The 70,928-nt window shown below is 48.3% G+C and overlaps 4 protein-coding genes and 1 pseudogene across 4 annotated transcripts; all 5 read left to right on the plus strand.

Annotated features, from left to right (window-relative positions):
- The first annotated feature begins 18,482 nt into the window (after positions 1 to 18,482).
- LOC109774557 (cytochrome b-c1 complex subunit Rieske, mitochondrial) lies at positions 18,483 to 20,809 on the plus strand. Its single transcript, XM_020333298.4, has 2 exons — positions 18,483 to 18,818; positions 19,868 to 20,809. The coding sequence occupies exons 1-2, from the start codon at positions 18,644 to 18,646 to the stop codon at positions 20,512 to 20,514; spliced, it is 822 nt and encodes a 273-aa protein (XP_020188887.3). The 5' UTR covers positions 18,483 to 18,643; the 3' UTR covers positions 20,515 to 20,809.
- Positions 20,810 to 20,924: 115 nt separating this feature from the next.
- On the plus strand, positions 20,925 to 22,298 carry LOC141041040 (cytochrome b-c1 complex subunit Rieske, mitochondrial-like). Its single transcript, XM_073507151.1, has 2 exons — positions 20,925 to 20,946; positions 21,453 to 22,298. Exons 1-2 carry the CDS (start codon positions 20,925 to 20,927, stop codon positions 22,001 to 22,003), a joined length of 573 nt encoding a protein of 190 aa, XP_073363252.1. The 3' UTR covers positions 22,004 to 22,298.
- A 115-nt stretch (positions 22,299 to 22,413) lies between these two features.
- On the plus strand, positions 22,414 to 23,787 carry LOC141041041 (cytochrome b-c1 complex subunit Rieske, mitochondrial-like). The gene is made up of 2 exons (XM_073507152.1): positions 22,414 to 22,435; positions 22,942 to 23,787. The coding sequence occupies exons 1-2, from the start codon at positions 22,414 to 22,416 to the stop codon at positions 23,490 to 23,492; spliced, it is 573 nt and encodes a 190-aa protein (XP_073363253.1). The 3' UTR covers positions 23,493 to 23,787.
- Positions 23,788 to 23,902: 115 nt separating this feature from the next.
- LOC141041042 (cytochrome b-c1 complex subunit Rieske, mitochondrial-like) lies at positions 23,903 to 25,275 on the plus strand. The gene is made up of 2 exons (XM_073507153.1): positions 23,903 to 23,924; positions 24,430 to 25,275. The coding sequence occupies exons 1-2, from the start codon at positions 23,903 to 23,905 to the stop codon at positions 24,978 to 24,980; spliced, it is 573 nt and encodes a 190-aa protein (XP_073363254.1). The 3' UTR covers positions 24,981 to 25,275.
- Positions 25,276 to 25,390: 115 nt separating this feature from the next.
- LOC109774565 (cytochrome b-c1 complex subunit Rieske, mitochondrial-like) lies at positions 25,391 to 26,764 on the plus strand (annotated as a pseudogene).
- Positions 26,765 to 70,928: the final 44,164 nt, after the last annotated feature.

A 70,928-nucleotide genomic window follows, 5' to 3' on the forward strand; every position in this document is an offset into this window, starting at 1 on the left:
TGACATTGTCTTCCCCGCCAGTATGACAGGCGTGAAGCCTAAGGTCCCCACAGTGGCTTCGGAGCTCAAGAAAACAAGGGCAGCTGAAGCCGAAGCCAGAAAGCGCAAGACCAAGAACACCACTGATGAGGCTCCACCAACCAAGAAGAGAAAAACCAAGAAGAAAGATCGGGATGCTCCCACAGAGCCCTTGTCGTCGAGCCGATCTCAGTTGCTCGTCCTGCGTCAGAACACCGAGAGCGTCAGTTGATTGTTCACGAGCCTGCTACCACATAGGCTCCTGAAGTTGAAGATATTCCAGCTATTGACCCCACCGCAGCTGAATACATTGGTCACCAAGACAATGTAGAAGATGATGAAGTCCTTCCTCAGATCGAGCACAACATGGTATCATCGCCTGTTCTCACGAACAACGAACTCATCAGCATTGGTCGTCCTTTGACGCCAATTGCTCAGGATGATTCATGGGCTGATCACCCTCAAGACTCCCCCCCCCCCCCCCGTGAAGAAGAAACACCAACTACTCCCCCAACTCAAGTCACCACTCTGGTACTTGAAGATGAAGACTTTGTGGCCCAGACAACTCCATCTCCACAAGCGTCGCCAGCGTTTCGCAGGCTTCGCAACGGACCAAGGCCACAAGTCACACTTTTGAGTGTTCCAGAAGGAGAAGAGCACCACTCCGTATCACGTCAAGTATTTCCTGAAGCCTCTCCTACTGCGAACATCTCCGAGTCTGAAGCCAAAGCGGCTGAAGACATTCCGGCTGCATCTGCCGATGAACGAGAAGAGCCAAGAGTAGAAGAAGAACGTGTTGCTACACCCCCGTCCAACCCTAAAGTTGTTCTCGAGGAGAACATGTCCGACCCTCCAACTACTCAAGTGGAGGTTAACAATACTGCGGCGGCCACAAACACCTCAACTGAAGCCAATGACATTGTCATGGCCGAAGCTAATGTGGCGCCTGAAGCTAATGTGGTGCCAGAATTTCATGCACCTGAAGCCAATGCTGCACGTGATGCAAATCTGCAGCCTGAAGTCAATGCCACTGCCACTGCCACTGCTCCTGTACCGCCTCCAAGGCCACACACCATCGAGCAAGCATTTGATCGTGGTCAGCTGGTTACTGTCAGATGGCCCATTCTGGTTCCTCCACCTGCTGCCGGTCCACAATTTGACTATCATGTCGAGCACAGGCCTCAGGTCCAGAAGCCTAAGCCAAGACTGCCAAGGTTTCCAGGTACTGCAACTTCACCAGGGTCCTTCAATGCAAATGGCTTCATTGCGCACAACACTTTCTTTGATAGTGCCAAGAACCCCTACTCCAAGCCAAGAATTTCATCTGATCGGTTCTGGAGCTATCAGCAGCGCAGTTACTATTCCTATGTTATCTATGATCAAGGGCGCATCTTTCCACATATGTGTCTCAACTGTGAAGCCATTGCTGGTCTGCCCTGCTTAGAAGAAGCCCTTGACTGCTTCCGTGATGCTGGTCTTCTGAACTTTGTGACTGATAAAGAGCATTGGAATGAAGAGCTTCTGCTACAATTCTATGCAACCCTCCACATTCGCGGCTACAACAGGGATCCGAAGACATGGATCCTTGAGTGGATGACAGGCAATGTCCATCATGAAGCTAAAGCTCTTGATATCATTGAGCTAACTGGCCTACCCACTCCAGGTGAACTCTTCGAGCCTGGTTGTCAGCTTCACCACAATGCCTTGGAGAGCATCTTTCAGAAGCCAGAGCCCAACATGAGCCAAATGTTGAGCATGATGAAGCCTCTGCCATGCGACGCTGAATACCCAAAAGAATTCTTTGTTGAAGACCTAGAGTATCTGCCCCAAACGATCTATCATACCATAAGGCGAACTCTATGGCCCATCAAGGGACATTCTTCTACAGCGAAGCTTGAAGGAGCAATGAAGACATTGGTCTTTTATATCTTCAATGGCATCAGCTTCAACGCTCAAGACTTCTTCATCAGGCAATTGGCTGCATCTGGCTCTGACCTCTTTGGTCTAAAATTCTATGCTCCATGGGTTATGCGCCTTATCAAGCTTCATTCAGCTGTCAACTATCAGCCTTCTGCACGCAACCATCTGATATTTTTGCCCGAGGTTGATATGTCAGTTAAAGCCATATACCCAGAGCCTGCCAAGGAGCCTGTTTGTCTTCACAATGCTGATCACCAAAGCTTCACACAGCCCATTGAAGGAGTTCAGGCCGTCACTTGTGTTTATCCTTTGGCTGGCAATACATGCTTACCTCACCGTGCCCATACTGAAGCCACTGAAAGCACTATTGCTCAAAGGCCTCGGAAGCGATCTCGTGTTCTCAATGACCGAGAGCTTCTCGTCGCCCTGCATCAGAAAAAGGATAAGCATCACTACTGGCTGAAGCGGCAGATGCAAAGCCTCTTGGTGGACGTCAATCGCATTCGCAACCTTGCCACCAAGAATGCATTTGTCACTCATGAAACCTGTCGGAGATCATGGAAGAGTTTGACTTTGCTCAGTGCTGAAGCAGATCTTCAAGACGATGGCTTCACTGGAAGATTCAAGTTTGATTTCACTCCTCCCAGGAATGCTTTCTTGCGTCGGACTCCCTCTCTTAAAGACTCTGACTATTCCTCCTCAGCTTCAACGGTGAATGCCAGAGTCATTTATGACCAAGATGATGCTACTTCACCAACTCCAACCTCGGCGCGTATCGACACTGCACCAAGTTCTTCCGCACCACCTAACCTCAACGACGACCCTGCTGCTTCACCTCCTACTCTTCATGGGAACGAGTAGAGACTCTGTGTCTTCAAACCTTTTTGGTCCTTACTGACAAAAGGGGGAGAAGCATATGAGTTGATAGTCTTCAAGCGGGTCCATATGGGTGGTTGCTTTATATTTTGCCAAGTGTTTACAACTCTCGCTTTTGATACATTTGGTTCTTTGAGTTGTAACACTTAAACTTGATGGTCGTCTGCTACTTGTTTGCTATTCAGTGATGCGATGATAAATTCCGCATGTGCGATGATAAATCCCGCACGAAGTCATATTGCAGACGTCCATTTTTCATTATGCATGTCACTATCTTCGTTATATCAAATCATGCATGATGAACTGTCTTCATAAGTTGAAGAGGATCTCCACAAGTACAACCTGCCCTGTGCATTTGCATTCCAAAAGCAAATTACTTATATGCACATCTTCACGGGGAGCCTTTTCTACTTATGAAGACAATACCTTAATCCTTTACAATTTCACATACTTTTATCCCCGTTGAAAACTTCAACCAGTTTGTCATCAATCACCAAAAAGGGGGAGATTGTAAGTGCATCTAGTGCCATCCCTAGTTGGTTTTGGAGTATTGACGACAAACCTGGTTGAGGGACTAGTGTGTTTGTGAGAATTGCGGGATAACACAGGTAGTAGTCCCTCATTGATTCGGTTTACCTACCGGAGATGACCCCTAAAAATGTATGAAGACAGTGAAGACAATGGTGGTATGTGAAGATATTCACATTGAAGACTATGACAAGAGAAGACATCGCGTGAAGACTATGGAGCGTGAAGACTTAGTTGTTTCGTTGTTTCCTTTTCTTCTTTGTTGAGTCATAGGAACCACCGTACTGTTAAGTGGAGTCCCAGTGAACAAAGTCAGAGTGACTGAAGTGCTGCTCAACCAAATCCTATGTCTTCGAGCGAAGACAATGAGAGCAAATCTTATCCAGAGCTGGATGAGTCAGCTTTACTTGTAGCCCAGGTCAAGCTGCCGCGTGTGTTTGAAATCTCAACCAAATTCTTGTGTGATGAAGACTTCGACGAAGACTTGGAAGAAGACTTTGAGGATTTCTTCTTCTTCTTGTCATGAGAATCATATTCCTTGCTCTTCTTCTTCTTGTTCTCATTGTCCCACTGTGGACACTCAGAGATGTAGTGACCATGTTTCTTGCACTTGTGGCATGTTCTCTTCTTATGGTCATGAGTGGAGGCTTCATCATTTCTCGAGCTGGATCTTGAAGACTTTCTGAATCCTTTCTTCTTAGTGAATTTCTGGAACTTCTTCACAAGCATGGCAAGCTCCTTTCCAATGTCTTCAGGATCCCCAGAACTGCAGTCAAATTCTTCGTCAGATGAGGAAACAACCTTTGCCTTCAAAGCGCGAGTTCGGCCATAGTTGGGACCATAGATATCTCTTTTCTAAGATAACTGGAACTCATGTGTGTTGAGCCTCTCAAGTATGTCAGACGGGTCAAGAGTCTTGAAGTCAGGGCGTTCTTGAATCATCAGGGCCAGGGTGTCAAATGAGATGTCGAGCGATCTCAAGAGTGTCTTGACGATTTCATGCTTGGTGATCTCAGTGGCGCCGAGTGCATGAAGCTAATTTGTGATATCAGTGAGGCGGTCAAATGTGAGCTGGACATTCTCATTGTCATTTCTCTTGAAACGGTTGAACAGGTTGCGAAGAACACTGATCCTTGAATCTCTCTAGGTTGAGACGCCTTCGTTGACCTTGGAGAGCCAGTCCCTGACTAGCTTCGCAGTTTCCAGAGCACTCACACAACCATACTGTCCTTTGGTCAGATGACCACAGATGATGTTCTTGGCAGTAGAATTCAGTTGAATGAACCTCTTGACATCAGCGGGGGTGACACCTTCACCGGCCTTGGGAACGCCGTTCTTGACGACATACCAGAGGTCGACATCAATGGCTTCAAGATGCATGCGCATCTTATTCTTCGAGTAGGGGTAATCAGTGCCATCGAAGACAGGGCACGCAGCGGAGACTTTGATTATCCCTGCAGTCAACATAGCTAAAACTCCAGGTGGTTAAACCGAATCGCACAGAACAAGGGAGCACCTTGCTCTGATACCAATTGAAAGTGCTAGTTATCGACTAGAGGGGGGGCGAATAGGTGATTTTTATGAAAGTCTTCAAAACACGGGGGCTTTGAATACAAACAGTAGATATGAGCCTATAGATATGTAGCGGAAGGTAGACTACACTAGACAAGCCATAGTCAAGTAAGCAATGAAGTGAAAGCACGAAGACTATTAGCAGCTAGGTAGTATGGATCAGGATGGAAGATAGTATGAAGCCAAACAACAATAGTCGTCACACAGTGAAGTCAATCAGATCAAACAAGCAGGCAATGACTTCATGAAGACAAACTGTAAGTAAAGAGAGGTAAGAGATAGAACCAGTTGTTTGGTGAGGACGGGGATTTGTTGGACCAGTTCCAGTTGCTGTGACAACTGTACGTCTGGTTAGGGAGGCTGAGATTTAACTCAGAAGACCGCGTCTTCACCTTATTCCCCTTGAGCTAAGGACACGTAGTCCTCACCCAATCACTCTGGTAAGTCTTCAAGGTAGACTTCCAAACCTTCACAGACTTCGTTCACCGGCAATCCACAATGACTCTTGGATGCTCAGAACGCGACGCCTAACCGGCTGGAGGATTCACAGTCCTCAAGTGTAATAAGTCTTCAGGTCACACGGACAGAAAGACTTCAGTGATGCCTAACACTCTTTGGCTCTGGGTGTTTTGGGCTTTGTCCTCGCAAGGATCTCTCTCTCAAATGCTTTGGAGGTGGGTTTCTCTCAAACGACAGAAGCCGTGTACTAACTCTGAGCAGCCACCAATTTATGGTATAGGGGGTGGGCTATTTATAGCCAGGAGGCAACCCGACCTGATTTGTCCAAAATGACCCTGGTCACTAAGGAACTGACATGTGTCCAACGGTCAGATTTCAAACACACGCGACAGCTTGACTTGGGCTACAAGTAAAGCTGACTCATCCAGCTCTGGATAAGATTTGCTCTCATTGTCTTCGCTCGAAGACATAGGATTTGGTTGAGCATCACTTTAGTCACTCTGACTTTGTTCACTTGGACCCCACTTAACAGTACGGTGGTTCCTATGACTCAACAAAGAAGAAAAGGAAACTACGAAACAACTATGTCTCTGCACTCCATAGTCTTCACGTGAATGTCTTCTCAAGTCATAGTCTTTGTTGTGAATATCTTCACAGACCATCATTGTCTTCATTGTCTTCACACATTTTTAGGGGTCATCTCTGGTAGGTAAACTGAATGAATGTGGGACTACTACCCGTGTTATCCTGCAATTCTCACAAACACATTAGTCCCTCAACCAAGTTTGTCGTCAATACTCCAAAACGAACTAGGGATGGCACTAGATGCACTTACACATACCCCGCTTAAGTGTCCACCATCTTCATCGTCCCCGGCAGGCCGCACTACATACTGGCACACACTCAGCAGCCATGTCGAGCGACAGCGAGGACGACAGTTCGGGCAGCAGTCTAGCGTCCGATGATAGGTCAACATCGGAATCATCCCGCTCGTCTTCCATGAGTCCGGCGTCGAGCCCAGACCTCGATTATATCCGGATCATGGAAGGGACGCCGCCTTCGGAGGCGTCAGACGACAACCAGATGGACGAGGAGCCGTCAGAGGACGGAGAAGAGGACGACGATGATGAGGAGGAGGAATGGTCAAACAAGGAGGAGGAGGACGACGACAACAATGACAATGACGACGGCGGCGGCGATGAAAAGCCAACCGTCAGCGGCAAGAAGCGTCCTCGCCAAGACGATGTCGCGGGGCCATCCAACAACAACAACAACAACAATGACTAAATTAAGCAGACTGTACATATCTCTATTTCCGTTCGCTCATATTAATTTGTTATCTCTTTTTATCCTCTCAATCTCATCGCAGACGGTTAGTAATAAGTATTCAATAGAGATCTTCTACATTATCGCCCACAGGTTGGTTTGTTGAACTGTGTGCCCTGATGAGCACACAATTTACAAAAAAGTCCGTATGGGCTGTCTATAGTGACCGCACACAATTCTGATTATCGACCTGTTTGCCGGGTATCACACACATCTTGTTACGCCGATTGTGTTCACCTCGATCATCGCAAACAGTTCATCGGAGCAAACTGTATGCTGTATATCGCACACACATTGATATGGCTGCCCGTTTCTATTGTTCTGTCTAATCGCAAACAGTTCGTATGGATCAACCATATGCCCTGCATCGCACGCGCAACTACAATCTGAACCGTGTTTGATGCATCCTCCATCACAAACGGTTTGCACATTTTTTGACGGTTATTTTACACCACCATTTGTGATTATTGCATCGCACACAGTTTCGTCGAAGGGTCTCTGATCGTAGTGTCGCGTTAGCAGCATCCTGCAGTAGTGACCTCATCACCCTTGTTGACCGAGATTGACATCTTGATCAACACAGTACCGTGAACAACCTAAGCTCTGAATACCACTTGATAAAACACCGACTAGCGAGATGCTAAATCGTGCGAGCCGTGGCTCAATCTTTCACAGTATTGTTGTCGTAAACGATCGAGGTAGAAAGAGATTCGGCCCTTGCTATTATTTAACAAGAACAGAAACTAATCTGCGGCAAGATTGACAAAGATCAAACTCAACACAGCAGCATACGATCCATCACAAAGGGTCGCAGAAAAGGCAGCAACTTGATGTCCCAGACCTGGAACCTTTTTCTCTGTCTATTAACACTCGATGAAAAAATCAATCTCAAAACAACCAGCCCCGTACACGGCTGTAGCCGGCCTTTTATATAGGCGGCGCGTACATAGTAAACCGAGTTGCGTACAAGACCTATCTTATTTGGACTCTCTCTCTTTCCTATCCCAACAAATCAAGGAATTAAACAATAAATTATCTGGCACGCTGATCACCTATAGTAACGAACTTTGGACTCCTATGAAAACTAGTACGTAACTAGTATTAGATCAAATGACTTGACCCTCTCGTATCGATTGACAGACACAGGCCATGCGATAATTTATGTAGCACATGGAGTTCTGAAGGTGGGCTTAACTTCATCCTTCTTCGGTTTAGTTGGTGGAACTTCAAACCTAAAAGAACCAACTTGTAAAACATTCCGAAGATTATCTCTTGCACTAGCGGCCACATCAGAGTAGTAAGTAGATGATGGGTTGCGAGAGTGACAGAAGCTTAAACCCTAGTTTATGCGTTATTTCATAAGGTTTCGATTTGGATCCATATGTTTCATGCTATGATTATATTTATCTTAATTCTTCTTTTGTACTTGTGGATGCTTGCGAGAGGGGGTAATCATAAGTGGGTTGCTTGTTTCAAGTAAGAACAATACCCTAGCACCGGTCCACCCACATATCAAATTATCAAAATAGTTAACGCGAATCGACTAAACATGATGAAAGTTAACCAGACAATATTCCCATGTGTCCTCGAGAACGCTTTACTGACTATAAGAAGTACTTTCGGCTTATCCTTTGTTATAAAAAAGATCGAGCCACCATGTTGCAGCTTTGTTATTTTTGTTACTTGCTACTTATTACGAATTACCTTGCTATTAAACTATCCGTTACTACTATTTACAACACTTGCAGAGAATACCTTGCTGAAAACCAATTGTCAATTCCTTCTGCTCCTCGCTAGGTTAGATACTCTTACTTATCGAAAGGACTACGATTGATCCCCTATACTTGTGGGTCATCACTTATCAACAACAACAACAACAAAGCACGGGTTGACAGGTTCGGGAATGATTCTAAGAGACGAAGGGAGTGGTAATATTTTTTTTGCATATTGTCGCACATTCCATTGCAACGAGGCACTCGAAGGAGAGCTACATGTGGCCATGGAGGGTGTTAGCCTTACTTTAGTGCTCGGACCCACCAATGTTGATTCAAGGTGATTGCGCGGTGGCACTGGCGGCGCTCCAAGATGGACCCATGGATAGGTCTGCTTATGGTCACAATATTGCCGAGGTGAAGGAATTGTTGAAGAAGAGAGTGCTTAATCCGGTTAAGATATCTCGCGAACAAAGTAGGGTTGCACATTGCTTAATGAGCTATGGTCGTAGTCGTAGTGGGATAACACTACATGCTAGCTTAACCAATCCTCCTCTTTTGTTGCTGAACTTGTCGCGAACAATGGTAACCCTGTAATTTTAGAATAAGTACCTTATATTTCCCGCAAAACAACAACAACAACAACAAAGCTTTTTGGTTCCAACCAAGTTGAGGCAGGCTAAGTGTAACGCCCCGGATCCGTTGCGCCAGGTGTCTGCCAGTTATTCACTGTCGTTGCCATGTCATCTGCTTGCGTGTTGCATTTTGCCATGTCATCATCTGCATTTCATATCATGTCATCATGTGCATTGCATTTGCATACGTGTTCGTCTCATGCATCCGAGCATTTTCCCCGTTGTCCGTTTTGCAATCCGGCACTCCTATGTCACCCGGCGCCCCCTTTTGTCTTCTTCTCGTGTGCGAGTGTCAAACTTTCTCGGAATGGGCCGAGGCTTGTCAAGTGGCCTTGGTATACCACCCGGAGACCACCGGTCAAGTTTCGTTCCATTCGGAGGTCGTTTGGTACTCCAACGGTTAACCGGGCCTCCGCAATGTCCATTTGAGTATCCAGCAAAAACCCCCTCCAAACCAGCCCAAAGCCCACCAAACTCTCTCCCATGCTCTCGGTCGTTCGATCACGATCGCGTGGGCGAAAACCGCTCCTCATTTGGACTCTCCTAGCTCCCTCTACCTATATATGTGTGTCTCTCCCGAGATTTTCGCGCAGATGAACCCTAAAAATCCTCCCCTCTCCACGCCGGACATGTCCGACCCGCCGCCGCTCCCGGCCAATCCGGAGGCGACACGTCACCCGCACCGCCTCTCTCTCTCCTCCCCGCCGCCGCGGCCCGCGGAGCCCATCCCGGGCCCGCGCGGGCCCGAGCCGCCGCCGCTCCGAGGCGCCCGCCTCGCGCCTCCGCCCCGCCGCCGCGGTGCCGCCGCGCCCCGCCTCCGGCGACCCGCCAACCCCGCCGCCGCTGCAGCTCCTCCCGTCGCCGCCTTCTGCCGTCGCCGGCGCCGCCCCGCCGAGTCCCGCCGGCGCCGCGCCACCCCGCCTCCGCCGCCCGTGCCACGGCGCCTCGCCGGCCTCCTTCTCGCCGGCCGGAGCCCGAGCTCCTCCGGGTCTCCCCGCCGGCGCGCCTCTGCCGCCGAGCTCGGCTCGATCTGGATCCCCGAGCCCGCGTTGACTTCGCCCCCCCCCCCCCCCCCCCCGAGGTTGTTTTTTTGCCCAAGTCCTCAATAATTCTCAGTATCTTGCTCTGTTCGAGATGCCGTAACTTTGTGCATGTAGCTCCGATTTGCGCGTATAGTATGTCAAATTGTTCGTCTCGCGATGCTCTTCATTTTGTTCAATTCAATCATTTTCATTAGAGGTCATCTTGATGCCCAAATCTTCGTTGGAAGAGGGCTAGTTGCTGTTATTCTCTGGTTCTTATCAGAACTTGGAGATTTGTCATTTTTGTATCATTTATTCTGTGCATCTTTTGAGCATGAGCTCTACATGTGTTTTGAATTATGCCATGCCATCTTTCCAGTGGTATAGCCTTTGTATTTTTTTGATCTCTGTGGTGACTAGCACAAGCATGCAAAGTAGATCCCGTAATAATTCTGTTTTCAGGGACTTAGTGATTTCTCTAAGTCTTTGTCTGCTGTAATTTTGTTGCCATGTAAACTTGATGCTACAGAGAGATCCATGCATATTTTGGAGATGTTCAGTAAGGATGTTTTGTAGCTATAGTTGTAATTGATCCATTCCTGCAATTGTTTGCAATTTTAGAGTACCATAGCATGACTCAATCTTGCTCTACTTTTGCTACAAAATATTTCTGGCAGATTCTTAACATGATATGCATTTTTCCCAAGCTTATTGTAGTTGATCCATACATGCTATGCAATTGTTTTTGCCATGGATAGCTTCATAAACATGCCATCTTGCTGTAGGTATGCTTGGTTTGTCATGCATTGCTCTGTAGTGAGTGCATCAAGCTCACAAAGAGGCCTACATATTAATACTTCTGCCATGCTCTGTTTTCTGCTAAGTCTGAAACCTGATAACGAAACTTGCTATGGTTACATGCTTGCCATCATATCTTAGGGTCCTTTTTTGCTTATGGTCAGTAAGGGACTTTTGTCATGTGCATTTAGTAGAACACTACCATGCCTTGTTTTGCTATGTTAAGTTCCTGTAGCTTGTTGATTTCGTGCTCTGAACATTGCTACCTGATGCTGATTTTTGCAATGTCCAGTTTTTTCACCAAGTCTGTGAACCTCTTATTATTTGCAATCTTGCCATGCCCTTTTGAGCTTGTTCTAGTGATTTCTGGAGATAGCTCAGTGTTCATGTTTCGTTGTGCTTTACCTGTACATCATGCCCATGCCTTTTGTTTTCATGTTGAGTTACCGTAGCATACTGTTTTGATGCTTGCTAGATGCCTAGTTGCTGTTTCGTCAGATTGTTGCTATGTATTGTTTGGAGTGTATGTGTTGCACCGTTGCTCCGTTTTGAGCATGCTCTATATGAAACTTGCTTAGAATTATATGTAGTTACATATTATCATGTTGCATCCTTGTTTTGAGGTGTTTGCTTGATGTTTGTATGCATTTTGCGTCAATGCCATGTTTAACTTGTTTTGATCATATCTTCTAGACCGTAGCTCCGAATCTAATGAACTTTATATGTAACTTGACTAGATTTTCGTGTAGATCATCTTGGTGCTCTTTAACTTGCTGTTTAACAACTTCGACTTAATGCTTATTCAGTTCTGGACCAATTTCGAAATTGGCATATGAGGACTTACCGGAATTGTTATGTGTTGTTTCCGGCCTCATTTAAACTTGCTGTGATGTGTTGTTCTTGTATGCATCATCTCTTGTCATGAGTAGCTTCGTTTAGCTTTGTCATGCATCATTCTTGTTGAGCATCATGCCTTGTTCTTGTGCGGTGTGTTTACCTTGTTGTGTGCTTCTTCTCGATAGTTTCCCGAGTCGTTGCGATCGTGAGGATTCGTTCGTCTTCGTGGCTCCATCTTCTTCATGGATTCGTTCTTCTTCCTAGCGTGATTTCAGGCAAGATGACCGTCACCTTGGATCTCATTACTATCATTGCTATGCTAGTTGCTTCGTTCTAACGCTTTGCTGCGCTACCTATTCACTTGCTCCTCAAGCCTCCCAAATTGCCATGAACCTCTAACCTTTGTCACCCTTCCTAGCAAACTGTTGTTTGGCTATGTTACCGCTTTGCTCAGCCCCTCTTATAGCGTTGCTAGCTGCAGGTGAAGATGAAGTTTGCTCCTTGTTGGATTATGTTTATGTTGGGATATCACAATATCTCTTATATTATTAATGCATCTATATATTTGGTAAAGGGTGGAAGGCTCGGCCTTATGCCTGGTGTTTTGTTCCACTCTCGCCGCCCTAGTTACTGATATACCGGTGTTATGTTCCCGGATTTTGCGTTCCTTACACGGTTGGGTGATTTATGGGACCCCCTTGACAGTTCGCCTTGAATAAAACTCTTCCAGCAAGGCCCAACCTTGGTTTTACCATTTGTCCATCCTATTTCTTTTCCCTAGGGAGTCGCTCTCTCGAGGGTCATCTTATTTTAACCCCCCCCCGGGCCAGTGCTTCTCTAAGTGTTGGTCCAACCTGTCAGTCGCCGGTGGCCACCAGGGGCAACTCTGGTCTGGCCTACCGGAAGCTTGGACAATCCAGTGTGCCCTGAGAACGAGATATGTGCAGCTCCTATCAGGATTTGTCGGCACATTCGGGCGGCTTTGCTGGTTTTGTTTTACCATTGTCGAAATGTCTTGTAACCGGGATTCCGAGACTAATCGGGTCTTCCCGGGAGAAGGAATATCCTTCGTTGACCGTGAGAGCTTATCATGGGCTAAGTTGGGACACCCCTGCAGGGTATTATCTTTCGGAAGCCGTGCCCGCGGTTATGTGGCAGATGGGAATTTGTTAATATCCGGTTGTAGATAACTTATCACTTGACCTTATTTAAAACGCATCAACCGCGTGTGTAGCCGTGATGGTCTCTTCTCGGCGGAGTCCGGGAAGTGAACACGGTTTCTGGGTTATGTTTGACGTAAGTAGGAGTTCAGGATCACTTCTTGATCATTGCTAGTTCACGACCGTTCCTTTGCTTCTCTTCTCGCTCTTCTTTGCGTAAGTTAGCCACCATATCATGCTTAGTCGCTGCTGCAATATCACCACTTTACCCCTTCCTTTCCCATTAAGCTTTGCTAGTCTTGATACCCATGGTAATGGGATTGCTGAGTCCTCGTGGCTCACAGATTACTACACCACCAGTTGCAGGTACAGGTTGTGCGATGATCATGACGCGAGAGCGATGTCGTTTGTTTGGAGTTCTTCTTCTGCTTCTTCTTCGATCAGGGGATAGGTTCCAGGTCGGCAGCCTGGGTTAGCAGGGTGGATGTCGTTTGAGTTTCTGTTTATGTTTCATCCGTAGTCGGATGTTGATCTTATGTATGATGTATTGATGTATTCTTGCGGCATTTGTATGCCTTGTATGTATCCCCAAATATTATGTAATGTTGATGTAATGATATCCACCTTGCAAAAGCGTTTCAATATGCGGTTCTATCCTTGGTGGGGCCTTCGGGTCTCTTTAGGATAGTATCGCATATTGGGCGTGACACTAAGAGGCCCTGTTTGTTTGGGCTTTTTGTAACGCCCCGGATCCGATGCGCCAGGTGTCTGCCAGTTATTCGCTGCCGTTGCCATGTCATCTGCTTGCGTGTTGCATTTTTCAATGTCATCATCTGCATTTCATATCATGTCATCATGTGCATCGCATTTGCATACGTGTTCGTCTCTTGCATCCGAGCATTTTCCCCGTTGTCCGTTTTGCAATCCGGCGCTCCTATCTCCTCCGGTGCACCCCTCTTGTTTTCTTTCGTGTGCGGGTGTCAAACTTTCTCGGAATGGACCGAGTCTTGTCAAGTGGCCTTGGTATACCACCCGGAGACCACCGGTCAAGTTTCGTTCCATTTGGAGGTCGTTTGGTACTCCAACGGTTAACCGGGTAACCGCGAAGTCCGTTTTGGCATTGCAGCAAAACCCCCTTTCAAACAGCCCCAAAACCCCTCTAAGTCTCCGTCATGCTCTCGGTCGTTCGATCACGATCGCGTGGGCGAAAACCGCACCTCATTTGGACTCTCCTAGCTCCCTCTACCTATAAATATGCCTCTTCTCCGAAATCCCGCAGTCCAAACCCTAAAAATCCTCTCCTCACCGCACCGGACATGTCCGCCCGCCGCCGGACGCCGTCCGCCGCCGCCCCGACCAATCACAGCATGCCACGTGTCCTCCGCCGCCGTCTCGCCCGCGCCCCGCCGCCGCGCCCCGCGAGCCCACGGCCGGCCCGCCCCGGGCCGCACCGGGCCCGCGCGCCCCGCCTCCCGCGCCGTCGCGCCGCCGCCTCGACCGCCGCCTCGCCGGCCACCGCATCGCCGCCGCGCGCCTCGCCGGCCGGCCGCGCCTCGCCTCCGCCGGGCCGCGCCCCGCGCCGCCTCCGGCCACCCGCCGCCTCGTCGCCGGCGCGCCTCCCCTTCTCCTCCGGCCCCGTCCTTCCCCTCCTCCCTCGGCCATGGCGCCGCCCCGCGCCGTCCGGTGAGCTCCCCGCCGGAGCACTGCCGCCTCTGCCCCGAGCTCGAGCAGCCCATCCTCGATCCCGATCCAGATTTTCTGTACGTTGACTTTTCCCCTCCCCCTCGAAATCTCTGTCCCTGAATTTTGTTAATATGTGTGCATGTTCAACTGTGTGTAACTTCTTGCATGTAGCTTCGATTTGTGCGTGTAATATGTCAAATTATTCGCCTCGTGATGCTCTACATTTTGTTCAATTGCACCATGTTCATTTGAGTCCATCTTGATGCCCTAATCATCGTTGGAAGAGGGCTAGTTGCTGTTATTCTCTGGTTCTTATCAGAACTTGGAGATTTGTCATTTTTGTATCATTTATTCTGTGCATCTTTTGAGCATGAGCTCTACATGTGTTTTGAATTATGCCATGCCATCTTTCCAGTGGTGTAGCCCATGTATTTTTGTGATCTCTGTGGTGACTAGCGCAAGCATGCAAAGTAGGCTCCGTAATGTTTCTGATTTCAGAGACAGTGATTTCTCTAAGTCCTTGTCTACTGTTATTTTGTTGCCATGTAAACTTGATCCTACAGTGAGATCCATGCATATTTTGGAGATGTTCAGTAAGGATTTTTTGTAGCTATAGTTATAATTGATCCATTCCTGTCCTTGTTTGCAATTATGGAGTGCCATAGCATGACTCAATCTTGCTATACTTTTGCTATAAAATATTTCTGGCAGATTCTTAACTTGATATGCAATTTTGCCAAGCTTGTTGTAGTTGATCCATACATGCTATGTACTTTTTCTTGCCATGGTTAGCTTCTTAAACATGCCATCTTGCTGTAGGTATGCTTGTCTTGTCATGCATTGCTCTGTAGTGAGTGCATCAAGCTCACAAAGAGGCCTACATATTATTATTTCTGCCATGCTCTGTTTTCTGCTAAGTCTGAAACCTGATAACGAAACTTGCTATGTTTACATGCTTGCCATCATATCTTCTGGTCCTTTTTGACTTATGGTCAATAAGGGACTTTTGTTTTATGCTTTGAGTAGATTCATGCCATGCTTTGTTTTGCCATGTTAAGTTCCTGTAGCATATTGTTTTCGTGCTCTGAACATTGCAACCTGATGTTATTTCTGCCATGTCCAGTAATTCTGCTAAGTCTGTGAACCTGTTATTATTTTGCAATCTTGCCATGTCCTTTTGAGCATGTTCTAGTGAATTCTGGAGATAGATCAGTGTTCATGTTTTGTTGTGCTTTACCTGTACTTCATGTCCATGCCTTTTGTTTTCATGTTGAGTTGCTGTAGCATATTGTTTTGATGCTTGCATTATGCCTAGTTGCTGTTTTGGTCAGATTGTTGCTATGTCTTGTTTGGAGTGTATGTGTTGCACCGTTGCTCCGTTTTGAGCATGCTCTATATGAAACTTGCTTAGAATTGTATGTAGTTCCATATTATCATGTTGCACCCTTGTTTTGAGGTGTTTGCCTGATGTTTGTATGCATTTTGCATGAATGCCATGTTTAACTTGTTTCGCTCATATCTTCTAGGCCGTAGCTCCGAATCTAATGAACTTTATATGTAACTTGACTAGAATTTCGTGTAGATCATCATGGTGCTCTTTAACTTGCTGTTTAACAACCTCAACTTAATGCTTGTTCAGTTCTGGACCTATTTCGAAATTTGCATATGAGGACTTACCGGAATTGTTATATGTTGTTTCCGGCCTCATTTAAACTTGCCTTGATGTGTTGTTCTTGTATGCATCATCTCTTGCCACGAGTAGCTTCATATAGACTCGTCATGCATCATTCTTGTTTGAGCATCATGCCTTGTTCATGCGTGGTGTGTTTACCTTGTTGTGTGCTTCTTCTCGATAGTTCCCGTGTCGTTGCGATCGTGAGGATTCGTTCGTCTTCGTGGCTTCATCTTCTTCATGGATTCGTTCTTCTTCCTAGCGGGATTTCAGGCAAGATGACCGTCACCTTGGATCTCATTACTATCATTGCTATGCTAGTTGCCTCGTTCTATCGCTTTGCTGCGCTACCTATTCACTTGTTTCTCAAGCCTCCCATTTTGCCATGAACCTCCAACCTTTGTCACCCTTCCTAGCAAACCGTTGTTTGGCTATGTTACCGCTTTGCTCAGCCCCTCTTATAGCGTTGCTAGTTGCAGGTGAAGATGAAGATTGCTCCATGTTGGATTATGTTTATGTTGGGATATCACAATATCTCTTATTTTATTAATGCATCTATATATTTGGTAAAGGGTGGAAGGCTCGGCCTTATGCCTGGTGTTTTGTTCCACTCTTGCCGCCCTAGTTTTGTCATACCGGTGTTATGTTCCTTGATTTTGCGTCCCTCACACGGTTGGGTGATTTATGGGACCCCCTTGACAGTTCGCCTTGAATAAAACTCTTCCAGCAAGGCCCAACCTTGGTTTTACCATTTGTCCATCCTATTTCTTTTCCCTAGGGAGTCGCTCTCTCGAGGGTCATCTTATTTTAACCCCCCCCGGGCCAGTGCTTCTCTAAGTGTTGGTCCGAACTGAGTAGACTGCGGGGCCACCTCGTGGAAACTCGAGGTCTGGTTTTACTCGTAGGATGTCTCATCCGGTGTTGCCCTGAGAACGAGATATGTGCAGCTCCTATCGGGATGTCGGCGCATCGGGCGGCTTTGCTGGTTTTGTTTTACCATTGTCGAAATGTCTTGTAACCGGGATTCCGAGACTGATCGGGTCTTCCCGGGAGAAGGAATATCCTTCGTTGACCGTGAGAGCTTATCATGGGCTAAGTTGGGACACCCCTGCAGGGTATTATCTTTCGGAAGCCGTGCCCGCGGTTATGTGGCAGATGGGAATTTGTTAATATCCGGTTGTAGAGAACTTGACACTTGACCTTAATTAAAACGCATCAACTGCATGTGTAGCCGTGATGGTCCCTTCTCGGCGGAGTCCGGGAAGTGAACACGGTTTCTGGGTTATGTTTGACGTAAGTAGGAGTTCAGGATCACTTTGATCACTGCTAGTTTCACGACCGTTCCTTTGCTTCTCTTCTCGCTCTCATCTGCGTAAGTCAGCCACCTTACATGCTTAGTCACTGCTGCAACCTCACCACCTTATCCATTCCTTTCCCTTTAAGCTTTGCTAGTCTTGATACCCATGGTAATGGGATTGCTGAGTCCTCGTGACTCACAGATTACTACACCACCAGTTGCAGGTACAGGTTTTGCGATGATCATGACGCGAGAGCGATGTTTACCTTGTTCGGAGTTCTTCTTCTGCTTCTTCTTCGATCAGGGGATAGGTTCCAGGTCGGCAGCCTGGGCTAGCAGGGTGGATGTCGTTTGAGTTTCTGTTTATGTTTCATCCGTAGTCGGATGTCGATCTCATGTATGATATATTGATGTATTCTTGCGGCACTTGTATGCCTTGTATGTATCCTCAAATATTATGTAATGTTGATGTAATGATATCCACCTTGCAAAAGCGTTTCAATATGCGGTTCTATCCTTGGTGGGGCCTTCGAGTCTCTTTAGGATAGTATCGCATATTGGGCATATTGGGCGTGACACTTTTGCTTCTGCTTTTGCAGCCTTTTCACTTTGAACAAAAAGCCATAAAAGCTCCCAAATAGGTGCTCCAAAAGCTCCAAAAGCACCTATTTAGGGGCCTTTATGGCTTTTTGTTCAACGTGAAAAGGCTGCAAAAGCAGAAGCAAAAGCCCAAACAAACAGGGCCAGAGTTGTTATCTTTTTTTTTTTTTGAGAAGTTACATTAAAGTTTTCAACCTCTAGTGAATAACGTGCACAAACGAGAATAACCTCGAAAGGTTGAAAGAGTTACAATAGGATTTTCCATTTTTCTTTTTGAGTTTTTTACGAGTGGCCATTTTCTTTTTGAGTAAAAGATGACACTGTTCTGGGCCCAATAAACCGTACAGGGCCAGAGAAGCCGATCCCGAAGAGGCCCACCACTCCCACAATATTTGCTCCGCCTCTCGTTCTCTCCCCTCTCTCTCTCTCTCTAGCCTCTCCATTCCGTGTGGCGACCGAGCGAACCCTAGCCGAGATTAGACTACCATCCCCAATCTACCGGAGGAGGACGAGGACGACGCCGACGAGATGCTGAGGGTTGCGAGGAGGAGGCTCTCGTCTTCGCTCTCCTGGCGCCCCGTGGCGACCGTCGGAGCCAGGGGCCCGCTCGCTGGCGCCGGCGGCCCTGGGAGAGACGACGACGACGGTTCGGCCTACCAGCGGCGGTTCGCCATCGAGTCCCCCTTCTTCACCGCCGCGAGAGGTATCTGCGGTCTTGCCCCCACCCCACCTCCCGCATCCTCGGCTTCCTTCTCTCCCGGATCTCCCTCGCATCCGTAGATTTCGATTGGGCTTTGAATTGGGTCGCCTGGATTTGAGTGATCCGTGATGCTAGATTGACATCGTCTTTGATTGATCTCTTAGGGTGCTGCAATTCCATTCGATCTCTGTGCCTAACTGTTGACTATTGATTTCTATGACGTCGTATGATCATTCTAGCGGATCAGATCTGTGGATGTCATAGTTACGTGCGAAGCTGAGCGATTAAATACGTGCATATGTTTATCTGTTGGCTGGCTTGGTAATTTGAGTCACTTGTGCTTGCAAACTCCTTCGAATGAATGCCCAATGGGCTATACTTGCATAGTTCATAACGAAATGGATTGCTAACCGTGCTGAGCGATTATGTTCCTGTATGTGTTTGCTGGCTTAACAATTGAGCCACACGTTTGCTAGCAAACACCTTCAGATGAATGGGCAGTGTGCTGAATCTGTCTAGTTCATAATGAAATGGATTGCTAACGCTGCAATGCTGCGTGGGAACATAAATTGCATCGTAACAGTTAATTGACATTTTTCTACTGTACCTGCTGTTAAAGATGTTTTGTTTTACAGGACCTGCTGGATGTTGACAAAACTTGGTCATAGAACTGTAATCATCTGATTGCTTTATAATCCAATGCCCATAGCATATTCCCATTGTTAGTAAGAATGATATCTGTACCAAACCAATGGTTTACTCAAATAGCAGTACTTGTAGTTCTCTGAATTCCACATGTGAAGAGCCATTTACTACTCAACATTGTTTAGTTTGTGCAATGAAATTCTTGCTATGGTGATCTTATTCATATCATTGCCAACTTCTGCAAGTTGTTTTACCCTTTGTCCTTGCTGGTGGATTAATACAGAAGTTTTTTGTGTGTTAGCAGTTTGCAATCTGTCATACTGTTTCTGCTGTTTATTGATGCCTAAATATGGGCTCTGCAACAGTTTACTGTTATTTAAACTATACTATTTGTAATTCTGATGCAGGCTTTTCTTCGGCTGAAACACTTGTTCCACGGAACCAAGATGCTGGGTTGGCTGAACTCCCAGCCACTGTTGCTGCACTGAAGAACCCCAACTCAAAAATCCTTTATGACCAGTACAACCATGAAAGATATCCTCCTGGAGATCCCAGCAAGCGTGCCTTTGCCTACTTTGTTCTGAGTGGTGGGAGATTCGTATATGCATCACTGCTGCGTCTCCTTGTCTTGAAGTTTGTCTTGAGCATGTCAGCAAGTAAGGATGTGCTTGCACTTGCTTCCCTTGAGGTTGATCTATCCAGCATTGAACCCGGTAGCACAGTGACTGTCAAGTGGCGTGGAAAGCCAGTCTTCATCAGGCGACGGACAGACGATGACATCAAGCTGGCCAACAGCGTGGATGTTGCATCCCTGCGCCACCCAGAGCAAGACGCTGAGCGTGTGAAGAACCCAGAGTGGCTGGTGGTTATTGGTGTCTGCACTCATCTTGGTTGCATTCCCCTTCCCAACTCTGGAGACTTTGGTGGCTGGTTCTGCCCGTGCCATGGCTCCCACTATGACATCTCTGGCAGAATCCGCAAGGGCCCTGCCCCGTACAACCTTGAGGTGCCCACCTACAGTTTCTTGGAAGATAACAAGATGCTCATAGGCTAAGAGCCTAAAACCAGTACCTACCGACATATATTATCCACAGGAGTGAATTCCTGTTGCGCTGTTATTTTGTTTTCAATGTGGCTAGGAGTTTTTGTTTCAGGACTATCGCAACGGTGATCCACTGTTACCTACTGAAGTTCATTTGCAGTGCGAAATAATTATTTCTCCTATGTTGCTACTGGATTGCAAGTTGTTTTGTACTGATTTTCTGAGACCCTATCGGAAGGATATTGTATACCTCTTCTGGTCCTTGCTCCCTATATATTTGATAAATAAGCAAACATACTATTCTTCATCTTGTGTCTATAACAATGTTATTCATTCAAGTGCTCGAATGTTGTACTTATGTGTGATCTAACTTCAGGAACTTCTATGTTGATTCTAATGATCCTTGACATTGTGATGTGCTGATGCTGCAATTGGCTGCTGACGGTATGCCTGTCGGGGAGGCAAGGTAGTCCGACCGGCATGGCACACGCTTTAATGAACGTTCTATAGGTTATGTACGGCGCCCCCCTAAGGCCTTGTTTGGAGTTTTCCCAGCCTAAGGGATTCGTTTTCCCAGCCTCAAAAGGGATATTGGGTGAGAAGGGATCAGGTGAGCCCCTTCCCTTCACCTAATCCCCATCCCCATCAATCCTTCGCTAACAATACTCGCTCGGCAGCAGCATTACGCTCGGGAAGAGAATACACGAGGTGAAGGAGCCGCAAGAGCCTACGTAAGCTTAGGGATGCCCAAGGCATCCTAATCTATACCTAATATTAAAGGCCCAATCTATCTGACGCGGAGTTTTTGCTCCCGGGCTCATTTGCACCCGCGTTTAGAAAAAAAATCAAAACGAATACTAGAATTTTTTTTAAAAAAATCTATTTTTTTGTGTGGTAGATAATTTGATGCGCGAGGTCCCCTCCAAATTCAACTCATTTGGACGTCTGAGCAATTCTCGGCAAAAAAGACAAATTCAGGTTCTGTAAAGAAGTTAAATGTTCACACACTGTTCTGACCCAATTTGTTCTGAGTGGTGGGAGATTCGTATATGCATCACTGCTGCGTCTCCTTGTCTTGAAGTTTGTCTTGAGCATGTCAGCAAGTAAGGATGTGCTTGCACTTGCTTCCCTTGAGGTTGATCTATCCAGCATTGAACCCGGTAGCACAGTGACTGTCAAGTGGCGTGGAAAGCCAGTCTTCATCAGGCGACGGACAGACGATGACATCAAGCTGGCCAACAGCGTGGATGTTGCATCCCTGCGCCACCCAGAGCAAGACGCTGAGCGTGTGAAGAACCCAGAGTGGCTGGTGGTTATTGGTGTCTGCACTCATCTTGGTTGCATTCCCCTTCCCAACTCTGGAGACTTTGGTGGCTGGTTCTGCCCGTGCCATGGCTCCCACTATGACATCTCTGGCAGAATCCGCAAGGGCCCTGCCCCGTACAACCTTGAGGTGCCCACCTACAGTTTCTTGGAAGATAACAAGATGCTCATAGGCTAAGAGCCTAAAACCAGTACCTACCGACATATATTATCCACAGGAGTGAATTCCTGTTGCGCTGTTATTTTGTTTTCAATGTGGCTAGGAGTTTTTGTTTCAGGACTATCGCAACGGTGATCCACTGTTACCTACTGAAGTTCATTTGCAGTGCGAAATAATTATTTCTCCTATGTTGCTACTGGATTGCAAGTTGTTTTGTACTGATTTTCTGAGACCCTATCGGAAGGATATTGTATACCTCTTCTGGTCCTTGCTCCCTATATATTTGATAAATAAGCAAACATACTATTCTTCATCTTGTGTCTATAACAATGTTATTCATTCAAGTGCTCGAATGTTGTACTTATGTGTGATCTAACTTCAGGAACTTCTATGTTGATTCTAATGATCCTTGACATTGTGATGTGCTGATGCTGCAATTGGCTGCTGACGGTATGCCTGTCGGGGAGGCAAGGTAGTCCGACCGGCATGGCACACGCTTTAATGAACGTTCTATAGGTTATGTACGGCGCCCCCCTAAGGCCTTGTTTGGAGTTTTCCCAGCCTAAGGGATTCGTTTTCCCAGCCTCAAAAGGGATATTGGGTGAGAAGGGATCAGGTGAGCCCCTTCCCTTCACCTAATCCCCATCCCCATCAATCCTTCGCTAACAATACTCGCTCGGCAGCAGCATTACGCTCGGGAAGAGAATACACGAGGTGAAGGAGCCGCAAGAGCCTACGTAAGCTTAGGGATGCCCAAGGCATCCTAATCTATACCTAATATTAAAGGCCCAATCTATCTGACGCGGAGTTTTTGCTCCCGGGCTCATTTGCACCCGCGTTTAGAAAAAAAATCAAAACGAATACTAGAATTTTTTTTTAAAAAATCTATTTTTTTGTGTGGTAGATAATTTGATGCGCGAGGTCCCCTCCAAATTCAACTCATTTGGACGTCTGAGCAATTCTCGGCAAAAAAGACAAATTCAGGTTCTGTAAAGAAGTTAAATGTTCACACACTGTTCTGACCCAATTTGTTCTGAGTGGTGGGAGATTCGTATATGCATCACTGCTGCGTCTCCTTGTCTTGAAGTTTGTCTTGAGCATGTCAGCAAGTAAGGATGTGCTTGCACTTGCTTCCCTTGAGGTTGATCTATCCAGCATTGAACCCGGTAGCACAGTGACTGTCAAGTGGCGTGGAAAGCCAGTCTTCATCAGGCGACGGACAGACGATGACATCAAGCTGGCCAACAGCGTGGATGTTGCATCCCTGCGCCACCCAGAGCAAGACGCTGAGCGTGTGAAGAACCCAGAGTGGCTGGTGGTTATTGGTGTCTGCACTCATCTTGGTTGCATTCCCCTTCCCAACTCTGGAGACTTTGGTGGCTGGTTCTGCCCGTGCCATGGCTCCCACTATGACATCTCTGGCAGAATCCGCAAGGGCCCTGCCCCGTACAACCTTGAGGTGCCCACCTACAGTTTCTTGGAAGATAACAAGATGTTCATAGGCTAAGAGCCTAAAACCAGTACCTACCGACATATATTATCCACAGGAGTGAATTCCTGTTGCGTTGTTATTTTGTTTTCAATGTGGCTAGGAGTTTTTGTTTCAGGACTATCGCAACGGTGATCCACTGTTACCTACTGAAGTTCATTTGCAGTGCGAAATAATTATTTCTCCTATGTTGCTACTGGATTGCAAGTTGTTTTGTACTGATTTTCTGAGACCCTATCGGAAGGATATTGTATACCTCTTCTGGTCCTTGCTCCCTATATATTTGATAAATAAGCAAACATACTATTCTTCATCTTGTGTCTATAACAATGTTATTCATTCAAGTGCTCAAATGTTGTACTTATGTGTGATCTAACTTCAGGAACTTCTATGTTGATTCTAATGATCCTTGACATTGTGATGTGCTGATGCTGCAATTGGCTGCTGACGGTATGCCTGTCGGGGAGGCAAGGTAGTCCGACCGGCATGGCACACGCTTTAATGAACGTTCTATAGGTTATGTACGGCGCCCCCCTAAGGCCTTGTTTGGAGTTTTCCCAGCCTAAGGGATTCGTTTTCCCAGCCTCAAAAGGGATATTGGGTGAGAAGGGATCAGGTGAGCCCCTTCCCTTCACCTAATCCCCATCCCCATCAATCCTTCGCTAACAATACTCGCTCGGCAGCAGCATTACGCTCGGGAAGAGAATACACGAGGTGAAGGAGCCGCAAGAGCCTACGTAAGCTTAGGGATGCCCAAGGCATCCTAATCTATACCTAATATTAAAGGCCCAATCTATCTGACGCGGAGTTTTTGCTCCCGGGCTCATTTGCACCCGCGTTTAGAAAAAAAATCAAAACGAATACTAGAATTTTTTTAAAAAAATCTATTTTTTTGTGTGGTAGATAATTTGATGCGCGAGGTCCCCTCCAAATTCAACTCATTTGGACGTCTGAGCAATTCTCGGCAAAAAAGACAAATTCAGGTTCTGTAAAGAAGTTAAATGTTCACACACTGTTCTGACCCAATTTGTTCTGAGTGGTGGGAGATTCGTATATGCATCACTGCTGCGTCTCCTTGTCTTGAAGTTTGTCTTGAGCATGTCAGCAAGTAAGGATGTGCTTGCACTTGCTTCCCTTGAGGTTGATCTATCCAGCATTGAACCCGGTAGCACAGTGACTGTCAAGTGGCGTGGAAAGCCAGTCTTCATCAGGCGACGGACAGACGATGACATCAAGCTGGCCAACAGCGTGGATGTTGCATCCCTGCGCCACCCAGAGCAAGACGCTGAGCGTGTGAAGAACCCAGAGTGGCTGGTGGTTATTGGTGTCTGCACTCATCTTGGTTGCATTCCCCTTCCCAACTCTGGAGACTTTGGTGGCTGGTTCTGCCCGTGCCATGGCTCCCACTATGACATCTCTGGCAGAATCCGCAAGGGCCCTGCCCCGTACAACCTTGAGGTGCCCACCTACAGTTTCTTGGAAGATAACAAGATGCTCATAGGCTAAGAGCCTAAAACCAGTACCTACCGACATATATTATCCACAGGAGTGAATTCCTGTTGCGCTGTTATTTTGTTTTCAATGTGGCTAGGAGTTTTTGTTTCAGGACTATCGCAACGGTGATCCACTGTTACCTACTGAAGTTCATTTGCAGTGCGAAATAATTATTTCTCCTATGTTGCTACTGGATTGCAAGTTGTTTTGTACTGATTTTCTGAGACCCTATCGGAAGGATATTGTATACCTCTTCTGGTCCTTGCTCCCTATATATTTGATAAATAAGCAAACATACTATTCTTCATCTTGTGTCTATAACAATGTTATTCATTCAAGTGCTCGAATGTTGTACTTATGTGTGATCTAACTTCAGGAACTTCTATGTTGATTCTAATGATCCTTGACATTGTGATGTGCTGATGCTGCAATTGGCTGCTGACGGTATGCCTGTCGGGGAGGCAAGGTAGTCCGACCGGCATGGCACACGCTTTAATGAACGTTCTATAGGTTATGTACGGCGCCCCCCTAAGGCCTTGTTTGGAGTTTTCCCAGCCTAAGGGATTCGTTTTCCCAGCCTCAAAAGGGATATTGGGTGAGAAGGGATCAGGTGAGCCCCTTCCCTTCACCTAATCCCCATCCCCATCAATCCTTCGCTAACAATACTCGCTCGGCAGCAGCATTACGCTCGGGAAGAGAATACACGAGGTGAAGGAGCCGCAAGAGCCTACGTAAGCTTAGGGATGCCCAAGGCATCCTAATCTATACCTAATATTAAAGGCCCAATCTATCTGACGCGGAGTTTTTGCTCCCGGGCTCATTTGCACCCGCGTTTAGAAAAAAAATCAAAACGAATACTAGAATTTTTTTTTAAAAAATCTATTTTTTTGTGTGGTAGATAATTTGATGCGCGAGGTCCCCTCCAAATTCAACTCATTTGGACGTCTGAGCAATTCTCGGCAAAAAAGACAAATTCAGGTTCTGTAAAGAAGTTAAATGTTCACACACTGTTCTGACCCAATTTGTTCTGAGTGGTGGGAGATTCGTATATGCATCACTGCTGCGTCTCCTTGTCTTGAAGTTTGTCTTGAGCATGTCAGCAAGTAAGGATGTGCTTGCACTTGCTTCCCTTGAGGTTGATCTATCCAGCATTGAACCCGGTAGCACAGTGACTGTCAAGTGGCGTGGAAAGCCAGTCTTCATCAGGTGACGGACAGACGATGACATCAAGCTGGCCAACAGCGTGGATGTTGCATCCCTGCGCCACCCAGAGCAAGACGCTGAGCGTGTGAAGAACCCAGAGTGGCTGGTGGTTATTGGTGTCTGCACTCATCTTGGTTGCATTCCCCTTCCCAACTCTGGAGACTTTGGTGGCTGGTTCTACCCGTGCCATGGCTCCCACTATGACATCTCTGGCAGAATCCGCAAGGGCCCTGCCCCGTACAACCTTGAGGTGCCCACCTACAGTTTCTTGGAAGATAACAAGATGCTCATAGGCTAAGAGCCTAAAACCAGTACCTACCGACATATATTATCCACAGGAGTGAATTCCTGTTGCGCTGTTATTTTGTTTTCAATGTGGCTAGGAGTTTTTGTTTCAGGACTATCGCAACGGTGATCCACTGTTACCTACTGAAGTTCATTTGCAGTGCGAAATAATTATTTCTCCTATGTTGCTACTGGATTGCAAGTTGTTTTGTACTGATTTTCTGAGACCCTATCGGAAGGATATTGTATACCTCTTCTGGTCCTTGCTCCCTATATATTTGATAAATAAGCAAACATACTATTCTTCATCTTGTGTCTATAACAATGTTATTCATTCAAGTGCTCGAATGTTGTACTTATGTGTGATCTAACTTCAGGAACTTCTATGTTGATTCTAATGATCCTTGACATTGTGATGTGCTGATGCTGCAATTGGCTGCTGACGGTATGCCTGTCGGGGAGGCAAGGTAGTCCGACCGGCATGGCACACGCTTTAATGAACGTTCTATAGGTTATGTACGGCGCCCCCCTAAGGCCTTGTTTGGAGTTTTCCCAGCCTAAGGGATTCGTTTTCCCAGCCTCAAAAGGGATATTGGGTGAGAAGGGATCAGGTGAGCCCCTTCCCTTCACCTAATCCCCATCCCCATCAATCCTTCGCTAACAATACTCGCTCGGCAGCAGCATTACGCTCGGGAAGAGAATACACGAGGTGAAGGAGCCGCAAGAGCCTACGTAAGCTTAGGGATGCCCAAGGCATCCTATTCTATACCTAATATTAAAGGCCCAATCTATCTGACACGGAGTTTTTGCTCCCGGGCTCATTTGCACCCGCGTTTAGAAAAAAATCAAAACGAATACTAGAATTTTTTTTAAAAAATCTATTTTTTTGTGTGGTAGATAATTTGATGCGCGAGGTCCCCTCCAAATTCAACTCATTTGGACGTCTGAGCAATTCTCGGCAAAAAAGACAAATTCAGGTTCTGTAAAGAAGTTAAATGTTCACACACTGTTCTGACCCAATTTGTCTTTTTTGCCGAAGAGCTGCTCAGATGTCCAGATGAGTTGAAATTTGGAGCGGACCTCATGCATCAAATTATCTACCACATAAAAAAATTGGATTTTTTTTGATTTTTTCTAGTATTTGTTTTTTTTTCTGAGTGGGAGCAGATGAGTCTGGGCACCGAGTTGGATTTCCGCAATCTATATCTTTCCCTATATATATATAGCACGGATTAACTTTGTCGGGTTCACTGTCACAATACGCTTTTTTCTCATGTCATACTACGCTTTTATGATTACGTTTTGGAATTAACCGAACATTTCATTTTTGCGTCCGTGGTAGCACAATGGCGGACTTGGGCTTGCTTTAGTCCAGCCCATACACGTATATTAAAAAAACAGGGGAAAAATTGTGACACTGGGATTTGATCCCTGGTCTACCTGATGTATGCCCACAGAGCAGACCACTCCGGCTAGGCTAACGTTTTTGCTAATGTAGGCGTTCGGCCTTTAAGAATAGAGTATGAGGCGTACACGGGCTGAGGAAATGAGCACGGGCGTGCTGGGCCGGGCCGACTGCTGCGGCGCACGAGACGGACAAAGGGAGCCGGCTGGACCGCTGGAGGCAGTTTTTCATATTTGTTTACTTACTAGATAGTCCCACCTTGCTATTTTACATAATTTTTTATCAGTTTATATACGTTCTTAGGTTGTCTAGCATCAAGGAGCTGCTTTGGAAATTAAGCAAAGAATATGAGTGAATAAGATTTGTCCTTAATGGAACAAATGAGGGGCAGAGCAATAGGAGAGAGAGGAAGGAAATAGACATTGCATGACAAATAAAAAAGGAAGGAGAAAGGAAAGAGAGGAAGGAAATAGACGGCAATTATGCAGATCCATAAAGAAAGGCAATAGACATTACATGAAAAATAAAGAAGTAAAGAGAGAGGTAGGAAATAGACGGTAATTATTGTGGGCGCCATATTAATCGCAGAAGTAATTAACGGTAATTATAAGGAAAGAAAAAGAAATAAAATACATTTCTTATGAGAAATAAAGAAGGAAAGAGAGGGGAAGTAAAATAGATGGTAATTAAGGACGTGCGGGAATCGATGGCAGGCGGCCCTCATCTTACGAAGGAAATAGACGACAATTATGCAGATCCATAAAGAAAGGCAATAGACATGAAAAATAAAGAAGTAAAGAGAGAGGTAGGAAATAGACGGTAATTATTGTGGGCGCCATATTAATCGCAGGAGTAATTAACGGTAATTATAAGGAAAGAAAAAGAAATAAAATACATTTCTTATGAGAAATAAAGAAGGAAAGAGAGGGGAAGTAAAATAGATGGTAATTAAGGACGTGCGGGAATCGATGGCAGGCGGCCCTCATCTTACGAATAAAAATGAAGTGTCATTCTTATATACTATTTTTTTTTTATAAATGGAGGTATAATATTATTGGTCCTCCCATTTCATATGACCATGGCGTTTCTTCATACTGAGCTAGGCTATTCTACTGATCGTCTATGCTGGGCCACTAGGCCTCTACCCCGTTCGCCCGCGTAACATTTCACCAATAAAAAACAGTGCCCTCCCAACAGGTCCGTGCGACCCGGCCCAACCATCCCATTTAGGAGATGAGTCAAAAATAGTTGACGGTGACTGGAATCAAACGCGCAATCTCCACTGTTTTTGGTGCTGATCATGTTATCCCGCAAAAAAGGTGTTGATCGTTTTCAACTAAAGTTGAATTTGGTGGTTGTTTGTGTCCTTCACGGACTGGTACTAAACTACTACGATGTAAAATCCAGATCACACAAACACAAGGCGCAAGCATTAGATTATGCAGATTTGACCGGGATCTCAAACGCGACCGTTCGCTTATCTGTCCATGCGGGGGATGCAATTCTTTATTGGATCCAAGTTTAGATGGAACGTTCGCTGTGTAGTGGACATCGTGACCGACATTGATGACAAAGAAAAGAAGAGGTAACAGGTATTTCATTATGATGATGTTCCATACTGCTCCTATGGAGTCCCTCTTTGGACTGTTGGATGCGTATATCCAATGAGACTACTTTTCCGGTTGTTGGCTGGAGCTATCACTATGACTGCAAAATTCTTTTCAGCCAAGTAAATTTATATGCTCACCAGAAACCAACGACAGGTCAACACTTATCAGCAGTTTGCAATCTTTATTAGACTATGCCTAAGCCAAATGTTGATTTTAGTTAGGCAATGTAGAAAACATGGTCGTGATTTATGTAGATTGGATAGTCCCTTCAAAATGCATTTTTCAATCTTGAGTGGACGATTATATGTTTTCTTATAGAAATTGACTATATGTTTGATGGATTGACTAATTATTTTTGCCCCATCAGATTAAACTAGGTCTTAATTTGAAGGTACAATTTAGGCTGCTGGTGCTGGTTTGTTTATTGTACTAATTATGCTCTTTAGACAGAGATATGTTGTCTTCCTCATTCCTCAGTCGTTATGAGCTGGGCATAGATGGGTGACCCGGTTAATCCTGATTTATTGCAACATATGTTTTCTCCACACAGGTCTAAATAATGCAACCTCTTCTTAGGCTGTGGAAATATGATTCGGATGGAGGTTGATGGACTAGAGCAATTAAAGGGATGTGATATTTTCTTCTCCCGTTGCAACGCACGGGCATATGTGCTAGTAATAATAAAGCACGGATTGACTTTGTCGGGTTCACCGTCACAATACGCTTCTTCCCGTGAATTTACGCTTTCAGTTTGATTTTAAAACATATACACGAGGTGGTACTAATTCGGGGAATAATAAAGCTTGTCGGGTTCACCGTCACAATACGCTTCTTCCCGTGAATTTATGCTTCCAGTTTGATTTTAAAACATATACACGCGATGGTACTAATTCGGGGAATAATAAAGCACGTGGTCCGTCTTCGTTTCATGTTTCATATGTAGTCCGTCGTATGTCACCGAGCCTGGCCCAAAGAACAAACCAGGCCGTCGTATGGCCCAGTGAATCCGGCCCACGGGAGGCAAAAATTCTGCTCGCGAGGGGTATCGAACTAATACCTTCAGTATCTCTACGTAATGTCATGACCAACAGAGCAAGTCCTGATTCATGTAGAATTGAAGGTTGACTCATATATAGTCCCACCTCGCTCCTTTATATCTAATCTATCTGATTTATATACGTTTTTATTTTTCTGGGCATCAAGAATCCTTCTTGAAGATCATGAGATATAAACGAGGAAGGAAAGAGATTCTAATTACATGTGAAGAAAAGAGGTGCTAATTATACCAGAAAAAAAGGAAAGAGGGCTAACGCTTTCCATAGGTGAGGGGGTGGGCTATTAAACGGATGCCTGTAGACATGCATCCTGCACAATTTGAGGACGACTTGACAGAAACAAGGAGGAAATGATGCGCTACTTGAGGTCAATTTGTGCGTACGAACACGCCTCTGCAGCCCAAAAATAAAAGGAAAAGGTTTGTTTTAATCCGGCTGAAAACAACGAGACACAAGCCTCCTCCAGCGATTGACACGCGTCCCTGGCTGGACCCACGTTCTCCGTCTTATCCACACACATGGAAGCCACAACTGCACATTCCTGTCGATTTGGTTGCTCCGTTACAGCTTTTGCCATGGCGCCGCGCTTCCTCGCACACCTACCATCTACGACACTGCGGGCCGCCGGCGCTGCACAACAGCATCCCTCCCGCCCTGCATCGCAGCTTTCGCTGTTGTCGCCACGCACTGCATCGGGGAGCTTCCCCATGGGCCATGGGCACCGCACTGCATCGTAGCACCCATCGCCGCCAATGCGGGCCGCCGAAGCTGCATCGCAGTTCTCCCTGTCGTTGCCGACCACTGCGTCGGGGAGCTTCCGCCATGGCCGCCGTGCTGCATCGAAGCACCATCGCCGGCAACGCTGCATCAGCCATGGCCGTGGGCGCTGCATCTCAGCTTTCGCCGTTGTCGCCACGCGCTACGTCACAACACCCGTCACCGCCAATGGAGCTTCGCCGGGGGGCACCGGTGCTGCAATGGAGCTTCGTCGATGGCCGTCGGGGTTGCGTTGGAGCACCGCGTGCCGGTGTTGCAGCTGCAATGAAGCAGGGTCGGAGCTGCGACGGGCCGCCGGCGCTGCGTTGGAGCACCACGTGCCGGTGTTGGCGCTGCAATGGCACATGGCCGGAGTTGCTACGGGTCGCAGGAGCTGCGTTGGAGCACCCCCGCGCCGGTTTGGGCGCTGCAATGGCGCATGGCCGGAGTTGCTACGGGTCGCCGGAGCTGCGTTGGAGCACCACCGCGCCGGTTTTGGCGCTGCAATGGCGCATCACCGTGCCGCCGTTGCTGCTGAACACCCAGCTCCGCCGACCGCCGTTGAGGGGGGTGCGGCTCCTGCTTGCGAAGCCGTGCAGAGCTCTGCTTCCGCAGCTACTCTTGTTGTTTCTTCACTACGAATCCAACGGCTGCCAGGGAAAGATCAAACGGCCGTACAGGCGGATGATTTCTCTAGGAAATTATCCGGCTGATCCGTAGCAGCGCCCAAAATAAAAGACTTTAAATCAAAATCATGGTGATAAAAAAGGAGGAGAAGAGTGTGCTTCATCTTTACTGGTCCAAATTTCAGGTAATGACAACAAGTCGTTATAGTCTGTCTTCAATACAGTACTACTCTTATGTTCTTTCGAGTGCAAACCCACTAACAACTGAGCTGACTACACATAACACCGAAGGTATCACCATTGGCATCCACTGTCGTGTGCATTCCTCTCCTCCTTACCTGGGTGTCGTGGCGTGGCAGAAACCTTCTTCGTGTGTCTTTCACCAACGCACGAGGAGGACTTGGATCAATTTGATTCAGGCACATGGGATGAAGGCAGGGAAACATGACGCAGCCATGCTGCACCAACCAACTGGATGCTGGTAAGTTCATGTCGTGTGAAGGGAACATATGGTTGATCTGCTTTCTATAGTTTACTTACACTGAGTAGCTGGAAATATAATTAAGCACGAAGAATATTATAACCGTTCTTTTAGTTGGGTTGTTGGCTATAGGAGGGCTAGCCAGATTTGTTTCTCCGTATTAGAAGCTCATCATGGGCTCGCTTCCTGAAGGGAGCCGGGAGAACTAACCCTAGCCGCCGCCCCCGCGCCATCTCCTCCTCCGCGCGCAATTACGGCGCCGTCGTGCCGCCGGCCACGCCCAACCCCTCACCATCCTCCCTTCCACCCCTACAACCTACGGTCTAAGCCTGGTAGGACCCTAGCTCCTACCGGTTTGCATTTTTCCCATTTTTACCTGTTGCAACGCACGGGCTTTTTGCTAGCCTATACCTAATATTAAAGGGAGGAGCCTTTCATAGTTCTCCATACGTCATCCTTTTCTATCCAATTTCATGTTAATAAACGACTGAGATTTAGAAGTAGATCTCTTCTAACGGATCGGACCAAAATAGAAAAACAAAGAAGATTTCTTGGCACTCCCTCTTGATAGAAGAAAATGGAAAATAAATGCTGCGCATAGGAAGGAAACCAAACGTTGCATGTAGGATGAAATAAACCAAAAACAAAGCACACACACGTACTATCTCCGAAAAAAAAATCCTACACAATCGAATCTACTTCCTAGCCCCTGTGCACGAGACCCAAAAGGCCTCCAGGCCGGCCTATCCCAACACGAGCGACACGGGGCTCCCACCGGTCTCGGACACTCCTGGTGGGCTGAGGCGACGGTGACAAGCGACTTTTCTTGAGGGGAAGAGGTGCTCGGGACGAAGGAGCCACATGAGGTGGGAGGTCGAAACCAACCCGGTCCAGCGAGGCGGGAGCTCCGGGCGGCGGTGTCGTGGTATTCTCACGGGGAAGGTGTGAGGCGACAGATGCCACAAGGGCTTAGTGTGAAGATAAGACTGCTGCTAATAGGCCCGGGAGAGGGTATGCGAGTAGCACGCGCTAGTTTATCCAGGTTCGGGGCTCTCCGGAGAGATAATACCCCTACTCCTGGATGTCTGTATGTATGTGGCATATCTCAGTACAGAGTGCTCCTAGAGCTATATCATTGGTCAGTGCCATAGGCATCTGACTTTGTATATGTGGATGGCCGGATAGGCAAAGATGCTCTAGTGGCCGTATGGCTTATGGCCATGAGTGTGTGCGTGAGCATGCTAGTCTCAGTCCATCCCCTGATGGATGGATAGAGTTAGCTATATATAGTGTGTAGTGGGCATGGGACATGGCGTTGGTTGTAAGCTACCTTGGGTAGCTTACAAGCCAAGCCATGTATAGGGCATGGTGCATGTCATGCTTGTCCCCTGGGTCACTTCATAAATAGTGCCCAGGGACAAGTGACACTGTACATGATGGCTGGGGTGACACGTGAATAGTGCTTGGGTACGGCCGTCTCGTCGGTGTCTTGTCGGTGTCGGATCGGGCTGCAGCCGGCAGCCGGCTGGTTGGCGCAGTCAGCAGCCGGCCGGGCATAGCAGTCGGACGGGGAGCCGGCAGGAGCGGCCGGGCAGTCGGACCGAGGGGATTTGCTAGCCCCGATGTCTTGAATTATCGTCTTGCCGTCTTCGAGGTACCCGTGGTCAATTACTCCGTCAGTAGCCTCCAAGCCTCCGGGCAACTTGGCAAAGTTGGGCGGAGATTTTTTGGCGGGTGTTGATGTAGAAAATGTCGATGACGGCCGGCTGCAGGCCGCAGCCGGCGTACCTTGCTTCGGGCGGGGGCGCGCCAGCGCACCCGCTGGGTGTAGCCTCCGAGCCTCCGGGCAACATGGAAAAGTTGGGCGGAGGCTTTTCGCGTTTGTTGGTGCAGACGATGGCGTCGAGGGTGCCGGGCGCGGACACGAAATCCGCCGGCCGGTGCTGTCGGGCGCGGACGCGGGGTCCGCCGACTGATGGTGTCGGGCGCGGACACGAGGTCCGACGACTGATGCTGTTGCTGACAGCCGGCTGCGGGCTGCAGCCGGCGCGGTTTGCTTCCAGTGGGGGCGTGCCAGCTTACCCACTGGGCGTAGCCTCCGAGCCTCCGAGTGAGGAGGCGGGTTTCCCACGGAAATGATCATGCAAAAAACAAAGTTAGTCCGCGCAGATATATCAAATGTTTGCTTTTAGCATTGAAAATTTTATGCGGAGGGTGCCGACTCGGTGTCGTCCGAGCCCCCTTCAATCTCTTTCATGTTCCCTTCGCTATTTGGCTTATGCTCTCGCTTGCCGGACAGCCGCTCTGCGGTCTGTGGATGAGAGTGGGCCGTGGAGTGGAGTGTACAATACTCAGACTCTGGGAGTGAATTTAACCGAGCAGATACTCATAAAGAAAACGACCGGGTCACCCGAACCGTTTTTCTTCCCGAACGTTTTTCACGTGGGTGGCCTCCAGCGTTTGCTCTCGCTAGCCGAACAGCCGCTCTGCGGTCTGTGGCTGAGAGTGAGCCTTTGGTACCGCGCACGCTACTAAGCTGTCTGCGGGAACGAACGTCTCAGGCCAAGCGGCCAGCCTCCGGGCCAACTCTGGCTGGCGCTGGGGCGAACAGTGGTGCAACTGTAATGAAAGCGGAGGTGGTCCCCGAGCGTCGCTCGGGGTTATCCGTGTTTGCGTGGTGCGAAAATATGTGCGTGAGGAGCTCACATTGCTTTGACGCAGATGAGACGAAGGTTGCCGAAGATAGTCAGCGCGACTCAACGCTTGCTGAGCGCGTCGGCGCACCCGCTGGGTGCAGCCTTCGAGCCTCCGGGTGCTCGAAGGGCGTCTCGGCCGGTCAGGCTCGACCAGCCAGACGGCGGAGCGGGACGCGACCGAGCCTGCTTGGCACAGCCGGCCAGGCGTCGGAGCAGGAGGCGGTCCAGCCGGCAGCGCGTGTCGTGACTGACCGTCCGAGTGGCGAAGCAGGCGGACGGGCCATCCGGACGTAGACTTTTTCTTTGTCTCTTCGGCCGGCTGCCGGCAGCCAGACAAAACTTTTCTTAAATTTTTTCTTTTTCAGCCGGATGCCTGTTTCTTTTATCCGACTGTTGGCAGGCGGACGTTTTATCCGGCCTTTGACTTTTCTCGGGCAGACTAAGCAGGCAGTCGGCCTCTTTTTTTTTAGCCGGCTAGCGGGGAGTCGGCCCTTAGCTTTTTCCTCCAGCCGAGTTCAACTTCTTTTTTCACTGTATCTTTCTTCAGAACGAGACTCGGCCGAAGCGGAGCAGGGGAGCGAGCGCTCGTGCGCGGGGCGAGCCGGCCGCGGGGGGAGCCGGAGCCGGCCACGGGCGGAGCGGAGAGCGCGGCAGCGGCCTGGCGGAGCCAGAGGCGGAGCGAGGCCGCGCGGGGATGCTGGACCCGGCGGGCGCGCGGACCCGGCCGCGGGCTGAGCCGGAGTCGGAGCCGGCGGGCGCGGGGCCGCAGGAGCCAAGGGCGGATCCGGCCGGGGTGTGGGCGTGAGACGGCAGGGCCGAGCCGCAGGCGTGAGCCGGCGGGCGCTGGTCGGGGCGCGCGGAGCCGACGCAGAGGGCGTGGCGGAGCGAGGCGGTCGGGTGGCGACTCGGCGGCGACGAGGGCACGAGCCGGCGGGAGGCACAGGCGACCCGGAGCCGGCCCAGGCCGGGCGCGCGGAGGCGGGGGAAGCCGGCCGCGGGACGGGGCGAGGCGGCCCACGCAGGAGCCAGCGAGGGCGCTGGCGCGGAGACGGTACGGAGGCGCGGGAGGCCGGACCCGGCGCTGCGGGCGGGGCCGGCGCGAGGCGCGATGGAACCGGCGAGGCGGAGCCGGCCAGGGGCGGGAGGCGGAGGGGCTCTGGAGGCCAGCGGGGCGGCGAGGGGAGGTCGGGCTCGGGGCCGGCGTGCTGGTGGAGCCGTCCAGCGGAGGAGACGCCCGCGAGGAGGGAGCCGGACCCGGCGCTGACCGGCCGGGCGTCGCGATGCAGGGCCGCCGCGGTACATCTGGAGGAGCGTGGGCGCGGCGTCGCTCGGGGGCCAGCCGGAGGACGCGATGACGCGTGCGGAGGCAGGAGGCAGCGAGGCCGTGCACAGACCGAGCGAGGACCATGGCCAGGCGGAGAGCACAGCAGCCGGGCCGTGGAGCGCGACAACTGCGGTCGAGCGGAGCTGCAGAGGCGGTCGGGGATGGCTGTACGGAGGTCCTGCTCGCGCACGCAGCAGGCAGCCACACACCCGGTTCGCTCCAGGAAATCGAGAGGAGGGAGAGCCGCAGCGGAGAAGTGTAACGAGCCAGTGTTTGGGCAACGTACGGGCAACGTCTGGCCATTGTTTGATGCGTGTCTGGCTAATGGTTTGACTATGGTTTGACTTGCATCTAGCTAGCTTGCATAGATGGTATACGGAGGAGTGAGCGCGCGTTTTGACCGGAGCAAGGCGCAACGCGGAGGGGAGCAGACGCGTGCGGCGCGTGGATGGATGCGGCCGACCGAAACGGGGCCCCGCGCGCGGCGCGCGCGGTCGGTTGGCCGGCGTCGCGACGGTGGTGAAGAAGGCGAGGCCGACGGCGAGGAGGTGCCGCCCCTCGCGGCCATTCCGGGGGCATGTCGATAACGAGCCCCCGACCGCTACCGGAGAGACGACGGCGACACCGCGGTGACGGTGAATATGGCAAGGCCGACGGCGAGGACGCGCCGCCCCTCGCGGCCATTCCGGGGCGTGTCGATGTCGAGCCCCCGACCGCTGCTGGAGAGACGGCGCGACGCCGCGGCAGTGAAGACGAAAATGGTCCCGCCCGGACTGCGAAACCAGCAGCAGCGTGGTAGCATGGTAGTAGTACCACACCATGGTGGGCGCCAACTGTCGTGGTATTCTCACGGGGGAGGTGTGAGGCGACAGATGCCACAAGGGCTTAGTGTGAGGGTAAGACTGCTGCTGATAGGCCCGGGAGCGGGTATGCGAGTAGCACGCGCTAGTTTACCCAGGTTCGGGGCTCTCCGGAGAGATAATACCCCTACTCCTGCATGTCTGTATGTATGTGGCATATCTCAGTACAGAGTGCTCCTAGAGCTGTATCATTGGTCAGTGCCATAGGCATCTGACTTTGTATATGCGGATGGCCGGATAGGCAAGGATGCTCTAGTGGCCGTATGGCTTATGGCCATGAGTGTGTGCGTGAGCATGCTAGTCTCAGTCCATCCCCTGATGGATGGATAGAGTTAGCTATATATAGTGTGTAGTGGGCATGGGACATGGCGTTGGTTGTAAGCTACCTTGGGTAGCTTACAAGCCAAGCCATGTATAGGGCATGGTGCATGTCATGCTTGTCCCCTGGGTCACTTCATAAATAGTGCCCAGGGACAAGTGACACTGTACATGATGGCTGGGGTGACACGTGAATAGTGCTAGGGTACGGCCGTCTCGTCGGTGTCTTGTCGGTATCGGATCGGGCTGCAGTTGGCAGCCGGCTGGTTGGCGCAGTCAGCAGCCGGCAGCCGGCCGGGCATAGCAGTCGGACGGGGAGCCGGCAGGAGCGGCCCGGGCAGTCGGACTGAGGGGCTTTGCTAGCCCCAATGTCTTGAATTATCGTCTCGCCGTCTTCAAGGTACCCGTGGTCAATTACTCCGTCAGGCGGCATCACCTTAATTGTTGCTTTGTGGGGAAAGGAGGGGTGGAGGAGCCGGTGCGGTCACTGCTGGCACATTCACCCTACCTCTACCACCACCTACGCTGCCATAGCTCATCGGGGGAGGATCCCAATCTCCTCTATTTTGGTCACAACGAGATCCATAGGGAAGAGATGCTCGGGTTGGAGGAGGCCACAAGACGTGGGAGATCGAGATCGATGCTGTCCAGGAGGCGGGAGGTCCGGGCAGCGGCATCGCCTCGTTTGTTGCCGTGTTGGGAATAGGAGGGGTGGAGGAGCCGGCACTGCATCTTTCTCTGCTGGTGATGGAAGTGATGGCGCCGATGCTCGCCGTGTCCACCGTCACCTTTATCTTGATGAGGTGCACTATGATTGTAATCTCCAGCGCTCTGCACATTAGATCGTTGCCCATCGCCATAGGCGTGCCTGGGAGCAGTTAGTCGGCAAACCACGACGCCGCCAGTGGCTGCTGCTCCTGCTACTGCATCACCAGCCACGACCACTGCGTGAAGTACAACATGAGTTCCTTGACCCATCCTTCTCCTTCTCCCTCCCCGTTCCCTTCGCCCGGGGTTCAAACTTGGAAGTATTTTATTCTGCTATTAGTTTGGTTCAACTTGTTGTTGGGCATATGACGTGATTTGTGAATTCTGCCCCTAAAGATAATTTTGTGAGCTAAAGTTGTTGTGTGATTCCCGAGTCTATGTTCCTGTCAAAGGGAATATCTAGGTGGGATTAGATTTGTGGAGATATCAGCTTATCAGTGGCTGCTTCGTTGTTGAACCCACTTGCTATATGATTATAATTTTGCTAAATAGTACTTGTTGGGAAATGTAGCATGCAATTTTAAAAAATTTCCTACATCCACGCAAGATCTATCTAGGAGATGTATAGCAACTAGAGGGGGAGAGTGTGTCTACATACCCTCGTAGACCGAAAGCGGAAGCGTTTGACAATGCGGTTGATGTAGTCGAACTTCTTCCTGTTCTGACCGATCAAGTACCGAACGTACGGCACCTCCGAGTTCTGCATACGTTCATCTCGATGACGTCCCTCGAACTCTTGATCCAGCAAAGTGTCGAGGAAGTAGATGAGTTTCGTCAGCATGACGGCGTGGTGATGGTGATGGTGAAGTGATCCGCGCAGGGCTTCGCCTAAGCACTGCGATAATATGACCGAGGGTGTAATCTATGGAGGGGGGCGTTGCACACGGCTAACAGATGTTGTTGTGTGTTCTAGGCGCCCCCTCCCCACATATATATAGGTGGGAGGGGGAGGGGAGCAACAAGGGGGCTCCCCAAGTAGGAGGAATCCTACTTGGGGGCCACCTCCAATTCGGCCCCCCCTTCCTTGTATACGGAAGGGGGAAGGAAAGAGGGGAGAGGGGGGAAGGAAGGGGGAATCCTATTCCCTCTCTTTCCTTTCCTCCTCCCCTTTTCTTTCTCCACTTAGGCCGACCCATAGGGGAGCTACAACGCGAGCTATTGATCTACAACATAATTTGCAAATACTATCAGGACTAAGTTCATGATAAATTAAAATTCAATTAATCAAATTACTTAAGAACTCCCACTTAGATTGATATCCCTCAAGTCATCTAAATGATACGTGATCCAAATCAACTAAACCATGTCCGATCATCACGTGAGATGGAGTAGTCATCAATGGTGAACATCTCTATGTTGATCATATCTACTATATGATTCACGTTCGACCTTTCGGTCTCTAGTGTTCCGAGGCCATGTCTGTACATGCTAGGCTCGTCAAGTTTAACCCGAGTATTCCGCATGTGCAAAATTGTCTTGCACCCGTTGTATGTGAACGTAGAGCCTATCACACCCGATCATCACGTGGTGTCTCAGCACGACGAACTATCGTAATGGTGCATACTCAGGGAGAACACTTAATACCTTGAAATTTTAGTAAGGGATCATCTTATAATGCTACCGCCATACTAAGAAAATAAGATGCATAAAAGATAAACATCATATGCAATCAAAATATGTGACATGATATGGCCATCATCATCTTGTGCTTTTGATCTCCATCTCCAAAGAACCGTCATGATCTCCATCTTCACCGGCTTGACACCTTGATCTCCATCGTAGCGTCGTGGTCGTCTCGCCAACTATTGCTTCTACAACTATCGCTAACGCATAGTGATAAAGTAAATAAATTACATGGCGTTTGCATTTCATACAATAAAGCGACAACCATAAGGCTCCTGCCAGTTGCCGATAACTTCTACAAAACATGATCATCTCATACAACAACGTATATCACATCATGTCTTGACCATATCACATCACAACATGCCCTGCAAAAACAAGTTAGACGTCCTCTACTTTGTTGTTGCAAGTTTTACGTGGCTACTATGGGCTTCTAGTAAGAACCGTTCTTACCTACGCATCAAAACCACAACGGTGATTTATCAAGTTTGCTGTTTTAACCTTCAACAAGGACCGGCCACAGTCAAATTCGATTCAACTAAAGTTGGAGAAACAGACACCCGCCAACCACCTTTATGCAAAACTAGTTGCATGTCTGTCGGTGGAACCGGTCTCATGAACGTGGTCATGTAAGGTTGGTCCGGGCCGCTTCATCCAACAATACCGCCGAATCAAAATAAGACATTGGTGGTAAGTAGTATGACGATCACCGCCCACAACTCTTTGTGTTCTACTCGTGCATATCATCTACGCATAGACCTGGCTCGGATGCCACTGTTGGGAAACGTAGCATGCAATTTCCAAAAAAATTCCTACGTCCATGCAAGATCTATCTAGGAGATGTATAGCAACGAGAGGGGGAGAGTGTATCTACATACCCTCGTAGACCGAAAGAAGAAGTGTTTGACAACGTGGTTGATGTAGTCGAACTTCTTCCCGTTCCGACCGATCAAGTACCGAACGTAAGATCTATCTAGGAGATGTATAGCAACGAGAGGGGGAGAGTGTGTCTACATACCCTCGTAGACCGAAAGCGGAAGCGTTTGACAACGCGGTTGTTGTAGTCGAACTTCTTCCTGTTCTGACCGATCAAGTACCGAACGTACGGCACCTCCGAGTTCTGCATACGTTCAGCTCGATGACGTCCCTCGAACTCTTGATCCAGCAAAGTGTCGAGGAAGTAGATGAGTTCCGTCAGCACGACGGCGTGGTGACGGTGATGGTGAAGTGATCCATGCAGGGCTTCGCCTAAGCACCGCGAGAATATGACCGAGGGTGTAATCTGTGTGTGTGTAGGGGGGGGGGGGGCGCACACGGTTAACAGATGTTGTTTTGTGTTCTAGGCGCCCCCTCACCACATATATATAGGTGGGAGGGGGAGGGGAGCAGCAAGGGGGCGCCCCAAGTAGGAGGAATCCTACTTGGGGGCCACCTCCAATTCGGCCTCCCCCCTTCCTTGTATACGGAAGGGGGAAGGAAAGAGGGAAGAGGGAGGAAGGAAGGGGGAATCCTATTCCCTCTCTTTCCTTTCCTCCTCCCCTTTTCTTTCTCCAATTAGGCCGGCCCATATGGGGGGCGCACCAGCCCCTTGCGGCTGGTGTGTTTCCCCTCTTGGCCCATAAGGCCCATATCTTTTGCTGGGGGTGCCCGGAACCCCTTCTGGTGACCCGATATGTACCCGGTACCCTCCGGAACACTTCCGGTGTCCGAATACCATCGTCCTATATATCAATCTTTAGCTCTCGACCATTTTGAGACTACTCGTCATGTCCGTGATATCATCCAGGACTCCAAAAAACATTCGGTCACCAAATCACATAACTCATATAATTCAAAATCGGCATCGAACGTTAAGCGTGCGGACCGTACGAGTTCGATAACTATGTAGACATGACCGAGACACCTCTCCGGTCAATAACCAATAGTAGAACCTGGATGCTCATATTGGCTCCTACATATTCTATGAAGATCTTTATCGGTCGAACCATTATGACAACATACGTTATTCCCTTTGTCCATCGGTATGTTACTTGCCCGAGTTTCGATCGTCGGTATCTTCATACCTAGTTCAATCTCATCACCGGCAAGTCTTTTTACTCGTTTCATAATACATCATCCTATAACTAACTCATAAGTCACTTTGCTTGCAAGGCTTCTTATGATGTGCATTAGCGAGAGGGCCCAGAGATACCTCTCTGATACTCGGAGTGACAAATCCTAATCTCGATCTATGCCAACTCAACAAACACCTTCGGAGATACCTGTAGAGCATCTTTATGATCACCCAGTTATGTTGTGACGTTTGATAGCACACAAGGTATTCCTCCGTTATTCAGGAGTTGCACAATCTCATAGCCGAAGGGATATGTATTTGACTTGAAGAAAACAATAGCAATAAAACTGAACGATCAATATGCTGAGCTAACAGATGGGTCTTGTCCATCACATCATTCTCCTAATGATGTGATCCCGTTATCAAATGACAACTCATGTCTATGGTTAGGAAGCTTAACCATCTTTGATTAACGAGCTAGTCTAGTAGAGGCTTACTAGGGACACGGTGTTTTGTCTATGTAACACATGTGTCAAGTTTCCGGTTAATACAATTCTAACATGAATAATAAACATTTATCATGATATAAGGAAATATAAAATAACAAATTTATTATTGCCTCTAGGGCATATTTCCTTCAGTACTCCCTACTTTAGTAATCTAAACGCTCTTATATTAGTTTACAGAGGGAGTTCTGTTCAACTAGATAACTATAGGCACAACTTTGATGATAAAAGATTCATATAAAAACTGTGTGAAATATTGTGATCATTAATTTCTTGAGAACTATTCAATTATAATTTTTACCCACTACATTAGCCTTTAGATTTTGGTTGGCCTTGAGTTTCTTCAGTAATGTTTTCAGTCTCATCCTTCTCCAGTTTTACCCCGCTGGTGCTCCAGGCTAGGACACGAGCTCACAGGGGTTGCTGCCGCTTCCGAGGACATGGAAGCCTCCATAGCCAACGAGTATGTGGGCGCACTCAGGGACCATGGCTTTCGAGGATGCAAGAGATCTCTCAGCTATAGAGGATGCACAAACCATCTCCAGGTATCTAGCACTAGTTCTTTACCTAGCATACTCACCCAGCCTTGAACAACATCTCTCCCTTACCCAAAAAACTTGAATATCTCTCCGTAACCCCACTCTGATTTCTAGCATTTTCTGCTCTCCTATTGTGAGGTTGCAGTGTGTGTGATACGTCTCCAACGTATTTATAATATTTTATTGTTCCATGCTATTATATTATCTGTTTTGGATGTTTAATGGGCTTTATTATGCACTTTTATATTATTTTTGGGACTAACCAACTAACCGGAGGCCTAGTGCAAATTGTTGTTTTTTGCCCATTTCAGTGTTTCGCAGAAAAGGAATATCAAACGGAATGAAACCTTTGAGAGAGTTATTTTTGGAACAAACGTGATCCAGGAGACTTGGAGTGGACGTCAAGGAAGCAACGAGGCGACCACGAGGCAGGGAGGCGCGCCCCCACCCTCGTGGGCCCTTCGTGGCTCCATCGACCTACTTCCTTCGCCTATATATACTCATATACCCCGAAAACATCCGGGAGCACCATGAAACCCTATTTCCACCGCCGCAACCTTCTGTACCCGTGAGATCCCATCTTGGGGCCTTTTCCGGCGCTCCGCCGGAGGGGCAATCGATCACGGAGGGCTTCTACATCAACACCATAGCCTCTCCGATGATGTGTGAGTAGTTTAACACAGACCTTCGGGTCCATAGTTATTAGCTAGATGGCTTCTTCTCTCTCTTTGGATCTCAATACGAAGTTCTCCTCGATTCTCTTGGAGATCTATTCGATGTAATTATTTTTGCGGTGTGTTTGTCGAGATCCGATGAATTGTGGGTTTATGATCAATATTATCTATGAACAATATTTGGTCCTTCTCTGAATTCTTATATGTATGATTTGATATCTTTGCAAGTCTCATCGAATTATCAGTTTGGTTTGGCCTACTAGATTGATCTTTCTTGCAATAGGAGAAGTGCTTAGCTTTGGGTTCAATCTTGCGGTGTCCTTTCCCAGTGACAGCAGGGGCAGCAAGGCACGTATTGTATTGTTGCCATCGAGGATAAAAAGATGGGGTTTATATCATATTGCTTGAGTTTATCCCTCTACATCATGTCATCTTGCCTAATGCGTTACTCTGTTCTTATGAACTTAATACTCTAGATGCATGCTGGATAGCGGTCGATGTGTGGAGTAATAGTAGTAGATGCAGAATCATTTTGGCCTACTTGTTGCGGACGTGATGCCTATATACATGATCATGCCTAGATATTCTCATAACTATGCGCTTTTCTATCAATTGCTCGACAGTAATTTGTTCACCCACCGTAGATTATGCTATCTTGAGAGAAGCCACTAGTGAAACCTATGCCCCCCGGGTCTATTTTCCATCATATAAGTTTCCGATCTATTTTATTCTGCAATCTTTACTTTCCAGTCTATATCATAAAAATACCAAAAATATTTATCTTATTATCTCTATCAGATCTCACTTTCGCAAGTGGTCGTGAAGGGATTGACAACCCCTTTATCGCGTTGGTTGCAAGGTTCTTATTTGTTTGTGCAGGTACAAGACGACTTACGTGTAACCTCCTACTGGATTGATACCTTTGTTCTCAAAAACTGAGGGAAATACTTACACTACTTTGCTACATCACCCTTTCCTCTTCAAGGGAAAACCAACGCATGCTCAAGAGGTAGCAAGAAGGATTTCTGGCGCCGTTGCCGGGGAGGCTTACGCCAAGTCAAGTCAAGATTTGATCTCCCAGCAACTAGCCATTTCTGGCGCCGTTGCCGGGGAGATCTACGCACAAGTCAAGACATACCAAGTACCCATCACAAACTCTTATCCCTCGCATTACATTATTTGCCATTTGCCTCTCGTTTTCCTCTCCCCCACTTCACCTTTGCCGTTTTATTCGCCCTCTTCCATTCAATCTTGTGTTACCATGTGCCTTCTTTTTGCTTGCATATTCGCTTGATAAAAGTTTATGGATCCTCATACCCTTGCTAATCTTTTTAAGAGATCCAATTATGATGAACCAATTTCTAGTGATTTGAGTGCACTAGATTATCTTTATGAGGTTTTGCTTGAAATTCATGAATCTGAAAATTGTGGTGAAGAAATTTATGAAGAGATTCATGATAGCTCCTTGAATAAAAAGCATGATTGCAATGATTTTACTATAAATTCTCTTGATGTAAATTGTGCTAATAATATGAAAAACCCTAAGCTTGGGGATGCTAGTTTTGCTATGTCTACTACTTGTTGGAATGATCATGATTGGGGTGATTCTTCTTATGATCTTGAAAATTTATTTAAGCTCCATGATGAATATGAGATTGATAATAATGTTTGCAATAATATTGAAAGTGGGTTTGGAAGAGTGTCAACTTTAGATCCCATATATTTGGAGAATATTCAATCTTATGAAGTTTTTGATAGAAGTGGGTTTGGAGAGGTCATGACTTTAGTTAATGTTAATCCCACTATTTTGGAAGAGTGTCAACTTTGCATCCATGTGGATCATGTTGAAAATATGTTATGTGATAGCTATTTTTTTGAATTTGCCTATGATCCTACATGTAATTATTATGAGAGAGGAAAATATGGTTGTAGAAATTTTTATCTTACTAAATTACCTCTCGTTATGTTGAGATTGCTATTGTTTCTTTCGGCTTCCTTGCATATGCTAGTTTTTGCTTGCCTTGATAATTTGTTTGCCTATAAGATGCCTATGCATAGGAAGTATGTTAAACTTAGATGTTTTGTCACATGTCTTATGATGCTCTTTGTGTTTCAATTATTATCATCCTTGTGAGCATCAATAAAAATTATGCCTACCTAGGGGCGTTAAACGATAGCGCTTGTTGCGAGGCAACCCAATTTTATTTTTGTTCCTTGCTTTTTGTTTCTGCTTAGTAATAAATATTTGATGTATCCTCTGGTTAGATGTGGTTTTATATTTTAATTAGTGTTTTTGCCAAGTAAAACCTATAGGATCTTCTTGGATGATAATTATTTGATCTTGCTGAAAAAGACAGAAACTTTCTGCTCACGAAAACAATTGTTAAAAATCACCAGAAAGTGATAAAATACTGATTCCAATTGAAGTAGATCAATAATCAAATTATCTAGGTCTTCCTGTTTAGGTAGAATTTTTGAGTTACAGAAAGTTTGCGTTTGGTACAGATTACTACAGACTGTTCTGTTTTTGACAGATTCTGTTTTTCGTGTGTTGTTTGCTTATTTTGATGAATCTATGGCTAGTATCGGGGGGTATGAACCATAGAGAAGTTGTAACACAGTAGGTTTAACACCAATATAAATAAAGAATGAGTTCATTACAATACCTTAAAGTGGTGGTTTGTTTTATTTCGCTAACAGAGCTCATGAGATTTTCTGTTGAGTTTTGTGTTGTGAAGTTTTCAAGTTTTTGGGTAAAGATTTAATGATTATGGAATAAGGAGTGGCAAGAGCCTAAGCTTGGGGATGCCCAAGGCACCCCGAGGTAAAATTCAAGTACAACCAAAAGCCTAAGCTTGGGGATGCCCCGGAAGGCATCCCCTCTTTCGTCTTCGTCTATCGGTAACTTTACTTGAGGCTATATTTTTATTCACCACAGGATATGTGTTTTGCTTGGAGCGTCTTGTATGATTTGAGTCTTTGCTTTTTAGTTTACCACAATCATCCTTGCTGTACACACCTTTTGGGAGAGACACACATGAATCGGAATTTATTAGAATACTCTATGTGCTTCACTTATATCTTTTGAGCTAGATAATTTTGCTCTAGTGCTTCGCTTATATCTTTTAGAGCACGGTGGTGGTTTTCTTTTATAGAAATTATTGATCTCTCATGCTTCACTTATATTATTTTGAGAGTCCTATAAAACTGCATGGTAATTTGCTTTGGCTATAAAATTAGTCCTAATATGATGAACATCCAAGATGGGTATAATAAAAACTATCATATAAAGTGCATCGAATACTATGAGAAGTTTGATACTTGATAATTGTTTTGAGATATGAAGATGGTGATATTAGAGTCATGCTAGTTGAGTAGTTGTGAATTTGAGAAATACTTGTTCTAAAGTTTGTGATTCCCGTAGCATGCACGTATGGTGAACCGTTATGTGATGAAGTCGGAGCATGATTTATTTATTGATTGTCTTCCTTATGGCGGTCGGGGACGAGCGATGGTATTTTCCTACCAATCTACCCCCCTAGGAGCATGCGCGTAGTACTTCATTTCGATAACTAATATATTTTTGCAATAAGTATGTGAGTTCTTTATGACTAATGTTGAGTCCATGGATTATACGCACTCTCACCCTTCCATCATTGCTAGCCTCTCTAATACTGCGCACCTTTCGCCGGTATCATACACCCACCATATACCTTCCTCGAAACAGCCACCATACCTACCTATTATGGCATTTCCATAGCCATTCCGAGATATATTGCCATGCAACTTTCCACCGTTCCCTTTATTATGGCACGTTTCATCATTGTCATATTGCTTTGCATGATCATGTAGTTGACATCGTATTTGTGGCAAAGCCACCTTTATAATTCTTTCATACATGTCACTCTTGAGTCATTGCATATCCCGGTACACCGCCGGAGGCATTCACATAGAGTCATATTTTGTTCTAAGTATAGATTTGTAATTTTTGGGTTGTAAGTAAATAAAAGTGTGATGATCATCATTATTAGAGCATTGTCCCAAGTGAGGAAAGGATGATGGTGAAGGAAATATGCCCTAGAGGCAATAATAAAGTATTATATATTTCCTTATATCATGATAAATGTTTATTATTCATGCTAGAATTGTATTAACCGGAAACATAATACATGTGTGAATACATAGACAAACAGAGTGTCACTAGTATGCCTCTACTTGACTAGCTCGTTAATCAAAGATGGTTATGTTTCCTAGCCATAGACATGTGTTATCATTTGATTAACGGGATCACCTCATTAGGAGAATGACGTGATTGACTTGACCCATTCCGTTAGCTTAGCTCTCGATCGTTTAGTATGTTGCTATTGCTTTCTTCATGACTTATACATGTTCCTATGACTATGAGATTATGCAACTCCCGTTTACCGGAGGAACACTTTGTGTGCTACCAAACGTCACAACGTAAATGGGTGATTATAAAGGTACTCTACAGGTGTCTCCAAAGGTACTTGTTGGGTTGGCGTATTTCGAGATTAGGATTTGTCACTCCAATTGGGAGAGGTATCTCTGGGCCCACTCGGTAATGCACATCACTATAAGCCTTGCAAGCATTGTGACTAATGAGTTAGTTGCGGGATGATGTGTTACGGAACGGGTAAAGGGACTTGCCGGTAACGAGATTGAACTAGGTATCGAGATACCGACGATCAAATCTCGGGCAAGTAACATACCGGTGACAAAGGGAACAACGTATGTTGTTATGCGGTCTGACCGATAAAGATCTTCGTAGAATATGTGGGAGCCAATATGGGCATCCAGGTCCCGCTATTGGTTATTGACCGGAGACGTGTCTCGGTCATGTCTACATAGTTCTCGAACCCGTAGGGTCCGCATGCTTAACGTTACGATGACAGTTTTATTGAGTTTTGATGTACCGAAGGAGTTCGGGGTCCCGGATGAGATCGGGGATATGACGAGGAGTCTCGAAATGGTCGATACGTAAAAATCGATATATTGGACGACTATATTCGGACTTCGGAAAGGTTCCGAGTGATTCGGGTATTTTTCGGAGTACCGGAGAGTTACGGGAATACGTATTGGGCCTTATTGGGCCATACGCGAAAGAAGAAAAAGGGCCTCAAGGGTGGCCGCACCCCTCCCCTTGGTCTGGTCCGAATTGGACTAGGGAAGGGGGGCGCCCCCTTCCTTCCTTCTCTTTTTCCCTTCCTCTTTTCCTATTCCATATGGGAGGGGGAATCCTACTAGGACTAGGGAGTCCTAGTAGGACTCCACACTTGGTGCGCCCCCTCCTACGGCCGGCCTCCTCCTCCCTTGCTCCTTTATATACGGGGGCAGGGGGGCACCCCAGAGATACAACAATTGATCCTTGAGATCTCTTAGCCGTGTGCGGTGCCCCCCTCCACCATATTACACCTCGATAATACCGTTGCGGAGCTTAGGCGAAGCCCTGCGTCGGTGGAATATCATCATCGTCACCACGCCGTCGTGCTGACGAAACTCTCCCTCAACACTCGGCTAGATCGGAGTTCGAGGGACGTCATCGAGCTGAACGTGTGTAGAACTCGGAGGTGCCGTACGTTCGGTACTTGATCGGTCGGATCGTGAAGACGTACGACTACACCAACCGCGTTGTGATAACGCTTCCGCTGTCGGTCTACGAGGGTACGTGGACAACACTCTCCCCTCTCGTTGCTATGCATCACCATGATCTTGCGTGTGCGTAGGAAAATTTTGAAATTACTACGTTCCCCAACAGATGGAGACTATGATTCCCCCACAAGTCGGGATGAGACTCCGGACGAAAAAAGGAAAAAAAAGAGGCCATAAAAAAAGAAGAGAAAAGGCCCAAATAAAAAAATAAAAAATGAGAGAAAAGAGAGAAGGGACAATGTTACTATCCTTTTACCACACTTGTGATTCAAAGTAGCACCATGATCTTCATGATAGAGAGTTTCCTATGTTGTCACCTTCATATACTAGTGGGAATTTTACATTACAGAACTTGGCTTGTATATTCCAATGATGGGCTTCCTCAAATTGCCCTAGGTCTTCGTGAGCAAGCGAGTTGGATGCACACCCACTTAGTTTCTTTTGTTGAGCTTTCATACACTTATAGCTCTAGTGCATCCGTTGCATGGCAATCCCTACTCACTGACATTGATATTTATTGATGGGCATCTCCATAGCCCGTTGATACGCCTAGTTGATGTGAGACTATCTTCTTCTTTTTGTCTTCTCCACAACCACCATTCTATTCCACATATAGTGCTATGTCCATGGCTCACGCTCATGTATTGTGTGAAGACTGAAAAAGTTTGAGAACATCAAAAGTATGAAACAATTGCTTGGCTTGTCATCGGGGTTGTGCATGATTTAAATATTTTGTGTGATGAAGATAGAGCATAGCCAGGCTATATGATTTTGTAGGGATAACTTTCTTTGGCCATGTTATTTTGAGAAGACATGATTGCTTGGTTAGTATGCTTAAAGTATTATTATTTTTATGTCAATATTAAACTTTTATCTTGAATCTTTCAGATCTGAACATTCATGCAACAATAAAGAAAATTACATTGAGAATTATGCTAGGTAGCATTCCACATGAAAAATTCTGTTTTTATCATTTACCTACTCGAGGACGAGCATGAATTAAGCTTGGGGATGCTTGATACGTCTCCAACGTATCTATAATTTTTGATTGTTCCATGCTATTATATTATCTGTGTTGGATGTTTAATGGGCTTTATTATGCACTTTTATATTATTTTTGGGACTAACCTACTAATCGGAGGCCCAGTGCAAATTGCTGTTTTTTGCCTATTTCAGTGTTTCGTAGAAAATGAATATCAAACGGAATCCAAACGGAATGAAACCTTCGGAAGAGTTATTTTTGGAACAAACATGATCCAGGAGACTTGGAGTGGACGTCAAGGAAGCAACGAGGTGGCCACGAGGCAGGGAGGCGTGCCCAGGGGGGGGGGTAGGCGCGCCCCCACCCTCATGGGCCCCTCGTGGTTCCATCGACCTACTTCCTTCGCCTATATATACTCATATACCCCGAAAACATCCGGGTGCACCATGAAACCCTGTTTCCACCGCCGCAACCTTCTGTACCCGTGAGATCCCATCTTGGGGCCTTTTCCGGCGCTCCGCTGGAGGGGGAATCGATCACGGAGGGCTTCTACATCAACACCATAGCCTCTCTGATGATGTGTGAGTAGTTTACCACAGACCTTCGGGTCCATAGTTATTAGCTAGATGGCTTCTTCTCTCTCTTTGGATCTCAATACAAAGTTCTCCTTGATTCTCTTGGAGATCTATTCGATGTAATTCTTTTTGTGGTGTGTTTGTCGAGATCCGATGAATTGTGGGTTTATGATCAAGATTATCTATGAACAATATTTGGTCCTTTTCTGAATTCTTATATGTATGATTTGATATCTTTGCAAGTCTCTTCGAATTATCAGTTTGGTTTGGCCTACTAGATTGATCTTTCTTGCAATAGGAGAAGTGCTTAGCTTCGGGTTCAATCTTGCGGTGTCCTTTCCCAGTGACAGCATGGGCAGCAAGGCACGTATTGTATTGTTGCCATCGAGGATAAAAAGATGGGGTTTATATCATATTGCTTGAGTTTATCCCTCTACATCATGTCATCTTGCCTAATGTGTTACTCTGTTCTTATGAACTTAATACTCTAAATGCATGCTGGATAGCGGTCGATGTGTGAAGTAATAGTAGTAGATGCAGAATCGTTTCGGTCTAGTTGTCGCGGACATGATTCCTATATACATGATCATGCCTAGATATTCTCGTAACTATGCGCTTTTCTATCAATTGCTCGACAGTAATTTTTTCACCCACCGTAGATTATGCTATCTTGAGAGAAGCCACTAGTGAAACCTATGCCCCCCGGGTCTATTTTCCATCATATAAGTTTCCGATCTATTTTATTTTGCAATCTTTACTTTCCAGTCTATATCATAAAAATACCAAAAATATTTACTTATTATCTCTATCAGATCTCACTTTTGCAAGTGGCCGTGAAGGGATTGACAACCCCTTTATCGCGTTGGTTGCAAGGTTCTTATTTGTTTGTGCAGGTACAAGGCGACTTGCGTGTAACCTCCTACTGGATTGATACCTTGGTTCTCAAAAACTGAGGGAAATACTTGCGCTACTTTGCTGCATCACCCTTTCCTCTTCAAGGGAAAACCAACGCATGCTCAAGAGGTAGCAGTGTGCAACAAGTGTTCTTGTAAATTTGTAAGCGTAAAGACTGCTCTGAGGAGATGCCTCTATGACCAGACCGCTATGTATGTTCTTTGCGAGCTGCTTTCCTATTAAATACTATATTGTCATTGCCATATTAATTGTGTACTACACTATTAGAAAATTACAAGGTAGTTTCAGCGTTGTTCTCAACCATGTTACCCTTAATTGCAAGACATCAGTTGTGATGCCCCCGATTCAATCGTACACTAATAATACACGCAAATGTGTACGATCAAGATCAGGGACTCATGAGAAGATATCACAACACAACTCTAGGCACCAATAAGAATAATACAAGCTTCATATTACAAGCCAGGGGCCTCGAGGGCTTGAATACAGAAGCTCAAAAGCACAAGAGTCAGCGGAAGCAACAATATCTGAGTACAGACATAAGTTAGACAAGACTGCCTTAAGAAGGCTAGCACAAAAGTAACATCGATCGAAAAGGCAAGGCCTCCTACCTGGGACCTCCTAACTACTCCTGGTCGTCAGCAGTCTCCACGTAGAAGTAGGCACCCTCTGGGTAGTAGAAGCCGTCGGTGGTGGCAACTCGCTCCTGGGATCCGCCATCTGGTCGCAACAACCGGAAAGATGAAAGAAGGGCGGAAAAGGGTAGCAAAGCAACCGTGAGTACTCATCCAAAGTACTCGCAAGCATCAGATCTATACTAAGTATGCATTGGTATCAAAGGAAGGGATGTATCTGTGGACTATACTGCAGAATGCCAAAGGAGAAGGGAATGCCTAGCCTATCGAAGACTAGCATCTTCAAGCATCTTGCAACATTTAGAAGAGTACAAAATAGATTATTATAATTAACAAGCATGTTATAGTATTAAAGCACAGAGATCCTTCCTCGACTCCCCGCGAGAAAGCAATCCCGGAGCCAACATATCCATCTCATGTCTCAAGTATCCACTTCTAGTTGTAATAGATCTGGATACAACTCCGAGCGTCCGTTACCGTGGACACGGCTATTTGAATAAAGAATTTCCCTGCAGGGTGCACCACATTACCCAACACGCTTGATTACTCTGGTCAGACACACTTTCTTGGCTTATGCCCGGCCTCGGAAGATCAACATGTCGTAGTCCTACCTAGACTCTGCAGAGAGGCCCCTCCAGTCTACATCCTAAGCACTCCACGGTCTTGGGCTCATCACCCTTTGCACTTCGGGTCATTGTGTGCAGGGCGGGTACAGGCACCACCTCTGTCATGGATGGCGCCGGCCTAGCTGTGCCGCAATGCTGAACTGGAGGTCTGACAGAGTTTTCAGAAGAAACATACGACGCCGAGTGCCCATAATTGTTCCCGCGTGACGGTTAGTGCGTATAGTCCAGTGGCCAACTCAGAACAAATACCCAAACCCTTAGTGTGTTGGGAGCTCACAGAGACGAATAGAGACTCATGATCATGTGACCCCGTCGCTTCATCTCGAGGAAATACAGCAAGGGATAGCCCCAACCCTCTCACTAGGGTAGTCTACCTGCCCAGCCGTGCCTCATAATTATCTTGCAGGTACCCTCCAAGTCAACCCGACTATCGAGAGACTGTCGGGAACTCAGGTCCACCTCTACCGGGCTGGTACCGCCTGTCCCTTCAGTCCCGCCGTAACAGTAACTCTCGCGGGTACCCCCACGGTTAACCCGACTTCACATATCTCGCGGGTACCCCTCAGGGCCGACCCGTCCTTAACATGGGTGAAAGTGCAATCATGCCCTTAATCATATTTTGATAGTTGTTGACAACATACATATAGGGAACTAATCAATTCTGTCAAGTGCATATCAGGTTTTGTTCCCGAAAGATATTAGTGTGGTTCAAAACTAACATATTCAAGATACTCAAAGGAAGGTGAAACAAGACACAAAGCTTTAGATCCTTCTCTGTTTTCCTTTTATTTGAGTATAGGGATCCCGCACTATTAAGAGGGGATCACTGGTTCTCGCAAAAGACTTGATCAAAATCTAGGATAAAATCTCTTAGAAAGTGTTCCTATCTTAGCTATCCTATTTGGCCTCTGTTTTCGTCCGGACGACCGAAGGTCTCCGAACGTCCGGTGCTTCCCAGTCCTCCGGATGTCCAGTGCTCTTCGAATGTCCGATGGCATGCCACAAAATAGAAACTCTTGGATTTCTGGTCCTTTCGGACAACCGACTTCTGGACGTCCGGGGGTGACTGGTCATCCGGTGCCACTTCACAGAGTCGAAATTAACGGAAGTCTGTTCCCTCTAGATGACCGTGCACCGGACGACTGACACTCTCGGACGTCCGCTCGTTGTGCGTCTTCCCTCTCTACTATTGCACTAGATCACTGTTTTCTCTGTGTGCCAGACTACCGGTGCTTGTCGGACGTCCGGTCCAACTTTTCTGACCGGACGATCGGTACCTGTCGGACGTCCGGCGTCTGTGCAGCATAAGTGACCCCCAACGACCACTTTTGCATTATGACTATAAATATTCTCTTCCCACCCCGTGGGGGAGGGGTCCAACACAGTGCAAAGATTCCAAGAACACCTTTCTCTCTCACTCTCTCTTGCTTTCACCAAATCCTAGATCCCAAGAGCATTTGTGAGGATTCTTGAGTGTTGTTCCAATCTAAAGATAGATCGTCCCTCTCTCCTCCTCTCAACCAAAGGAATTCATGATTTGAGCAAGTTTTGAGCAGTTCCCTTGATCTTGTTACTCTTGGAGGTTGGTGACTCCTAGGCGGTAGGAGTCATTCGGTGAGGAGTCAAACCATTGTGATTTCCCCCGGAGAGTTTGTGAGGGTTTGGAGACCACCCCAAGGTCTACCACTAGTGGTTGAGAATCGACTTCGTGGTGATATCTCAAAGAGAGAATAGGGTGAGCCTTTGTGGCATTGGTGTGCCTTCGTGGTAATTATACGTCTCCAACGTATCTATAATTTTTTATTGGTCTATGCTATTATATTATCTGTTTTGGATGTCTTATATGCATTAAGATGCTATTTTATATGATTTTTGGGACTAACCTATTTACCTAGAGCCCAGTGCCAGTTCCAGTTTTTTCCTTGTTTTAGAGTTTCGCAGAAAAGGAATACCAAACGGAATGAAACTTTCGCGATGATTTTTGTTGGACCAGAAGACATCCAGAGGGCTTGGAGTGCACGTCAGGAAAGCCACGAGGCGGCCACAAGGTCGGGAGGCGCGCCCGGGGGCTAGGGCACGCCCCCACCCTTATGGGCCCCTCGTGACTCCACCGAGCTATTTCTTCCGCCTATATATTCTCAAATATCCCAAAACCTTCCAGGGGAGCCACGAAACCACTTTTCCAGCACCGCAACCTTCTGTACCCATGAGATCCCATCTATGGGCCTTTTTCGGTGTCCTGTCGGAGGGGGATTCGATCACGGAGGGCTTCTACATCAACACCATTGCCTCTCTGATGAAGCGTGAGTAGTTTACCACAGACCTATGGGTCCATAGCTAGTAGCGAGATGGCTTCTTCTCTCTCTTTGATTCTCAATACCATGTTCTCCTCGTTGTTCTTGGAGATCTATTCGATGTAATACTCTTTTACGGTGTGTTTGCCGAGATACGATGAATTATTGATTTATGATCAGCTTATCTATGAATATTATTTGAATCTTCTCTGGATTCTTATATGCATGATTTGATATCTTTTCAAGCCACTTCGAACTATCGATTTGGTTTGGCCAACTAGATTGGTTTTTCTTGCAATAGGAGAAGTGCTTAGCTTTGGGTTCAATCTTGCGGTGCTCGATCCTAGTGACAGAAGGGGAACCGACACGTATTGTATTGTTGCCATTGAGGATAACAAGATGGGGTTTTCATCATATTGCTTGAGTTCATCCCGCTACATCATGTCATCTTACTTAATGCGTTACTCTATTCTTATGAACTTAATACTCTAGATGCAGGCAGGAGTCAGTCGATGTGTGGAGTAATAGTAGTAGATGCAGGCAGGAGTCGGTCTACTTGATACGGATGTGATGCCTATATTCATGATCATTGCCTTAGATATCGTCATAACTTTGCGCTTTTCTATCAATTGCTCGGCAGTAATTTGTTCACCCACCGTAACATTTTCTATCTTGAGAGAAGCCTCTAGTGAAACCTATGGGCCCCGGGTCTATTTTCCATCATATAAGTTTCCGATCTACAATTTTAGTTTCCTATTTACTTTCTTTGCAATCTTTTACTTTCCCTTCCATAAACCAAAAATACCAGAAATATTACTTTACTGTTTATCCATCTCTATCAGATCTCACTTTGCAAATAACCGTGAAGGGATTGACAACCCCTTTGTCGCGTTGGGTGCAAGTTGGTATTTGTTTGTGCAGGTATTCGGTGGCTTGCGCGTTATCTCCTACTAGATTGATACCTTGGTTCACAAAAGCTGAGGGAAGTACTTACTCTACTTTGCTGCATCACCCTTTCCTCTTCAAGGGAAAAAACCAATGCAAGCTCAAGAGGTGGCAGGAATAATTTCTGGCACCATTGCCGGGGAGATCTACGCCAAGCCGAGACATACCAAGTACCCATCATAAACTCTCATCCCTTGCATTACATTATTCGCCATTCGCCTCTCGTTTTCCTCTCCCCCACTTCTAAAACGATTTTTGAAAATATTTGCCTTTTCTTCACCCCTCTTCCGTTTGTCTTCTTCGCTTGCTTTTGTGTGCTCGTGTGTTAGAATGTTTGTCTTGCTCTTATGGCTAGCCCTTTTTCCCTTCCTTTGTCTCCTGACTTTGAGGTTCTTCACTTCAAACAAATACAAGGAGAAAATTTAAAAGATGCTTGGTATACGATGATAGAATTATATCATAATTGCACTATAGAGGGGGATTTTAAGATTTTACTTCGTAATTTTTATGTTGGGCTAAACATGTCCCATAGGCAACTCTTGGATTTCGTGGCTAAGGGGAATTTTATTGAAATTGATCTTGCGTATGAAATTATAGAGGGAATAGTAGGAATACTACCCCCACAAAAGGGATTAGATCACACTCAAGAAGGGACGCAAGTTTTTGAGAAACTATGTGAAGTAACGAAAATTTTGCAAAAATCGCTTGAACCCCTAAAAAATGTTAGTGGAAACCTTCACCGCATGAATATGTTGATCACTCTTTGGAATAAGCGGTTGGATGCTCTAGATCTAAAGATTTCTGAATATGAAGGGAAACACAAAGAACCTCCCAGATTCGAGCATAATTCCATTAAAAAGATAAACGCCAAAGATGATAATACTTAGATCTATTCGTGTTTTATGCCTAGCTAAGGGCGTTAAACAATAGCGCTTGTTGGGAGGCAACCCAATTTTATTTTTATTTTTTATTTTTAGGTTCTGTTTTGCAATAAATATTTCATCTAGCCTCTGGTTAGATGTGGTTTTGTGTTTTAATTAGTGTTTGTGCCAAGTAAGACCTTTGGGATAGCTTACGGTGATAGTTGATTTGATCTTGCTGAAAAACAGAAACTTTTGCGCCCAGGAAAATAATTTTCATAATTCACAGAAGCGTGCTTTTGAGTTGATTCTTTTTTTATAAGATTAATAAACAAATTTCTTAAGTCGTCCTAAATTTTGAGGATTTTTGGAGTTACAGAAGTATGCGAACTATCTAGATTACTACATGCTGTTCTGTTTTTGACAGATTCTGTTTTTCGCGTGTTGTTTGCTTATTTTGATGCATCTATGGGTAGTATCGGGGGGTATGAACCATGGAAAAGTTGGAATACAGTAGATTTACACCAATATAAATAAAGAATGAGTTCACGACAGTACCAAAAGTGGTGATTTATTCTCTTATACTAACGGAGCTTATGAGATTTTCTGTTGAGTTTTGTGTTGTGAAGTTTTCAAGTTTTGGGTAAGGATTTGATGGACTATGGAATAAAGAGTGGCAAGAGCCTAAGCTTGGGTATGCCCAAGGCACCCCAAGGTAATATTCAAGGACAACCAAGAGCCTAATCTTGGGGATGCCCCGGAAGGCATCCCCTCTTTCGTCTTCGTCTATCGGTAACTTTACTTGAGGCTATATTTTTATTCACCACATGATATGTGTTTTGCTTGGAGCATCTTGTATGATTTGAGTATTTGCTTTTTAGTTTGCCACAATCATCCTTGATGTACACACCTTTTGAGAGAGACACGCATGAATCGTGATTTATTAGAATACTCTATGTGCTTCACTTATATCTTTTGAGCTAGGCAAATTTGCTCTAGTGCTTCACTTATATCTTTTTAGAGCACGGCTGTGGTTTCATTTTATAGAAATTGATGAACTCTCGCACTTCACTTATATTATATTGAGAGTCTTTAAAACATCATGGTAATTTGCTTTGGTTATAAAATTAGTCCTAATATGATAGGCATCCAAGAGGGATATAATAAAAACTTTCATATAAATTGCATTGAATACTATGAGAAGTTTGATTCCTTATGATTGTTTTGAGATATGAAGATGGTGATATTAGATTCATGCTAGTAAGTAGTTGTGAATTTGAGAAATACTTTTGTTAAAGTTTGTGAGTCACGTAGCATGCACGTATGGTGAACCGTTATGTAACGAAGTTGGAGCATGAGATATTTTTTGATTGTCTTCCTTATGAGTGGCGGCCGGGGACAAGCGATGGTCTTTTCCTACCAATCTATCCCCCTAGGAGCATGCACGTAGTACTTTGTTTCGATGACTAATAGTTTTTTTAATAAGTATGTGAGTTCTTTATGACTGATGTTGAGTCCATGGATTATACACACTCTCACCTTTCCGCCATTGCTAGCCTCTCTTGTACCGCGCAACTTTCGCCGGTAGCATACACCCACCTTACCTTCCTCAAAACAGCCACCGTACCTACCTATTATGGCATTTCCATAGCCATTCCGAGATATATTGCCATGTAACTTTCCATCGTTCCGTTTATTATGACACGCATCATCATTGTCATATTGCTTTGCATGATCATGTAGTTGACATCGTGTTTGTGGCAAAGCCACCATTCGTCATTTTTTATACATGTCGCTGTTGATTCATTGCACATCCTGGTACACCGCCGGAGGCATTCACATAGAGTCATATTTTGTTCTAGTATCGAGTTGTAATTTTTGAGTTTTAAGTAAATAAAAGTGTGATGATCTTCATTATTAGAGCATTGTCCCATGTGAGGAAATAAAAAAGGGAGAGAAAGGCCAAATAAAAAAAGAGAAGGCCCCAAAAATGAGAGAAAAAGAGAGGAGGGACAACGTTACTATCCTTTAACCACACTTGTGCTTCAAAGTAGCAACATGATCTTCATGATAGAGAGTCTCCTATGATATCACTTTCATACACTAGTGGGAATTTTCATTATAGAACTTGGCTTGTATATTCCAATGATGGGCTTCTCAAAATGCCCTAGGTCTTCATGAGCAAGCAAGTTGGATGCACACCCCCTTAGTTTTATTTTTTGAGCTTTCATAAACTTATAGCTCTAGTGCATCCGTTGCATGGCAATCCCTACTCACTCACATTGATATCTATTGATGGGCATATCCATATCCCGTTGATACGCCTAGTTGATGTGAGACTATCTCCTTCTTTTTGTCTTCTCCACAACCACCGTCTATACCACCTATAGTGCTATGTCCAGGGCTCACGCTCATGTATTGCGTGAAAGTTGAAAAAGTTTGAGAACGTCGAAAGTATGAAACAATTGTTTGGCTTGTCATCGGGGTTGTGCATGATTTAAATGTTTTGTGTGATGAAGATGGAGCATAGCCAGACTATACGATTTTGTAGGGATAAGCTTTCTTTGGCCATGTTATTTTGAGAAGACATAATTATTTTGTTAGTATGCTTGAAGTATTATTGTTTTTATGTAAATATTAAACTTTTGTTTTGAATCATACGGTCTGAACATTCATGCCACAATAAAGAGAATTACATGGATAAATATGTTAGGTAGCATTCCACATCAAAAATTCTGTTTTTATCGTTTACCTACTCGAGGACGAGCAAGAATTAAGCTTGGGGATGCTTGATACGTCTCCAACATATCTATAATTTTTGATTGTTCCATGCTATTATATTATCTGTTTTCGATGTTTTATATGCATTAAGATACTATTTTATATGATTTTTGGGACTAACCTATTAACCTAGAGCCCAGTGCCAGTTCCTGTTTTTTCCTTGTTTTAGAGTTTCGCTGAAAAGGAATACCAAACGGAATGAAACTTCCGCGATGATTTTTCTTGGACCAGAAGACATCCGGACAGCTTGGAGTGCACGTCAGGAAAGCCACGAGGCGGCCACAAGGTCGGGAGGCGCGCCCAGGGGGGTAGGTGTCGGGGGAAATCGACACCTATGGAATCACTGGGATCCCTTCTACGGTTGGCGGGCGCGAGGTTGTGCAAAGAGTGGGTCTGATAGGAAGCACACAGATCGTTTACCCAGGTTCGGGCCGCGAGGATGCGTAAAACCCTTGTCCTGCTTTGGTGGATGTATTGAGTGTTCTTGTGTTCTTGAGCTAGCTACGGGGTGTAATCTGCCCAAAAGATCCGAATCCTTCTCCTAGTCGCCTCGGGCCTCCTTTTATAGGAAAAAGGGTTGCCACAGTGGCACACAAGAAGTGGAAAGGTCTACAGTGGATGAGTCTATCCTCTGGCGTCGTCGGACAAGCGCATTAAATGCGCTGCCGACATGCCCCTCTCGCTTTATCGGCGATGGCAAGGAAGCACGTCCCAGCTATCGCCGCCCCACCTGGCTTCGACACGCGTCCGAGCTGACGAGGCGTCGTGGCGCCACGTTGGCTGGCTGCTGGGCTGGCGCGGTGGTGGAGTCTTCCCGAAGATCTGCATGCCACCACACAGGTGCTTGCTGGGTCGGTGTAGAGGCTGCTCGTCGCCACGCAGGTGCCTGCCAAGCTGGTTGAGCTAGCAGCTGCATGGGGACGGCGGTGGCATCTTGGCAGACGTGGGCCTGGCTGCAGCCCCGCTGGTGTCCTCGGCAAGGGTCTTGCCGGGGCCCCGGCAAGGGTCTTGCCATGGCGCCTTGGTCGTCCCCGGCAAGGATCTTGCCGGGGGTCTTGTGGATTTCCTCGGCTAGGATCCCGCCGAGGGTCGTCGTCTTCTGGTTCTCATCTGATCTCATGTATTCATGATCTTGACAAAGATCTGCATGCCACCGCAGAGGTGCCTCCCGAGCCCTGGGTCCAATGTAGTTGTTGGCGGCGTTTGGAACCCTTGGGCTCAAGGGTGGCTCGCTCTGCTGGTGTTGGGCAAGCTGCCCTGGCAAGGATCTTGCCGGGGCCGCGGAGGCCGCCCCGGCAAGGGTCTTGCCGGGGGAGTCCACCTCGCCCCTTTGCTCTTTTATGCTTCTGGTCTTGGCGTCGCCTTGTTTGTCTTGTGCTTAGGTTTCCCTCCGGCTTCCCTCCTCTGCCTTGTTAAGTGTGACCACGGGCGCGGCTCTGACTGCCCGTGCACAAGTAAAGGGGTTAAAAGGAGAGCCCCTACTTTTGTACACCGACAGGAGCCCCCGGGCCTGGGCCACACATAAGCGCGACGCGTTGTTGGGCTAGGCCCAGAACGGTGCGCGGGCAGGTGGGGCGGATTTTACCGCAGTAACTTTTCGTCCGCTGTGCTCCCCCACGACCCGTGTTGAACGCGCGACATGGAGGGTCGTGTGTGACGTGGGGGTCATGCGTGGGGTGGTTCCCGCATGCATGCATCACATCGTGGTAAAGAGGCAGCTCGCGCCTTCCCCATAAAAAGAGGGAGGCGCAGAGGCGCGGCTCATTTACTTGGGCGGACTCGGGTCGTGGTCTTCAAGGCGTCCGTGCCCCACGATCATGGGGTGGGGGAACGGTCGCCTCACCCGTCCCCTCGATTCTGCTTGCCCGCCACGTGTCCCCCATGCAGGTGGCAGGCGGTGGAGGCAGGAAACCGGGCCGTCGCTGATTGGGGCAGCGGGTCGGTCTTGATTCCCTGCGCCCCCGATGGCTGGATTGGCCGAGTGGGGCGGCCGAGCCCCGACCCCGCCCCTTTATAAGAAGGGGGAGGGGGATGGCATCCCACATCCTTCCATCATCTGTCTCCATTCACTTCGGCTCCTTTCTTCCATCTGCCATGGCGAGAGGAGGCGCCGACCCTTCAACAGTGGCGGCGAGGGTTGCTGCTCGACAGCGTGTCCCTCCTTCCCAAGAGCTCATGGCGGAGGAGCCGGCCACAAGAGGAAGGGGGAGGGGGCGAGGCCGAGGTCGCCGTGGCTCTCGGGGAAGAGGGGGACGGGGCGGCACACCGGCCTCGCCTCCGCCAGTGATGCCTCCCCCGATGGAGGGCCACGTCGGGGACCAGCCCCACGAGTTCTTCATCAGGCTGCGCCGGCCACCGCGTCACCGTCTCCGTCTCCCTACCCCATTTTCTCGGGAGATGGAGCTCGATCCACCCCAGACCCTCAGGTTGCACATGAGGGGCTGCGGGAATGGCGGCACGTGGGTTGACGTCGAGTTCCTCGCTCCTCACGTCATGTACCTCCGTCACGGATGGAAGACGTTTGCTCGCGTCCACAGCCTGACGGCGGGGCTCGTTCTCTACTTCATTTTAATGGAGAACGGCCTGCTCTCTGTCAAGGTCTTTGGAGATCTTGGAACTCACCTGAAGTGCTGCATGGAGAGCTCCTCCGACGATGAAGATTCCTCCTCAAGCGGGAGTGACGAGGAGGACAGCGACAGCGACGACGAGGGCGTCGAGCGGCGGGACGCCGACCCCGACTCCGACTGACCGCGTCGCCCCTCCCTCGGCCACGCGCCCTGCCGAGGGCCTTCCTCGTCAAGCTCTCCATCAGCGCATTCCTCGTCGCCTCCTTGGGCGGCTAGCGTAGGAGGGGCGAGGAAGGCGAAAAGGCGGGTGGCGGCCATCAAGTCGGAGTACGCGGGCACCGACGCCTTCATCGCGTATTGTCGGCCCGCAGCCTCATCTTCCAGCTCCTCTCCCGGCACCGGGACGTTCTCTTGGTGCCTTCTGCTTCTCGCACCTCGCCTAGGCACTCCTTTCGCCCTCCTGCTACCTTGTTCCATCTTCTGAGGATAGGGACAAGAAAGGGATTACGGGCATCTTATCTCTTTTTAGTTTGTAAGCCTACGGGCACTTGTTAGATTTAAAACTTGTAATCCCCTTGCTCATGTTTTTCATCCCGTATGAGCTGTACCTGTATGGGACGTTTTTAATGAAAAAGGGTGCTTGCCGGGTTCTTTGTGCATGAGCGAGGCCCATGCCAAGGAGTGAATCCTCGTTATTTTTAAGATAAACATCGACGCCCAGCAGCAGGCCTTGCCGCCCCCCTTAATTTAGCCGACCATTCTCACGCTCTTGGCGGAGGCAGGGGCGAAGTAGAGTTAGGCCCCTCGTTTATTTCCTCGCCAGCACGACTACGACCCGGTTCCGACCCAGGGACTTGGGTACAGGAAAGAGGGGGAGCATGGTGGTCTAGGAGCAAAACGAGGCTTCATACGCCCCAACTCCATACGAAAATGCACAACAGAGGATAAAAGACTTATCTGAATCTGCAGCCCTTGGCAGCCTTGGCTTGCCGTGGTTGGATTCCTTGTATCTGTAGCCTCTGGCAACCTTGGCTTGCCGGGGCCGGAGCGCCGGCTCGTTCTCTTCCTTCCAAACAGCTCAGCAGAAACATCCATGTACCCTGCGAACCAAAGAGGATGGAAAGGAACAAAGAAACGCACACTCGACCTCTATGCTAGGGGTTAGTCGCCGCTAAGCACTATCAACCCTAACCGAGGGAGAGACTTAACCTAGCATGCATGCTAAAACTTAGGGCGCCAGCGCTTCATTTATTTATGCTCAGGGTCTGCGCATGGCTTTGTACAGAGGGTTACATGCCTTGTCGGCAAGGCTTGTACAAAAGGTGGTTTGCCGGGGGGCCCGGCAACCGCACCTTATGGGTAGAACTTACGAAGATGCTCGATGTTCCAGGAGTTGCTCACTGGAATAGCATCTTCGGTCTCCAGGCGGATTGCGCCAGGCCTGGTGACTCATATTACCCGATAAGGGCCTTCCCACTTCGGCGTCAACTTGTTGGAATTCTTACCCGACTGAACGCGTCGAAGAACAAGGTAGCCTTCCTCAAAGCTCCGGGCATGGACCTTGCGGCTATGGTAGCGGCGCAAGGCTTGCTGGTAGCGTGCTGCTCTCACAGCCGCCCGAAAACGATCTTCCTCAAGGAGCGTTGCGTCATCTTGCCACAATTGCTCTTGCTCAAGCTCGTCGTAGGCGAGCACTTGAGGTGACCCTTATATGAGTTCCGTGGGGAGAACTGCTTCTACCCTGTATACCAGGGCAAAGGGTGTCTGGCCGGTGGCTCGATTTGGCGTCGTCCTGATCGACCAAAGAACCGCCGGCAACTCATCAATCCAACGCCTTCCGCTCTTGTGCAGCCTGTCAAAAGTCTTTGTCCTCAGGCCTCGCAACACTTCAACATTTGCCCTCTCCGCCTGGCCGTTGCTCCGTGGGTGTGCCACGGAAGCGAAACAGACCTTGCTGCCGAGGTCTTGGATGTATTGCATGAAGGTGTGGCTTGTGAACTGCGTGCCGTTGTCGGTAATGACTCTGTTTGGCACACCAAAACGGCAAACTAGCCCCTTAAAGAACTTGACGGCTGACTGTGCTGTCACCTTCCTCACTGCTTCCACCTCCGGCCACTTTGTGAACTTGTCGATCGCAACGTACAAGTACTCAAAGCCCCTGACAGCGCGGGGGAAAGGGCCCAGTATGTCGAGCCCCCAGACCGGAAATGGCCAGGAGAGGGGAATTGTTTGAAGGGCTTGAGCTGGTTGATGAAGCTTCTTCGAATGGAACTGGCACGCTTCACACCTGGTTACTAGTGCCGTTGCATCTTGGAGGGCAGTGGGCCAGAAGAAGCCTTGCCTGCAAGGGCCCTTGACCCTATGTGGGAGCCACATATGCCTCCATGTATCTCTGCCAACAGCTCTAGTCCTTCCTCTTGGGGGATGCACTTTAATTTCACACCATTCGGTCTTTTTCTGTACAGGACGTCGTCGACGAACTGGTACATGGCAGACCGACGCGCTACTTTCTCTGCTTCTTCCTGCTCCTCAGGAAGTTCCCCCGTCTGGAGGAAACGGACGGTATGATGTGCCCATGCCGGAGCCTGGGGCTCGACGGCAAGGACCAAAGGCATTTCTTCTGCCATGGGAGCGGCCGTCTCTACGGCCAGGGCTTGACGGCCTGCCGGAGTCAGTCGCTCCTCGGCAGGCTCAGAATCCATGGCAACACCCTTGCCGGCGGCCCCCGGGGGCTCAGCGGGAAAGTACTTGCCAGGGCCTGATTTCCTCCGTTTGTTCTGCTCCGTTGATGGTTCGACGGTTGGTTGAGTTAACCGAAGCAAAAAAGTACCTGGTTCCACAGGTAGCTTGAATGCAGCGCGCTTTGACAGGTAATCAACGATGTCGTTCTCCGCTCGGGGAACGTGCTCCGCTTGTATACCGTCAAAGCGCTCCTCCAGCTTCCTCACCTCATCTACGTAGGCCTCCATCAACGGGCTCTAATAATCTTTGTTGACTTGTCTAACGACAAGCTGCGAATCACCCCTGACGATGAGCTTCTTAACCCCGACGTCTGCTGCGATCCTGAGACCGGCAAGCAACCCCTCGTACTCAGCAGTGTTGTTGGTGGACATCTCCCTAGGAAAGTGCATCTGGATTATATACTTGAGGTGCTCTCCGGTGGGTGCGACGGGCAGCACACCAGCACCGGCGCCTTGCAGCGAGAAAGCCCTGTCAAAGTACATGATCCAGTTGTGACTTGCTTCCTTGCCGGGGACAGTGGTCTCCTGGATCTCCTCGTCAGGCATTGAGGTCCATTCTGCAATGAACTCTGCCAAGACTCTGCTTTGGATTGTCGAAGTACTTTCAAACTTCAACCCAAAGCTTGATAACTCCAAGGCCCACTCCACAATCCTTCCGATTGCGTCTGGGTTGTGCAGTATCCGTTGCAACGGGAGGCGGGTGATGACGGTGATTTCGTGTGCTTGGAAGTAGTGAAGCAGCTTCCTCGAGGCCATAAGGAGGCCGAAGAGCAATTTCTGCACACCAGAGTACCTTGACCTAGCCCCCTGCAGGAGGGAGCTGACAAAGTAAACCGGGTGCTGCATCATCTTCTTCTTTTGCACCACTTCATTTGATTGCATGGGCCCTGTCTTGATGGCGTCAGACTCTGCCGGGGCCCTTGCCTTGCCGGCATCGGGCCCTGCCGGGGGAATCTCTGGCTTGCCATCCGCCAGTCCCGCCGTCGCCACTGCCTCTTTGTCGACCTCCCTCCGCGCCACTAGCGCGGCACTGACCACTTGATTCGTCGCCACCAGATACAGCAGCAACGACTCTTGTGGTTTAGGCGCAACCAGTATTGGTGTAGAGGAGAGGTATTTCTTCAGATCCTGCAGCGCCGCTTCGGCCTCCGGGGTCCACTCCATTGGGCCCGCCTTTTTCAAGATTTTGAAAAAGGGAAGGGCGCGCTCGGCAGACTTGGAGATGAATCGGCTCATGGCGGCAACGCAGCCGGTGAGCGGACGCACATCCTTCATCCGCTTGGGCGCCTCAATCTCTCGATAGCCTTGATCTTGTCTGGGTTCGCCTCGATCCCACGCTGTGACACAAAGAACCCGAGAAGTTTGCCGGACGGAACTCCGAAGCCACACTTCTCAGGGTTCAACTTGAGGTTGATCTTGCGTAGATTTGCAAACGTCTCCTCCAGATCTTGCACAAGTGTTGCCCTATCCTTGGTCTTGACCACTATGTCATCCATATATGCTTCAATATTTCTATGTAGCTGGTGCTCAAAACCAATTTGGACTGCTCTTGCAAACATTGAGCCAGCACTCTTCAACCCGAAAGGCATTCGTAAAAAGCAATACGTACCACATGCGGTGATGAATGCTGTCTTCTCTTCGTCCTATCTTGTCATGAAGATCTGATGGTACCCTGAGTATGCGTCAAGGAACGGTAACAGATCACACCCGGCCGTGGAGTCAACAATCTGGTCGATGCGCGGCAACCAGAAAGGGTCCTTGGGACAAGCCTTATTGATATCTGTGTAGTCAATACACAGCCTCCACTTCCCATTTGCCTTGCGCACCACCACCGGATTGGCCAACCACGTCGAATGGAGTACTCCTCTCACCAAGCCTGCCGCTTCCAACTTCCCGATCTCCTCTGTGATGAACTCATGCCTTTCCAAAGCCTGCTTCCTGACCTTCTGCTTGACGGGCCGCGCATGAGGACAGACAGCAAGGTGGTGCTCAATCACCTCCCTGGGAACGCCGGGGATGTCTGATGATTGCCACGCAAACACATCAACATTCGCCCGTAGGAAGGTGACGAGCACACCTTCCTATTTGCTATCGAGGGTGGATCTTATGGTGAAAGCCCCTACCGTGCCGTCCTCCTTGACGGACACCTTCTTGGTCTCTGGTAGTGCAGCTCTAGATTTCTTGCTCTTGCCGGTGGAGTTCTCTGGCACGTCCTCGACGGTAGCACAACACTCCGAAGAGGTGCGCTTGCCGGAGTGGGTGCGAGAGGTCTTGCCGGTCTTCTTCTTCCCTCCCGGGGCTTCAGCGGCAGGAGCAAGTGCCTTGGTGGCACCTGCTTCCCGGTAGAGTAGGTCAGCGCAGATCAGCGCGTCCTTCTTCTCGCAGGGGACGATGATGATGGCCATCGGCCCAGGCATCTTCAGCATGTTGTAGGCGTAATGCGCCGCCGCCATGAACTTGGCTAGTGCCGGGCGGCTGAGGATCCCATTGTAGGGCAAGGGGATCTCGGCTACATCGAAGACGATCCTCTCCTTCCTGTAGTTCAACTCGCCTCCAAACGTCACAGGCAATGTGACCTTCCCCTTCGGCTGGCTCCTTCCCGGGTTGACCCCTTGAAACGTGCCCGTCTCCTCGAGGTCTCCATCAGGAATTTGCAGCCTCTTGATCACAACGGGTGAGATCAAGTTCAGGCCGGCCCCGCCGTCAACCAGCATCTTGTTCACCTTGAGGTTGCGTATCGTTGGTGAAACCAACAATGGCAAACACCCGACCGCAGTCGTGCGATCAGGGTGGTCCTCGGTGTCAAAGATGATAAGCATGTTGGACCACTTCAGCGGCTTCTGAGCGTCGAACGATGGCTCCACCGCTGCTATCTCACACGCCCACTGCTTGAGCTGGCGGTGAGAAGTATGCAGCGAGGCGCCGCCATCAACGCACATGGCCTCTGTAGCCTTCTGGAACTCATGCTCGCCGGACTCATCATCCTCGTCATGATCGTCGTCTTCCTGCTTCTTGTCGCGGCCCCGAGCGGGCCTCTCTTGCTGGTTATCCTTGCCGCAGCGGCCTCCCTGGCCGCCACGCTGCTTGCCGGATCCTTCGGCACCATCCCGACCCTTCTCCTTGTCCCGCCTCTCATACTCGCCTTTTTTCTTCTTAGCAAGCAGCTCAACTTGTCGGCAGTTCTGGAGGTCATGGCCTTTGGTGCGGTGGATCTTGCAGTACTGCTTGTCGGAGCCTCCTGGCTTGTCGGCAGCTGCCAAGGCCCGGCAAGCGGCGCACCCAGCAATCTCCTTGCCGGGGCCGTCTGCCTTGGCCTTCTTGGCAACGCCGGTGTCGTCAAATCCCTCGACGGCAAGCACGGCCTTGCCCTTGCGTTTCCTGTTGCGACGCCGACCCTTCTTCGTCGGGGCGGCGGTATCTTCATCCGTAGAGTCGGTCTCCGCACCGGCGTCCTCGCTGGGGTACTTCCTCCCCTCTTCAGCCCGGGCGCACCTGTCGGCCAGAACATAAAGCTCGGCCACATCTTTAACCTTTTTCATCGCCAGCTCTTCATGCATCTTGCGGTTGCACACATTCTGATGGAATGCGCTGATCACGGCGGCGGGATGAACATCTGGGATGTTGTATTGCACTCGGCTGAACCTCTGTATGTACTTGCGCAGGTTTTCACCTTCCTTCTAGGGAATGATATGCAAATCACTCGCCTGGCCATGAGCTTGGTGACCTCCAGTGAAGGCACCAATGAACTCATGACACAGGTCTGACCAAGAAGAAATGGAATCTGCCGGCAAGTGCATCAACCAAGACATGACATTGGGTTTCAGGGCCAACGGGAAGTAATTGGCAAGCTCCTTGTCGTCACGAGCTCCAGCGGCTTGCATCCCGATGGTGTAGATGCTGTGGAACTCTGACGGATGGGTCTTGCCATTGTACTTCTCGCTGACATCGGGCTTGAACGTGCGGCGGGACGGCCACTGGAACCGCCGCAGCTCACGAGTAAAGGCTGGGCAACCCACATCATAAGGTAGGCCGCCGGAGCCTCCCGGTGCTGGGTGGTCCATAGCGGGTCCCGCCCGCTTATCTGACTGGTGGCGTGTATCGCGCTGACGCTCGATGGTGGTTCGAGCATCTTCATGGGCTCGCTCCCGAAGAACTTGGTGCTGGTCGCGGTGGGTCCGTGGGTCGGACGACGCTACGGAAATGTTATCGCAAGCGTCGTCACGACGGATCGACACCCGCGGTGGCTGGCGTGGAGGAGGAGAGTGCACCGTGGCTGCAGCACCTCCGGTCCTTCCACCGCTGGCATGCGGTGGCTCGACAGAGCGTCGGCCCGAGGGCCCCGCTGGTCGCGATTCATCTTGGTTGGCGACACCGACGAGGCTCTGGATGGTGGCTCTCCACTCGTCGAACTTTTTCGCAACAGGAGGGAAGTCGAGGAGCAACTGCGCGCGTGCCAAAGCTTCTGCCGGCGTGGGCGGCGGCGGAAGCTACGTGGACCGTGGCGCGCTCCAACTCCTAACCACGTTAGAAGGAGCTCCACCACGGCCCTGCGGCTGTACTCCATTTCCGCCAGCACTTCGGCGGGCATGTTGACTTCCTCAGTGCCACGGCGGTGCCCAGGGTCCCCAGCATGGTGGCGCTGCTCATCGCACGCACCCTGGGAAGAGCGCGTCGTGGGCGCTGGCGTAGGCGACTTGGAGGCACGGCGCCGCCCTTGGAGGGCCCCGCGCCGCCTGCGAGGGCCCCGGCTCCGTCTTTGGATTTGGCGGCGGGCGGCCCGTCATCTCACGCACGGACGACGCCGCTCGCTAGGCTCTGGCTGCCAGAGCGACGTTGGTGCTCGCAGGCCGCGCCTCAGGTTCTGTCTGCGGCCGGCCCGCTGCTCGCGCGCACCTGGGTGGGCCGTCCGGCTCCGGATGAACCGATCACCGTGATCGTCTTCTTCTTGGGAGCCATGGCGATGAAGAACTGCTAGGCTAACCGCTAGACCGGATTTTCACAACTGCGCCCCCCTACCTGGCGCGCCAAAGATGTTGGGGGAAATCGACACCTATGGAATCACTGGGATCCCTTCTACGTTTGGCAGGCGCGAGGTTGTGCAAAGAGCGGGTCTGACAGGAAGCACACGGATCGTTTACCCAGGTTCGGGCCACGAGGATGCGTAAAACCCTAGTCCTGCTTTGGTGGATGTATTGAGTGTTCTTGTGTTCTTGAGCTAGCTATGGGGTGTAATCTGCCCAAAAGATCCGAATCCTTCTCCTGGTCGCCTCGGGCCTCCTTTATAGGAAAAAGGGGTTGCCACAGTGGCACACAGGAGGTGGAAAGGTCTACAGTGGATGAGTCTATACTCTGGCGCCGTCGGACAAGCGCATTTAATGCGCTGCCGACGTGCCCCTCTTGCTTTATCGGTGACGGCAAGGAAGCACGTCCCAGCTATCGCCGCCCCGCCTGGCTTTGACACGCGTCCGAGCTGACGAGGCGTCGTGGCGCCACGTTGGCTGGCTGCTGGGCTGGCGCGGTGGTGGCGTCTTCACGAAGATCTTCATGCCACCACACAGGTGCTTGCTGGGTCGGTGTAGAGGCCGCT

This window comes from Aegilops tauschii, chromosome 2, assembly GCF_002575655.3.
Source record: "Aegilops tauschii subsp. strangulata cultivar AL8/78 chromosome 2, Aet v6.0, whole genome shotgun sequence".
In the NCBI taxonomy this organism is placed as follows: Eukaryota; Viridiplantae; Streptophyta; class Magnoliopsida; order Poales; family Poaceae; genus Aegilops; species Aegilops tauschii.

What these genes read in the sequence shown, in the direction of transcription:
- LOC141041042 (XM_073507153.1), top strand. Translation starts at nt 23,903, where the DNA reads ATGCTGCAATTGGCTGCTGACG. An exon ending in GCTGCAATTGGCTGCTGACG is followed by an intron (nt 23,925 to 24,429) that starts GTATGCCTGTCG and finishes TGGACGTCTGAG; the next exon opens with CAATTCTCGGCAAAAAAGAC.
- LOC141041040 (XM_073507151.1), top strand. Translation starts at nt 20,925, where the DNA reads ATGCTGCAATTGGCTGCTGACG. An exon ending in GCTGCAATTGGCTGCTGACG is followed by an intron (nt 20,947 to 21,452) that starts GTATGCCTGTCG and finishes TGGACGTCTGAG; the next exon opens with CAATTCTCGGCAAAAAAGAC.
- LOC141041041 (XM_073507152.1), top strand. Translation starts at nt 22,414, where the DNA reads ATGCTGCAATTGGCTGCTGACG. An exon ending in GCTGCAATTGGCTGCTGACG is followed by an intron (nt 22,436 to 22,941) that starts GTATGCCTGTCG and finishes TGGACGTCTGAG; the next exon opens with CAATTCTCGGCAAAAAAGAC.
- LOC109774557 (XM_020333298.4), top strand. Translation starts at nt 18,644, where the DNA reads ATGCTGAGGGTTGCGAGGAGGAGGCTCTCGTCTTCGCTCTCCTGGCGC. An exon ending in CTTCTTCACCGCCGCGAGAG is followed by an intron (nt 18,819 to 19,867) that starts GTATCTGCGGTC and finishes ATTCTGATGCAG; the next exon opens with GCTTTTCTTCGGCTGAAACA.